Source organism: Brassica napus, chromosome A10, assembly GCF_020379485.1.
Source record: "Brassica napus cultivar Da-Ae chromosome A10, Da-Ae, whole genome shotgun sequence".
In the NCBI taxonomy this organism is placed as follows: Eukaryota; Viridiplantae; Streptophyta; class Magnoliopsida; order Brassicales; family Brassicaceae; genus Brassica; species Brassica napus.
In genome coordinates this window covers 8,896,196-8,967,875 of record NC_063443.1, presented here as the reverse complement: position 1 = coordinate 8,967,875, position 71,680 = coordinate 8,896,196, and the positions used below count along the sequence as shown (strand labels likewise).

General features: G+C 31.8%; 7 protein-coding genes across 14 annotated transcripts; 4 read left to right on the top strand and 3 right to left on the bottom strand.

Moving 5' to 3' along the window:
• The first annotated feature begins 21,708 nt into the window (after positions 1–21,708).
• On the top strand, positions 21,709–24,311 carry LOC106370235. Its single transcript, XM_013810285.3, has 3 exons — positions 21,709–23,390; positions 23,597–23,752; positions 23,863–24,311. The coding sequence occupies exons 1-3, from the start codon at positions 23,094–23,096 to the stop codon at positions 24,073–24,075; spliced, it is 666 nt and encodes a 221-aa protein (XP_013665739.1). The 5' UTR covers positions 21,709–23,093; the 3' UTR covers positions 24,076–24,311.
• Positions 24,312–35,707: 11,396 nt separating this feature from the next.
• Positions 35,708–37,493, top strand: LOC106371282 (pyridoxal reductase, chloroplastic). The gene is made up of 6 exons (XM_013811331.3): positions 35,708–35,959; positions 36,030–36,258; positions 36,351–36,444; positions 36,542–36,665; positions 36,762–37,015; positions 37,095–37,493. Exons 1-6 carry the CDS (start codon positions 35,855–35,857, stop codon positions 37,372–37,374), a joined length of 1,086 nt encoding a protein of 361 aa, XP_013666785.2. The 5' UTR covers positions 35,708–35,854; the 3' UTR covers positions 37,375–37,493.
• Positions 37,494–39,382: 1,889 nt separating this feature from the next.
• On the top strand, positions 39,383–42,112 carry LOC106371284 (rab GTPase-activating protein 22). Of its 2 annotated transcripts, none has more exons than XM_013811332.3 (5): positions 39,383–39,995; positions 40,168–40,303; positions 40,371–40,420; positions 40,502–40,555; positions 40,625–42,112. In XM_013811332.3, exons 1-5 carry the CDS (start codon positions 39,760–39,762, stop codon positions 41,784–41,786), a joined length of 1,638 nt encoding a protein of 545 aa, XP_013666786.2. In that variant the 5' UTR covers positions 39,383–39,759; the 3' UTR covers positions 41,787–42,112. The 2 variants fall into 2 exon arrangements, with proteins under 2 accessions (XP_013666786.2, XP_013666787.2); XM_013811333.3 differs by having other exon boundaries at positions 39,385–39,995; positions 40,171–40,303.
• Positions 42,113–42,198: 86 nt separating this feature from the next.
• Positions 42,199–43,401, bottom strand: LOC106371285 (cytochrome b5-like). The gene is made up of 4 exons (XM_048742794.1): positions 43,133–43,401; positions 42,941–43,041; positions 42,702–42,768; positions 42,199–42,606 (listed from the first exon to the last, which is right to left on the bottom strand). The coding sequence occupies exons 2-4, from the start codon at positions 43,025–43,027 to the stop codon at positions 42,356–42,358; spliced, it is 405 nt and encodes a 134-aa protein (XP_048598751.1). The 5' UTR covers positions 43,028–43,041; positions 43,133–43,401; the 3' UTR covers positions 42,199–42,355.
• A 1,379-nt stretch (positions 43,402–44,780) lies between these two features.
• Positions 44,781–48,843, bottom strand: LOC106371286 (metal-nicotianamine transporter YSL3). Of its 2 annotated transcripts, none has more exons than XM_013811336.3 (8): positions 48,612–48,843; positions 48,137–48,194; positions 47,631–48,049; positions 47,368–47,540; positions 46,599–46,696; positions 46,365–46,505; positions 45,972–46,279; positions 44,781–45,890 (listed from the first exon to the last, which is right to left on the bottom strand). In XM_013811336.3, the coding sequence occupies exons 3-8, from the start codon at positions 48,004–48,006 to the stop codon at positions 44,962–44,964; spliced, it is 2,025 nt and encodes a 674-aa protein (XP_013666790.2). In that variant the 5' UTR covers positions 48,007–48,049; positions 48,137–48,194; positions 48,612–48,843; the 3' UTR covers positions 44,781–44,961. The 2 variants fall into 2 exon arrangements, with proteins under 2 accessions (XP_013666790.2, XP_013666791.2); XM_013811337.3 differs by having other exon boundaries at positions 48,420–48,693.
• A 484-nt stretch (positions 48,844–49,327) lies between these two features.
• Positions 49,328–51,240, top strand: LOC111200356. Of its 6 annotated transcripts, XR_002654002.2 has the most exons (5): positions 49,328–49,637; positions 49,712–49,910; positions 50,020–50,105; positions 50,255–50,343; positions 50,422–51,240. XR_002654002.2 is itself a non-coding variant. In XM_048742793.1 (4 exons), the coding sequence occupies exons 1-4, from the start codon at positions 49,595–49,597 to the stop codon at positions 50,549–50,551; spliced, it is 309 nt and encodes a 102-aa protein (XP_048598750.1). In that variant the 5' UTR covers positions 49,328–49,594; the 3' UTR covers positions 50,552–51,240. The 6 variants fall into 6 exon arrangements, 1 of the variants encoding a protein (XP_048598750.1); XR_002654003.2 differs by lacking the exon at positions 50,020–50,105; XM_048742793.1 differs by lacking the exon at positions 50,020–50,105 and having other exon boundaries at positions 49,712–49,758.
• A 16,314-nt stretch (positions 51,241–67,554) lies between these two features.
• Positions 67,555–69,311, bottom strand: LOC125578975. The gene is made up of 3 exons (XM_048742144.1): positions 68,568–69,311; positions 67,843–68,490; positions 67,555–67,593 (listed from the first exon to the last, which is right to left on the bottom strand). The coding sequence occupies exons 1-3, from the start codon at positions 69,309–69,311 to the stop codon at positions 67,555–67,557; spliced, it is 1,431 nt and encodes a 476-aa protein (XP_048598101.1).
• Positions 69,312–71,680: the final 2,369 nt, after the last annotated feature.

Genomic DNA, 71,680 nt, shown 5'->3' with positions numbered 1-71,680 from the left:
GGAAACAATGGAAGAGGAGAGATTCGGCCAAATCATGAAGACCAGACTGAACCAACACTTAGTAGCTACACAAGAGCTCCATGATAATATTGCTCAGTTGGGAAAAAGAAATAAGCCACAAGGCAGACGACCACCACATAGAGAAAGAAGATTTGGAGATGCACTAGATGCTGGCTATGTTGAGCCCAAGCCACCAGATCCTTCATGGATCACCAAACACCAAACTTCTTATACTCATGAATACTCAAATTATTCTTATCATGATTATAACTCTGCTGATGATGTTAATATTTATTCTTTTTCAGGAAGCAGTTGGTCAAGTGAGTATCTAACATGGGAAAGAACCATGGAAGATTGGTTTACATACTATGGCGTGCCAAAGAAGGAGAGGCTAGCTCATGCCATCAAGCAACTTTCCGGAAAAGCTTACTCATGGTGGAAAAGAGTAAATAAGACACATGGTAAAAGTCCAGAAGAGGTTGTCACCAACTGGGAAGATCTTAAAGATGTTATGATCAGGAAGTATGTGACTACACTTCCCATGCAAGAAACCAGAAGAAAATACCCAAGGAGATTTTCAAATGGTGTGTCCAAAGAGGCAAAGAAAGTTGTGCCACAACAAGGCCATAGAAGCTTGATCTATCAAGACCAGATTCGGCCAAGCCAGATGCCCACGGTTTTATATGATAAATACCAACGTTATGAGGTCTCAAAGGCCATGGGGAAGAAGAACCTTGTCAGCCAAGACACGTTGGCCAGACACAAAGAAAAATCAGACAAACAGATTTTTCAAGAGCAAACCAAGGTAAGTCCTATCCTTGATGAATTTGTTTATAAATCATCTCCCACTGGTATGAGTCACTTGTCTTTGTCCAAGGATGTTAAAACAAGTCCTGAGGTCCAGAAAGACAAGATCACCCAATCCTTGTTGAGATCAAAAGTTATCCATGATTTAAGTCCAAGAGACAAGGAGATTTTAAACCCAAATAAAAAAGAGCCATCCAGCCAAGGTAAGTCTTCTAACTCTGAGGATTTGAAATATCAGGCATCTTATAGATGTCATAAGAAAGGATACTATGCTATAGTTTGTCCTACTAAGAAAGCATTGATAGAAATATCACTAGAAGAGAAAACAGAATTATCTATGAAAAGTGATAGTTTTATTCAATCTGATATATTGGTTCCAAATTCTTGTATAATGCACTTGTCTTTGTCAAAGGTTGATGTCACAGGACTTAAGGAGCAAGAATTTAAAGACGAAGAACCACCAGGCATGACTCTTGTGATGGACCAGAAGATTGTTCAAGAGACAATGCAGTCCATATTGCTTAAAGAAGTAAAACCAAAACAATATCAAGGTAAGGTTTTAGAATCTCAAAAGAGAATGAAAGCTGACTTGCTCTATCTTGGTGCAGATTATACAGTTTCGAGGTCGAAACCTTGTCAAGAGGGAGGGGATGATGTGGTCATCAGATCAGCAACCGAACCGGAGGTCAACCCAAAGCCCTACTTAACTAGCCAAGGCACCAAGCAGAACACATGTGCACTAAAAATGCTGTATCTTACAAACCAGGAGGGTTTAAGTCACGAGACAAATTTTAATGAACTCTACACTTAAGAAGGAGTCCAGACCATTGGGAGTCAGTCCAAAATACGCATGGAGCAAGAAGTTATAAATTTTACAAGTCAGAGGTTTTCCAGCCCGTCCATCTGCGAGTACCCAACTTTAGAAGGAGATTCCAGCCCAAGGACGGAGCGGCCTGAACCAAAGCCCATCATAGGATTCAAGAGGAGTTTAACAGCTTTCCAGAAAGCCCAAGATCAGGAGAAATGGCCACGGAATTATGAAGTTATGATCCAATCTCCAAAACCGGTCAAACCAGTTCTACACTTGCCTCAATTGGAAGCTAACCGGTTCAATCAGCTTCAAACCAGACATTGGCGACCAGGAGATCATTTAAACCAATCAGGAGATATTCTAGGAGTCCAGGAGGAGTTCTACAAGTTCATACTATGCACCAGCAACCATTGGATCAGGAGGATCCTCATTTACTCAAACCTGCCTTATTTGGATCAAACCGACATTAATGTCCAACAGCTCTTTTCTCTTCAGATCAGGGACGAGATCAGAACCTTTCAAGCCATCCAGAAGATCCCAAGGAAGCTCTCTTATCCCCTTAAACCGTCCAGGTTCAAGAAGAATCAAGTTTCTCATTTGGAGACAAAATCCCATAAAAGGCTCCAACGGCTAGTTTCCAATTTTGTTAGGTTGCTTGATTTGTTTCCTTTCTTTTCTTCTTATGAACATTAGAATTAGTTTCCAGAGCATTATATAAGCTCTTAGATAGTCATTGTAAAGAGACACCCTTAATCACCGAGTTAATATAAAGTTTATTCAGTTTTATCAAAGTTGTTCTTTGTATAAAATATCGGTCTTTAGGGTTCAAAGAGAGATTCTTTGTTGTCTTATTGATTTCGTGAGTCTAGTTTGTTTGTGCAAATCAAACAAGCTCAGTACACAGATTGAGAGAGTCAATCACTTCGATCCATCATTCTATCAGATTGAGAGATTCAATCAAGCCTTCCTCCGCAAATCCACTTCAGTTCATCATCTAATCAAGCTGAGAGTGATACACATCCAGCAGCTTGATTCCATCATATCCTTTGTTTATTTATCTTGTTTTATTATCATTATCATCATCATCTCATTCGTTTTCATATTTGTTTCTGTTTGCATCATAAAAACTAAAAACTCATAAAAATCGATTTTCTTTGTTTTCAGGTTGAAACCTTGGTTCCACCATTTTTATCAATTCGTGGGTTACCCCCCCATGTGCCTACAACAGCCACACTCGGCCGAAAACAGATAAAAGGATAACTAATCCATCCCTCATAATCCAAAGTCAAAGTCCCCAGACAACGAAGCACCGAACGCATCCGCGGGACGATCCACTTCCTCGTCACCATCGGGAAACCCGGTCGGAACCTCCTCGGTATCAGGGGAAACCGGGATGGAATCCCAGAACCCTTGAATCCGCTCGTCGATCGGAGGGATAAGCGCCTCGGCATGGGCACGTTCATTCATCCCACTCTTCATCAAGCTCATTTCCTCTTCAAACACATAGTCATCGGCTCGCGTCCTCCAAAGACTTCCGACCGAACCACGGCACTCGCGAAAGTCACCCACCGAGGTAAAGGCATTCTTGAGGTTCCCATACTCGACCTGGAATTGAGAGGCACGAGTCTTCATCACCTCGACGATTTCCCTTTTGCCTTTCCTTTCCGCTTTGCGGATTGCCCGTGCATGATCACGAGTAAGTTGCGCCTCTCGCTCCAACATCTCGCCTTGCACGCGAACGATATCCCGCTCCGCTTTCTCCGCTTTAAAGCGGTAGACCATGGCTTCTCTATGACCCGCCTCAATGGCCGAGCCCAGCAAGCTCAGGCCCTGCAAAATCGATTGACATGTTATAAATATATACATAGGACAATCACCAAAAAATTCTCAAAAAACTAACCCCGTTGATGATGCGAGATCCTTCCGCAACGACTCTCGGCCTCGCCGATTCTTTCGTAGGAGGAGGAGCATCGAAACCCGGTGGCAGACCAGCGAAGAAATCGTCGAAATCTGGAATAGGGGCCTCGCTCGAACCACTCCCATCGCCGTAAGCAAGGTTCGGATCCCATCCTGGAAGCATAGAGTCATCCATCGAAAACTCTATGTCGCCAAGATCGACATCTTTTCCCTTCCAAGAGCTCGACTCCGGCATAGCTGTTGGAGTTTCGACGGGATTCTGGTCGTCAGGTTCAGAGTCGCTTCCCGTGTCCGCAGCCAAAGCAGGACCGGGTTGCACGAATCTCAATGCCTTCCGAACCCTCTTCGGCGTAAAAGAAGTCCAGAAGAAAGGACCGTTCCTGAGAACATCCCTCACCGCAATGATGTCCTCGGGTAACGGAGCAGGAGGGTTGATGAAGGGACGATCATTCGGAAACCTTCGGAACAGTGGAATGCAACTCTCTTCGACGGACGCAGCGTCTACACGAACAAAGAAAAAGAACTTCTTCCACGAGTTGAAGTTCGAAATGAACTTCTTAACCACTGACATAAATTTCCGAGGGGCCAGCCTATGCTTATCCGTATCTGTGACAAGTTGAAGTCTCAAAAGCGCTTCATAATGATCGACGGAAAGGGAAAGGCCATGCTCGTAGCTTAGAATCAAGATCCCGATAAGATGCTGAATGGCAAGGGGAGTCAACTGACTTATCGCAACTTCGAAACGATCCAACACTCGGACGAGAATTTCGGGTATTGGGAACCATAGGCGACAACGCACTACGAACGCCTCGTAGCAAGTAAAGTAACCCTCTGGGGGGCTGTTAGCACATTCCCCGCGGCGGGGAACCCGGAATTCCACAGCATCCGGAATATGGTAGAAAGATCGCATGATCGCGAGAAACTCGTCGGTACTCCTGCTTGCATCCCCTTCCTCGACTCCACGATGGACCAGGACCGGGAACGGCTTCTCCTTGGGAGGGGTCAACGAGCCATAATGAGCAACCCACCATGCCTCGTTCTCGGCAGGATGCACCGAGTGAGGCACGAACTCCATCTTCGGAACGATGAGCTCTTCATAAGGACTCGCGGACGAAGACCCTTTTTTCGTAATCTTTTTCTTGCTTGACATCTTTACACTTCTCCTGAGAGAATAGAGGAAAAGGGTGGAGAGAAAGATAGAAAGTTTCTCTTAAGAAAGATCTTAGAGAAAGACAAGAAAGTGAAAAAATTATGGAACAAGTTACCTCCCTTCTTATAGATATGAGGATTTACTATTCAAGCTCGGACTTTCGGATATTAATTCCATCCATCACGCCTAACTTGCCAAACATGCCTAACCGCACGCTAGGATCCTACGATGCATGATCCTAACGGGCTGGGGGGCAAACTGTTGGGGTCAAACTGTTGGGGTCAAAAACGGTTACGACGGAATTACCACCCGAAAATCCTCGGAGATCGTATTTCCGAAAGAGATAGTAAAAGGAGAGATGTAATTTTCGTAAAAATAACCAATACGAAGTTTTTACGAAGAAGTATCCTTTGGGATTCAAACCGAACAAACCAAGCTCGGTCACCGCGCATACACGCCGTCCGATCGCTATGCGGCAACCAAACCTGAGCCAAGCTTGGTCGCTACGTAGCGACCGAGCGCTCGTCCCGCTCGGTCGCTACGTAGCGACCGAGCTCGAGCCAAAGCTCGGTCGCTACGTAGCGACCGAGCTCGAGCCAAAGCTCGGTCGCTACGTAGCGACCGAGCTCAAGCCAAAGCTCGGTCGCTACATAGCGACCGAGCTCAGCCAAAGCTCGGTCGCTACGTAGCGACCGAGCGATCGTCCCGCAGCGACAGAGCTCGAGCCAAAGCTCGGTCGCTACGTAGCGATCGTCCCGCTCGGTTGCTACGTAGCGACCGAGCACTCGTCTCGCTCGGTCGCTACGTAGCGATCGTCCCGCTCGGTCGCTACGTAGCGACCGAGCACTCGTCTCGCTCGGTCGCTACGTAGCGACCGGGCTCGGCCAAAGTTCGGTCGCTGTGTAGCGATTGAACCTTTCTGAACATCGATACGACACCAGTCCTTGCATTCTCGTCAAACCTTCGAATGCTGTCTCCCGAAGACCGTAGCAAGCTCAGTCCATGTTTCCCGCTATTCTAATTCATCGATCAAACTTCGCGGATTAGAAACCGCGGAAAACTCGTAGTAAACGTGTCGAGTCGGAAGACGGCCCAAAGGGACCTAAAACACGACTCGAGGCCCATCCTACGATTTTTCCTAACCAAAAGCCCGTGAACCACGGCATGGTTCACGCTTGGCCCACGAGGAAGGATAAATGTCAAGTTTCCGCGGATAAATACGGAAGTTTTGAAGATAATTGTGAAGATCGGGAAAAATGGAATATCTCCATTTTTATGCTATGACGGCCTAAGGGCAGAAGAGTAAAAGCGTAAACCGACCTTGGAGCTAGTTTATAAGGAGTCCTAGGCGAGGAGCAGAGGGGAGAACTTTTTCAGAGAAAACTTAGCACTTAGAGCAATTTAAGCAATTTTCCGTTTTTGTTATTTCGAGCTGCGACTCAATTAGGTTTAGCCGTCTTAGGGTTGCTAGAACTAGGAATCTCGCCGACAGCTCTCGAGCCCAGGCTTATACCTTGTTGTAAACGCTCTCTTTTCGATTTCTTATTTTTATCGTCGTTGTTCTCGTGTTCTGATTGCTTGACGTGTGGTAATTAACAGATATTCGGGTCCTCTGGGAAATTAGGATTTTCCTAGGTTCCTTATTTAAACGGAAATCGACAGTGCGAATTTCGGTTCCCATATCAATTAATTATTTAATTGCATGTGTATGTTTGTTGAAAGAGAGGTTCTCCACCCATACAATCTTAGCTTTCGAATTTCAACTACTACGAGAATTGTATAATTACATAAGTCTTTTCTATTAATCAGGAGGTGATCCGGATCCGTGGATCCGACTAATTTCCATGAACTGAACGCAGCGCTTGGTAATACTGTCAAAGGGTAGAAACCCGTCTTTGGCCACACGAATAGACAATGTGAGTGACAGGCAGGGTCGGGTCTGACCACAAGCTGGTCAAGCATGGGTTTGGGGCCAATATCTTTATAAACAATTTTGGGGGCCAATTTGACAAGAATTTTTATTGGTTCAGTGGCTGAATAAACTGTTTCATTTGTGAAGGTCAGGATTTCAAACCAACTTAATACTTTTTTTGGGGCCAAATTTTTTTGACTGCTTCTGACCTTAGAAAACCCAGGCACGGCCCTGGTGGTTTAATTAAACCTAAGTTTCGGTGACCTAATCTACTAATAATAGCAATCTCAATTAATGTTAAAAGGTTGTGTGTTTTCATTTGAAGAGGTGCATTGGTCTAAAAAAATTACAATGTCAAAGAATGTATATTTCTATATTAATGCATCTCTTCATGCAATGGATATAAGAAGTTCGTCAAAATGTGTAGGAATGTGTTTTATGATTCTAAAAATATATCTTTTTGGAATCCAAAATAAATATTTAAAAATGTGTCTTTTGATTTAAAAAATTGCATCAGTTTTAAGAAAGTCGGTAAAGTGTCTAGGGATGTGTCTTTCTATATTGATGTGTATTTTCATCATGCAATGGTTTTTAAGAAATTATGAAAATGTGTAAGGATGTATTTTTTCATTTTTAAATTTTTTTTAGTTTTAAAGATTTTGTCATAATGTCTTAGGATGTCTCATTTCGTAATAATATGTCTTTTTTTTTGTCATCAACTTATAAAGACTCTCATACTGACTTTGTATAAATCTTTCATATACATATTAAATATGTCATTAGAATATTATTATTTTAAATAGTAAAAGTCATTACTATTTAACTGCACACACTTTTTATTTGAATGTATTCTAAGAATTTATAAACATGTAACTAATTGCACTCAATTTTTTTTCTTCACCGTTTTAATAAATTTGTAAAATATTTACAATAAGTAACTTATTAATATGGACTATTTATATATTTTCAGAAATTTATACAAAAATTCACAACATTTAGACTTGAGAAAATTATTTAGAGATAGTACTTTTACAGTATATTATAAATACACACATCATTACAAAGAGACACTTATTGCATATGAAAAGACACATTATATAGAGAAGACAATTATTGAGATATTTTAACAAAAAAATATAATGTATTTTATAATGATAAGACACTACTATTACAAAGACACTTATTGGAATATTTTAACCACTTAAAAAAAATCCAATTGTTTCATGTTGGAAAAAAAAACTAATATGAAAAAAAAATTCTATTGCATATGAAAACACATATAATTATAGAAGGGACACTAACTGAGATATGTTAAACATAAATTTTCTTTTATAATTAATGAGAAGACAAAACTCTTAAAGCTAAATAGAAAGACATATATTGAGATATTTTAACTGCTTTAAATTTGTTTTCCAATAGTTGCATGTTGGAAAAACAAAACTAATATCAGTTTTTTTATGAAAAAAAAAACAGAACTTTTAAAAATATTTTTTCTTTTATAATGAGAATACACAATTTTAAAACTAATAATAGAAGAAAGACACTTATTGAGATATTTTTACTACATTTTATAATTTCATATATTTTGATGAATGTTAATATATCTATTTATTATACGTTTAAGTAATTGAGATAAAAATCAAGATAAATATCTAAAGATTTATTTTTCATATAATATTTTTGAATAGTGATCTATGAATGTTTTTTTTTTTTTACTTTTTTTCATTTCTATATGCCTTACTTTAAAATATGTTTAAAATAACTTAAACTACATAGCCAACCAAATTTTCACAAATTAATTTTAATGAAAATATGATTAATTATGCTGCCAAACCAACATGACTATACATTTTAGAATATAACTTATTATTTTCATTTATAAAGAATCATTGTTAATTATAATCATGTGTTTTTCTATATCTTTGCATTCTGGATGACTAATTTCTGTAATTTCACATTGTCATAAATCTGAAATTAATTTAGGTTTAGTAATAGATATAAAAATAAAATGTGAAAGAATGTTGTTTCATCATAAACATTGTATTAGTTTTTAAGAGATTGACAAAATGTCTAAGGATGTGTTTTTTCGTAATAATGTGTCTTTGCATTTTAAAAAAGAATTGATTTGGGTGGATTGTAAAAAAATGCCTAAGAATGTATCATTTTATCCTAAAATTGCATGGATTTTAGGAGTTATTTTTCGTCTAAGTATATGCTTTTGAATTTAAAAATTTCATAGAGATTTAAAGGATTGTTAACATGTTTAAAGATGTGTCTTTTATCCTAAAAGTTACATAAGTTTATAAGGAATAATCTTTTCATTCATTTTCATATCTATTTTATGTACATTTAAAGAGTCTTAATTTTTTCTAAAAATATTCAGGTAATATGATTTCTGGGGTAATTTAATTATTTTCATAATATTATATATTTACAAATCATTGTAATTCTTGGTGATTATATTCTTTGGTGCTGATACATTGCAACTATGATAAACCATTTCACCAATTGATAATGATATATTTTAGGGATGAACCATTGCAACTTTTAACGCTAATCCTTGCAATTCTTGGTAATGGTAGACTCTAATAAAGAACAATTGCAACTTTGGTGGTAACCATTAAAACTATTGGCTAACTATTGCAATGTTTGGTTGCTAATCATTGTAACGCTAAACTCTCTATATATAAGTTGTAGGTATTGGCAAATAATAATTAAAAACAAATAAGTCGTAGAAAGAAAGAGAGAGTTCCATTTTTTTCAAAGGATCATCAAAGACCTCGAAGAAACATATATAAACCTGAGAAGTCTTATTTGTTATTTTTGTATCTTATCCTAAAACACGAGAACTTTATTTGTCAAATACTTTTTCAAGGAAGTTATTTCATATGTGGCTCAATCATTATCAACCTCAAAATAAATAATATAATTACTAATAATACGAAAATAAAAAATATATATTTAAAATTGTATATTTTCATATTTAAAATTGCATAGGTTTTAATGGGTGTTAATTTCTTAGTTAGTTACTTCTATTTATTGTACTTTTAAATATGAGCAATTCTCTCAAATAGTCATTTTTAAGTTTTTGTCACAAAATAGCCATCAAGAAAAAAAATGACCAAAACAACCTCTTTTTATTTTGAAAATTTTAATATTTTTTTTTTAATTTGAAACCCAACCCCCAAAATCCCACCTCTTAACTCTAAACCCTAAGTCTAGATTAGTTAACCCTAGGGTAAAAATACATTTTTACCTTTTAATAAAACTTATTTTGATCATTTTCTTCATTGAAGGCTATTTTTGTGACAAAAACTTAAAAATGGATCCTAGAGAATTTCTCTTTAAATATTCCAAATAAATATCTAAAGATATATCTTTTCATCTATATTTTTTTTAACTGATCTATGAATGTATATTTTCTTAATCATTCAATTTTATATACTATCATTTTTATATACTATCCTTTTAAGAAATCTAAAAATAGCTTCTACTACTTAATCAACCAACTTTCACAAATTAGTTTTGATAAAAATAAATTTTATAGGAAACTACCGAATTTACAAATCTATGTTTTGGAATATGACTTATCCTTTTTCATTTATCAACTATAACTATATTTTTTCCTAATGTAATCATTTTTTACTGTACATACATTTTTATATGGTTTCAAACAAATCATTACCGAAGAAGATCTATTAGCTTTATAAATTAAATTATAAATATAATAAATGATTAGTCATATATGATATATATTATTTGATATTGATAAATATTTTTAATTTTATTACAACTAATCTATAAATAAAATATTTTTTAATATTATCAATAAATGAATATAGATGTATGTAAGATAGTTTTGCAACATATATTGTATTTTTTCAAATGCAATTATATAAAATGTGGCAAATCTTTTTTACAAAATGAGTTCATGTGTGATATCGCAGAGGTTCTTTAATTACCTAGTTAATAATAATAATGCAATGATTTTTGTTGTATTCTGAATCTAAACCTTATGAGCTTAAATCCAAAACTCCCACAGTCATAATATAATCAGTGACAACATTGTCTATTTGTTGGCATCCTTGAGTCGCCAATGAATTATCTTTTCTATATAATAATACTATATAGTACTAGCTCACTGTAACACGAAAGTGAAATCCAAATCCAAATATAGAACAAAAGCATTCCATTTATAATGTACAAAAATATTGTATTTAGTTTTTATTCACTATCTTAATTAGATAACAAAGTAAAAGTAAAATAATAATAAAAAATTGCATGCAGATTAAAAATAATGTTAAATTATTGATCGGCATAAACAAGAAAAAAATGGGATTGGCTGTTTGCAGAAGACCAATGCATTTACATTAATATTTTTTATTTTAGTTTGACCAAAAAATTAATTTTGCTCTAATAGTTCATTTTCTAACCAAATAAACATACATTCAAAAATGAAATTAAATATTTTTAATTTTTTGTATAATACTTTAATTTTAAATTTTTGAACAATATTTTGTTTTTTGTATAATATTTTAATTTTAAAATTTTGTATAATATTTTACTTTTATAAATTTTAATTTATTAAAATTATATAAAACATATAATTTATTTCTTATCTTCTATCATATATGTATAGAATTAAAATTTTATACATTTAGATTGCATATTTATGTTCTTATATGCACGTACAAATCCTCCCAACGATTATAGAATTGACAGACGACCAAAACTCAAAGTTCAGATCATCTATCGACGGTTTAGGTATTGTACCATTAATAAACCCTAAACACCAACTTTCATTTAGCTCCTTAGTGCATTAGTCAGCTCTGTTGACCACTCGTTGTGGTTATCACCCGAGAACATCACAGACCTTATTAAAGCTCATGGGTTATCCAGATGCAAATAGAGTGTACGAAGCTGGCGTGTATTGACTACATTTTTCTCAACTTGTGGAGTAGAACTTTGGTAACGGATGACTCGTCTCCGTGGACCATGACTTATGTGTGTGTTCTAACTTAAGAACAACGCTTGAGAATTGACAAGAAACAACAGACTCTTAGGTTATAGAGATTTTTATTGCTCTGATACCATGTAAACTTGAGATGGAATTGTAAACTGAAAACTTATACTCCCTCTGTTTCATAATACTTGATGTTTTGTAATAGTGCACAAAGATTAAGAAAATTACATTTTTCTAGAAACATATTTTAAACATATAATTTTAAAATCAGTTAACAAATTATAAAAAAGACTGTAAAATCTAATTGGTTGAACAGTTTCTAATAAAGTTAAAGTTAACCTTAAAATTTTAAAACTTTCTTAAAATCTCAAAACTTCATGTAAATTGAAACAAAACAAACCTTCTAAAACATCATCTATATTGAAACGGAGGGAGTATATCTTAATGACATGCATGTGTTTACAAAGCCATTGTAGCCTAAGCCCTAAATAAATTAGGAAGATTAACATACCTTTAATGCAAGATAAATGCAAACATAAAGGTAATCCTTATCTATAGGATTCACCAAAATGGTTGCCGATGACAAAGCATTAGCAGTTTCGTTATGAAAATCCTACTATATCGTGAGCTAAGAATGTACATATTTTTTATATTGCTAATAGGTAATCTCAATTTCTACAACAAATCAACTTGTATGTAAACCCAATTGATGAACATAAATAACAAAATAAAATATCAATTAAAAGATGTGATATGCATTGTAAAAACAAGAGATGACATCACTTTTCAAAAATTTAAAGGGAAACTACATGCTATAGCGTAAAAAATCTATAATTCTTTCTCTAACACTTTGTCCTAATTAACTAGAATAAAGTGTATACTTTTTTAATAGTGTGATTGTGCCTTTAAAAACCTACTAAACATGCAACCACGACAATTTAAAATTAATAATTAGCTAATGTAAAAAATAAATTGTGGCTTCTCTTATTCACATATCACTCTCAAATTAACTTTTAATAAGTTAAAGTGGGGAAGGTAAATAGCTGTGTCATCTCAGGTTTACGAGGCCCGCGACGCAACCTTCTGAGTTCTCTGTGGTGAGAGAAGAACAGTGCTTTACAAGTCTCGTGCAAGGAGAGAAGGGGGAGGCTTTCTGGGATTCCAAAACTGAGAGGTGCGTCTTAGACGACACCGTAGCGGCCGCGAAGTGAAGTCACGATTCATGACTCGCTTTCATATATCTGTATTCTAAAAAGAGAATTCGGCCAAAAAAACACCAACTTTACACGAATCGCCAAAAAGAATCTGTACTCGAGTCTGGACAAAAAAATATTATATTTTTATTGACTTTTTTAGTTTTTTTTTTTTACGCTGGTATATTATAATTTTACAATTATAATATGAGAATGATTACATAGACGATTCGACAACCGACAATACTACATGCCTTATGAAAACCGATGCCTAACTTCATCATCTGAGCCGTTCTATGAAAATCCACGCCAGACCAGATTATTTGCACCATGTTGAAGATCCCTTGTAAACATTTCTTCCGTAGTCGGCATAATTGTTTAATAAATCGCTCTCTTCGGAACTTGAAACCTGGATTTCCTGTAATCTGCAAATAAATTGCATAATCTGGGATTTGAACCCCATACTTGGGTGTAGAAGCCTTTAAACCTTAACTATTAGGCTATGGTGCTTCCACAACTTTTTTTAGTTTATTAAGCAACTTAAGATTGACTGACCATTATAGCACACCGTGAACCCACAGTTAAGAAATTGTTAAGTAGACGTTAAATGTTGGCGTTAAGCGAAACGACGTCGTTTTACATGATTTGAAAATAAAAAGAAATAAAACCTTGGATTTAAACTCGAGTTGTTTAGGACATATGACAAGGTATTTTACCACTAGGCTAATAGCACTTTCAATAGAGTTACTAACACATTTAATTTTATTTGGTACTGATTGAACATAAAAAAAATTCTCTATAAACTTTAAAAAATCTTTAAAATTCCAAAAAACTGAAAAAATTATAAAATTAATTTCGAAATTCAAATTAAAAATAAAATTTTATTTTATTTTTAAAAAAATCAAAAATCTTCCAAAATTTTCATTTTTTTAAATTCCAAAAAATTTAAATATTCTAAGAAAATGCAAAAAAATTAAAATTACAATTATCAGCTAAAAATTAAAATCGCACTCATAATGGGTACAATATTCTCATAATGGGTACAGTATTTATTTTAAGCATTTTAATTTAATTTTAATATGTGGATATCTTTTTATGTGTGTATAATTAATTTCAATTTTTAGCAATTGTTTAAAAAAATTGAAAATTTTGGAAGATTTTTGGTTTTTTAAAGAAAAAATAAAAATTTATTTTTAATTTTAATTTCAAAATTAATATTATATTTTTTTATTTTTTTAATTTTTTGGAATTTTAAAGATCTTTTAAAGTTTTTAGAGATTTTTTTTATATTCAAACAGTACCAAATGTGTTAGTGACTCCAGTGAAAGTGCCACAAGCCTAGTGGTAAAATACCTTGCAATTTGTCCCAACCCGAGTTCGAATCGAAGGGTCTATTTTTTTTTTCAAATCATGTAAAACGACGTTGTTTCACTTAACGCTAACAATAAACAACGTCAAATTTTTCTGTTAAATTTGTTGACGGCGTGCTAAATTGGCAAGTCAACGAAAACATTGTTAATTAATTCTAAAGTCAATGAAAGTGCCACAAGCCCAGTGGTAAAATACCTTGCAATTTGTCCCAACCAACCCGAGTTCGAATCCAAGGGTCTACTTCTTTTTATTTTCAAATCATGTAAAACGACGTTGTTTCACTTAACGCCAACAATAAACTACGTCAAATTTTTCTGTTAAATTTGCTGACGGCGTGCTAAATTGGCAAGTCAACAAAAACATTGTTAATTAATTCTAAAGTCAATGAAAGTTTTGTGTTTTTTTATGTTATCTCAAAAGTTCATGTTTCTTTTGGAAATTCGTGCAAAGTTCGTGTTTTTTTTGGCCGAATTCTCATTCTAAAAATGAATTTCAAGCCAGTAAGTTTCTGTTGGTGGTGAGGAATAATGATGGTGGACTGCTGAATGTATGTCGTCATATCTGAGAAAGATAAAGAGATTAAGAAAATAGACTCGACGACTATACTATAAGTAGTGAAATCAATTTATAGTGTAGTATATATGATCTAATGTAACTATATATGTAAGGCTACTATATTTATTTAACATATATTTTTCTACTAGGTGATTCACTCGCATATATATATACGTGGGAATGAATATTTACATAAAAACTAAATTGTAATAGTTATCAATATTTTTTTTTGGGTGTAATCAATATTTATTTTGTTTACTTTAATTTTATATTTTATATTATTTTAATTAAGCATGCATATTATTTATGAGTTATTGAGTTGCAATGTTTTAATGTATTTGATTTTGTAGAATATTCAACTTTGCTATGATATTTGTTTCTAAAATTCTTGTTGATTTTAATCTTATGTAGTTAGTTTCTTAGTGTTTGTATGGTTATTTTAATTAGAATTTTGTTTTTGTTTATTTTGGTTTATATTGAGATTTGTGAATTTTTGAGAACATACAAGTCACTTATAAAATTTATAAAAAAATAATATTTAAATATTGAAAAATATTGTTTAAGATCAGTTTAGAATTGCATTATTTTAAATATAAATTTACATTGAAAATTTATAAAAACATAAATTCATTTAAAGCTACTTAATGTTTTGAAAAACATTCTTGTAAATAATATATTTGTTTTTGTGTGTGAAGGCAACAATGAATATAAATTGTATATGCCGCATTCTGAACCAATAAACATTATAAAAAACTTTAGCTGGCTCTATTAAAAGTTATAACTTTTGCCTCGATAAAATATGTAGTCAAGTGAATTATTTTAAGCCATTTTCATTATACAGCCACTTTGTGTCATTATGATCTTTCATATATTGAGAGATGAATGGATTTCTATAACAAAAACTATAGTGTGCATCTTAACAGAGAAAATATGATTAAACAAAACCTTGGGGAATTAGTCTGGGCCCTTCCATATCCCCGGGATACTCCCAGGTTAAAAAAAATGATTTTTTGTGAATAAAGTAGAATTTTGTATATTGAAATATTTGTCTTGATATTTCAAACTTAACAAAATTAGTTTTTTATTTGTATAGAGATATGAACATTCATTTATTGTTAAGTTGAAATTTTTAATTATATAAGAAAATATTTATTTAGATATTAAGAAGTGATTAAAATAAGATAGTAATATGATCTTTAACTAACATAAAAAAAAACTTAAATAAGAAATTTTTCAAAATATGTAACACAAAAAATTGTTTCTAATTAACATGAGCGGTTCTTAAATAAGAAAAAATTGTTTTAAGATCTTAAAAATATATTTTTGACTAATTTGATGTAATTATTTTATTAATAAAATATTATATATTTTAATATCATAAGAAAGTTTATTTAACCAACATGAATTTAGGAAAAAAATCTATAACTTTTTGTGAATTTGAGATTTTGAAGGGAATTTGTGTTTGATTAAAAACATTTTATAAATATATTTAAACATTTATAAATTACCATATATTTAAATAGTAAATATATTTCCTTTTTGATATTACATTCTTTTGATATATATAAAATAATTAGTTTCTTTAAGTATAGGTTTTCGAGATATATATATATATATATTTATATTTATATTAAAGATATCGTTTTTTCGTTTTGTAGGGATTCTTTCGATTTTTCGGTGTCTCTTGCCGATCCGTAAGAATGACTCATTTCTCCATTTTCTTGTTTATCAGTCAGTAACTGAATAGATACAGTCTGGTAGTTCTTGAAGGCATATCTTTTTCTTTTTCAAGGTACAGTTTGGTCTCTAGTGCGGTGAAACTTTACACGGGCTTTATAGCCTTAATAGATCGTTGGGCTTGGCAGTTGGCGCTCTCTATCAGTGGACAGTGAAGACGATGTATAGAGTCTCGCAAGTTAGTCATTGAGGCTTGGGATTTGCACAAGCTGTTGTGAGGGATTTTGATGACAGTGGTTCTATCTTGGAGGACGACAGTTCCTCTAGATAATCAATATGTTGGACACAAAATTTGCTCTTAACCGGATTGAATCTAAAGCTCTAACCGGGGTTTCTAGCTCTAGTTGTAAAAGGCTTACAGCTGTGAGTACCGTCACTTGGGTTCGAATTCCGACCACTGGAGAATTAACATTTCGGCATCGCCAGGGACAGAAGACCGACACGTAGCAACACGTGACTAGTCTGGATCACTTATGTGAGGTCACGATACCTCTGTATAATTCAAAAAAAAAAAAAGAATCTGAAGCTCTGTGTGGTATCTGGAATTTGTGTGGCGGTGGGGCATCAACCAAGTTTGTGGATGCAGAGATTGAGTCATATATTTCCTTTAGAACCGACGTTTGCAATCGCGAGACTCTTCCAGAAAACAGTTTCATTTCTGAAATGTCATCGTGGACGGATCTACGGATTTTTCTCGAACACAACAACCTCAGATAGGTCGTGGAGATCTCTGATTAGTTGGTGACAAATTAATGAGGGTAAATCACAAAAAGTTATTTAGAAAGAATATTGATAGATTTTCATAAAAATAATGTTACAATATGTATAGTTTATATAGAGAATAAATCAAATTAATTTTCTAAAATAATATGAAATAGTATATAATAAGTAATGATAAGCTTCATATTCTAAAATTTTGATCTACATCCTAATATTGACCATTGGATTAGGTTGAACTTGTACATCTCCCAATACTCTCCCTCAATCTCATATGTGGTAACACATGACAATCTTCAAAATATAGCAGTAAAAATAACTCAAAGGCTTGTGAAACAACGATGATTGTTAATATTGCGGAAGCTTGATGAATGTCCCATAAATCTTTTGCGATCTCGCGAGTCGAGATAGATGATCTGATTTTTGGTTTGATTGTTTGTTTTATCCATACTACAATGAGATGATTGTTTAATGTCCAATCTTCACGGTAGGGTGAATCAGCTGCCGGTAGACTGCCGTTAAGAAATCTGAATCTTTTGTGAGCTAATAGTCATACGAAATTTGATGAACGAATACTTGAATTGTTGAATGAATTTTCCTTGCTTCAGTTTAAGAAACAAAGAAATAGAGTATAAGTTTGCAGATTTGCAATTTATAGCTGAAATATAATGGGAGTGAATGGTAACCATCATAGGAACATTAGGAATGGATAAGAAAATAATGAATAAGAATACAATTATAAGAATGATCAGGAATGATGATTCGTTATAAAAACTAACAAGGAACAAATTTGCATTATAATTCTCTACAAAAAAAAAAGGAAGGAAAAGGAATGAAGAGGAAAAACTATTCTTCATGAATGGTAATCTTTTTAAAGAACGTTAAGGAATGTAGTGTTCTTCTTCTTTAAATCGTGAATAAAGAAGTTCTGAACGAAGCGTTGTTGTTCTGTGATTTTTGCAAACCAACACGCGAATAAATATTTTAGAAGTTTTTGATGTTTTTAATTTTGTTCTTGCTCTGATACCATAACAAATTGATGAGAGTAAATCACACAAAGTTATTTAGGAAGAATATTATTAGACTCTCGTGAAAATAATATTTTTTTTAACGAACAATTGCATTTGATACTTAAAAGAGTGACAGCCTAAGGGGAGGCATTACAAGCATACGAAGAGCTAATTTAGCCAAGGAATCAGCGAAAACATTTCCCGCACGGGGGATAAAATAAAACGAGATGGACTCAAAACGACGACACAGAACTCTAATGTCAAACAAGATACTCTGGAGCTCAAAAGTTGTCGACGAAGAGTTGAGAAGATCAATGAGAGATTCAAGTCAGAGAACACGTTCATCTGAGAAAAATCATTATCAACTGCATCTAATAGATCAGCCTGTACCTCAAGTGCCTCTGCCACCAGAGGAGACAGAACAATGGAGCGGTTAGAAGAGCAGTGTCTTACGGAGACACCAAGAGGGTCATAAACAACTCAGCCCTGTCCACTAATTCTCGAGACAGGATCCCACGCACCATCAGTGTAGCAACAGAAGCCTGTAATCGAGCGGGGCGTACTATGCGAGGTGAGGGAAGGACTAATCTGCTGTGTGCCTTGGCTGCGGTGTGACCTAGTGGCTTCCTCCCAAGCATGAGCATCAAGAAGTACCTTCCGTGCCACTTCAGGGGCCATCCAAGCCTTATCTTCAAAAATAAGCATATTTATGTTCTTCGATAAATGCCAATAGAGCCGAGGGTATAATGGAGTAGTTGCAAGACCAGTAGGCGGGAGATTGATCATCTTTGTATTACTGGTTAGGAGTTCTCTGAGAGAACTAATCGAATCAACAAAGGGCTTGAAGAAGGCCAGGATTTCTTGCCAAACCTGAGCTGCCAAAAGGACAGGTAAGGAGCAGATGGAGAGGGGTTTTAAGTAGGACACACCGTTTGCAGCGAGGATTCAGCGAGGATCCACTTCTATTCCTCTGATTTGCAGCATTGATCCCACCGGGAGAGCACCTCTCTTAACACGCCAGAGAAAGTTCTATAACTTCGGAGCTGTATTGATGTTCCATATACATTTCTTCCAAGCAAAATCATCAGGAGTTGCAGGCTGTTTCTCTAAACGTGCGGTAGCATATCCGGATTTTTCCTTATACATTTCTGACTTTTCCGCAAGCCATACCAGTTCATCTTTCTTTTTTAGGGAGGTCGGAATGATTTGTAGAATAAGCTCCTCATATTGAGGCAGGTGCAGCCAGATAGCCTGCAGATTCCAATTGTTTTTCTGAGGCAGAATAAGATCTGAGACATGAAGATCCTGGCTAGCACAGGTTGGAGGTCCCATAGGGCACAACGGCGACACCAGGGAAAGCCATGGATCAGTCTAGACTTTTATTGCAATGCCATTACCGACACTCCATCCTAGACTTTTGATGAGTAGATCTCTTCCCCATAAGATACCTCTCCAACCATGGGAGGATGAGTCTGGGATTTGGAAGTCAAGAATGGAGGAGGATGAGTAGTAATTTCTCCTTAAGGTCTGGGCTAATAGAGACGTTGGGTCTTGTATGAGATGCCAAGCAATTTTTACCAACAAGGCTTGATTGAAACACTCAATGTCTCGAAATCCAAGTCCGCCAATGTTCTTAGGTAGTGTAAGTTTTGACCAAGAAAGCCAACACATTTTTCTTACACTTGGTTTTGCGTCCCACCAGAATGGAACAAGCACAGAATGAATCTGTTTGCAAAGCGACGCCGGCAGTTTAAAACACGACATAGCATAGGACGAAATAGCCGTCAAAACAGATTTCAGTAATACTTGTTTCTGTGCTCCAGAAAGGTATCGAGAAGCTTAGCTGATAGCTCGCTGGCGGATATGATCAATGATGCTGTTGAAAATATCCCGCTTTTACGTCCAAAATGCTCGGGGAGATCCAAAGTTTTGCCTATGCCTCCTTCCTTCTTGATACCGAGTGAGAGCTTAACACGGTCTTTTGCAAGCATGGGCGTTTTTGAGAAGAAGGTAATGGCCGACTTGTTTAGGCTGATGCACTGCCCCGACGCCTTCTCGTAACGGGCAAGTAAGGCCAGGAGGTTGGAGCAGCTTGCATGGTCCGATCTTGTGAAAAACATGGTGTCATCGACGAAGAGAAGATGGTTGATCGGAGGGCTGTTTCGTGCTACTCTTACACCCGGAATAAGCCCCACCTCCTGAGCTTTCATACACATTCCCGACAATACTTCAGTACATAGGATGAAAAGATACGGTGAGAGAGGATCCCCTTGGTGGAGTCCTCTCGAAGGTATCACTCTTCCTTGCAGGCCATCATTGATGAGGAATGAGTATGAAACTGAGGTTACAGAGGTCATGGTCCAAGAGATCGACGGTTCGTTGAAGCCCATTCTCCGAAGGATAGCCTCCAAGAAGGTCCACTCAATACGGTCATATTACTTGCTCATGTCCGTCTTAACAGCCATAAAGCATCGCACCTTGGCTTTTGAAGTGCGGAGATAGTAAAGAATCTCATGAGTGATTAGAACGTTATCGCCAATAGCTCGCTTGCGCACAAAAGCCGACTGGTGCGGGGAGATAATCTGCAGTAAAAGTGGCTGCAGTCGGCTCGTGAGAATCTTGGCGATGATTTTATAGTGCATATTGCACAGAGAAATATGGCGGAAATCAGACACCTTCCTGGGGCAGGAGACCTTCGAAATGAGACGGATGTGGGTCTCATTCTGTCTGCGATGGAAGTGTCCAGTCTCAAAAAACTCTCGGATATCCTGGTAAATGTCCTTACCAATGATGTCCCAATAAGAGTGATAAAACCCCGCCGAGAAACCATCTGGTCCAGGAGCTTTATCAGCGTGAATAGCAAATACAGCTCTACGCACTTCCACTCTGTCTGGTATGATCGTGAGATGACTATTATCTTCATCAGAAATACACGGAGTTAGGGCCTCGTGGACTGTTTCAATGCTGTCAGAGCTAGAGGGGGTAAAGATGGACTGGAAGTATGCAAATATGATCTTCACGATTTCTTCTTCAGTGTCGCAGATAGTGCTCGTAAAAATAATGTTATAAGATGTATAGTTTATATAGAGAATAAATCAACTTAATTTTTTAAACTAATATATTGATGTATATACCAATATTGACCATTGGATTAGATTGATCTCGTAGATCTCCCAATAGTTGGTCACTTATGTTGTTAGAGTTGGAAGCTCGTCGCTTTACTAGTCTTTTTACACATGTTGGTTCACCTCCTCTTAGGGGTGTTCAATCCGGATATCGGTTCGGTTTCGGTTCGATTTGTTTTGGTTTTTCGGTATTTTGGTTAGTAAAATATAACTACCATTCTAAATCCATATTTACATCGGTTCGGTTTGGTTTATATACCGTCGGTTTATTCGGTTTAATACCAAAAACATAATTATTTAATTTGAGATCATATTATATGAATTTTAGAGTCATGTTTTCAACGCAGTCATCTACTAAAAAAAATTACATGTTTAAATAAAAGAACAAAAATAAAAACGCTTCTATCGTCTAATATTATAATCAAAACTAAAATTAAAATCAAAGCTTGAAATTTTGAAAATATAAATAAAAAACAAAACAGAAGCATGAAAAAAAAGTTTTCTACTCTTTCATATTTAGTGTTCATCAAAGTCATGCTTCTTTGATTGAACACGAAAGTCTGTTCATTTATAGACAAGAAAAAAAATTATGAAGAATTTCTACTAATTGTTGTCCATCAATTTACAAAAAGATAAAAAAAAGACTAAGAAAATAAGAAGCGTCAGTTGCGATGAATTTTTACTTAATTATAGTTCAAGAGTTTTACAAATTAGGGTTTCTTTATTACAGTAAAAAGTATGGTAATAGTTATTAGAAAAAAAACAATTTATATAACAAATAGATTTTCATGCGTCGTTATAAAATATATACATATTTATATGTTTCTACTTTTGATCGTTTTTGCTCGATTTAATCGGTTATAAACCAAACCATATCCAAATCCTACGGTTTTTATAAAATTATATCCATTCGATTTGTATGGTATATACCAAAACCAAACCATATTGTCTATTTCGGTTCGGTTCCGGTTTTACCATATTTAACAGCTCTACCTCCTCTTTAAATTTGCATGTTTGTCCGTTCCTTTAACCTAATATTTCTTCTAATATTATCACTATTTGTACCGGTTAACTAAAATTTGTAACTATTCCGATTTCCATTTTTGAAGTTTAAGAAAACAAAAATACAGTACATGTGTATTGTTGTTTATCAAATAAAAGCGTAGAGAGAAGTTTATCTCTAAAGACATCCAAATGTTTGAGCCACACACTGAGAACTAGGCGGAGGCTTCAGATTCTCCACTCGTCGAAACTTATTTTCAATGGCGTTCACACTGTCCACCACAAAGACCAGAATGAACAAAACAAACAAAGATATTGATTCATACTGTAACAGCAGGTGATGTTCGGATTCGATATGCTTAAGACCTTATATGAGGCGGCCTTGGCTTTTGGGTTTAATCTTTTTTCAGAAATCCACAAATGCGAGCGATATGAGAGCACACATTTTTGGGGCTAAAACCAAAACAAAAATGAGACAAATATTATACGTATGTGATGTTTAGTCTCTTATTTGGAGGATAAAATGGATATAAATTTGGACTAATTTAAATACTTGTTGCGATGGTTATCAATATCATATATATATAGTTTTGCTAGCAAATTCTCTATTGGCTAGTTTGAGATAAAGGGTAAATCGGGAAGAAAAGAAAAAGAAGATAGCAACGACTGTAGATAGACATGTTGGGGTGGGGAAAAACATGTAAGGATCTTTTTCAAACATCCCATCTGGAACACTTTGTGTCTAATAGTGTCCCTCCATCATAGAATATAAAATACATCACTGTGCCTGTCAGCGAATCGACTCTAGGGTTTACTCAAAATCATGGATCCCAACACCAGCACCGAGCCTAAGGTGTCACAACAACCCATGGATGCAGGTTGCCCTGATCCCTCTAAGTCTCTGGGAAAACGCAAGGAAGAACAGCTTCCAGAAGCAGATCCTGTCGACGACGAAGGAAGCGGGGAAGAGGATATCGAAGAGAAGGGCAGCAGTGAAAGCGACCAAGTTTGGGGCTTTGATAGTTTCGAGGGTGATGACTACGTGTCGCCTGACGAAGAGCCTGAGGATGATGATGAAAGAGAGTACCGTAAATACGTGCGCCATTATCATGAGACACGGGTAAGTTGTTTCTCATTAGAACGATACACCGTTAGATTTTCTCTAATCATTACTCTCTCACCGGAACTCTGGATTTTTTTAAATATAATTTAGGCTACTGTAGAGTCTCTTTGCAGTGTTAGTTTTTTTTTTTCAGATGCAATTTGGTTGCTAAACACACATTAAAAAACTTAATTACATTGTTGCTGCTTTTTGTGTGGTTATAGGGTTTCAAGGTGGACAAAGAAATGATCCCCAAAAATCTTTTTCAAGGATTACGTGGTCTCGATCTCAATCGCTACTTTTTCAAGCCTAACCTCACGGGGCGTGAGTACATGGAGATTATGGTCAAGGTGGCTATTGACAAATACAACCAAACACAGGCCAGTACAAACATATTCAATAAAGCTCATCTTCTTCTTTTCTTGTATTGATGATTATAACTAATTGATCGAATCTCATTATTTACTGTCTTATTTTATTTTTGTTATAGAATAAGATGCTGATTCTTGACCATATCGTGAGGGTGGTGGTGAGGATGAGCACTGGAGTTAAAGCTTATATTACTTTCATGGCCAAGGAGACTCCCGAAGGAGAGCTTGTAGAGTACCAAGCTAAGACTGAGCGGAAGGCATGGCAGAAAGACATTCATGCCATCTTTTGCAGACCAGCTTCTAAAGGTAAGGGTGACAAAATTTGCTTTTGATTTCCTGTTTAATTGAAATGTTATGCATCACTACTCAATCAAAGACACATTTAGAATGGATGAAATTATCTGGAACCACGGGTAGAATTAACAACTTGTGTGGGAATTTGTTTAAATCTGTGCACATCTGAAAATGTCTCAAGACTTGTTTTCTTTCTCTATGGTTATGCGATGTTTGAGGATATGATGTGTTACTCTTTGTTTCGTCTTTATTGTGATGTGATTATTATAACTAATTATTGCCTAACGTTTGTATCTTGCCTCTCAAAGACAAACACTAGAGATTTATACATGATGGAGACAAACTAAGAAGCCATTTTCCTTTATGTGTCAAGATCTTTATGCACTACAGGGGGAGAAAAATGTACCTTAAAAAAGGGTAAGATTTTTACACAAAAAGAATGACGAGATAACAGAACAGAAGGAACATTTCTTTATACCAAACGAAGAAAAGAGAGCTCACCTGTTCAGAAGCATTTATTAACTTCTGCAACAAACAAAACCCTAAACTTTGAAGTGGGAAAGCGAAATGCAGCTGAAAGACTTCATATAAATATATTATACATATATATGCATGCATAGGCATGTATATTAAAACTAACGAGAGAAAAATAGACGAATAACGTTAAAAAAGTAACTCATTAATGAAGACTGAAAGTGAAGTGTAAAATTAATAAAATTGTGAGTTCAATTAGTCACTTAAATATCCAAAAGAAAAATTATTTTGAAAGGATCAATTTGCAACTTATGACTTATGATGTTTCGTGGCAGCTTCGTGTGTGCGTGTCCCACTACCTTAATAACGGTGGCGTGTAAAACGTAAATTACTAATTCCTTTCAAAATTAGTTTTGTCAGAATAAATTACTAATGCCGCGGGTATGTTGTTTCTTAAAATAATTCACCAGAAAAAATAATTAGATTTGCTCGCTTTCTGTGTAGTAAAACCTGGCAAAGCATATCTTACGGGTATTTAATTCTCAAAAAAAAAAATATCTTATGGGTATCATGATGAAGCTTTATATATGTATACCCAAATGAGTTGATGTAAAATAACCAAATTGATTTGACAACCTCGCTAATTTTTTGTTTGTAAAGCATTGTCTCAAAGTTTCTTTTACGTAGCTTCTTCTTAAATCGGTTGGTAAAAAGCCCTTCTTAAATCGGTTTCGAATGGTAAAAGCAGTTTAAACGGGACAGATCAAGCAGATTATGCAAATTTATTTTCGAATGGTAAAAACAGTTCAAGCAGGACAGATCAAGCAAATCATGCAGATCAAACAGGACAAGTGCAGATCAAGCGGATCATACATGAGAGATGCAGATCAAGCAGGACAAATTACTTTTGAAGTTATGAATGGCAAAAGCAGTTAAAAATGCAGATCATATATTTAAACAATAAAAATTACACCAAAATATCAACATATAATATAAATAATACATAACAAAGATAAATGAATTAATTGAAAAATATTTAGATTTTCCCATAACATATTTGCGATATTAAACTAGTGTTTTGAAAACCGGACCGGCTGATCGAACCGGTCCAACCGTGACTCAGTGAAAAAGCCGAGTCTGGTTCGGTTTAAAACGTGGATTTCAGAAAAACAAGTAAAACCGGCTAAAAACCGATAAAACCAGTGAACATGTTCAATTTCAAAACCCGTTTTTAAAAAATCAACATAGAATTAATGTGCTTTCAATTATTATTAAATTTAATATTTAATAGTTAATGTTTAACTATCACTATTTAACTAATTTTCTCTTTAATTTTATTTTCTTAAGAAAGAATGTAAAAAATTCCTTTTTGGTTCTCATATACTATTCTTATTTTGTTATATTCATAAAATTTAAGACTTCAATTGTAAGAATAAATAAATATGGTAATTTGAACCGTTAATTATTTGGTTTTTATCAATTTCAATTTACATAATATTTTCTTGTTTATTATATAGCTAGATTTATACTTATTGTATATATATATATAATTTTAAAAAGTTAAATAAAAAAACCCCGTTGATGATTACATATTTAAAAATATCTAATACATATATTCCATGTAATGTATGTGGTTTCTACGAAAGCTTCATTGTTATTAAACTCTGTGGTTCTAAATTTGAAGCTTCATAAATATTAGTCGTTTTTACATTCATATATTATAGATAAAACAATAAAAACATTAATTTGTAGAAAAATTTACTATATGTTAACAAGAAAAAAAAAGAATTAAATCTACTGTATTTGTATTTGATAAGTGAAGTTACCTAATAATAGAAAATAAGAGAGAAAAGTATAATAGTTTTTAAAAATTTAATTTTTAGAAATTTTTTTTATTGGTTAGAAGCGAGAGACAATGGGTGAACTTCTTTAAAAAGTGGATGTTTAGAAAATGAGGCAAGAGAACTGCCTTTTGTACAAAAAGACAAAAAAAAAAATCAAATATGCAGTTATCCTGTCTTTTACTTTTAGAAACAGGAAAATAGTGAATGAGGATTTAAAAACAGTTCTCCTGCAACACATATGATCTGTCGTTATTCTCTTAAATATATTTATTTAAGAAAAACAATATTAAAGATATTATTTCTAAATTAATCATTTATAAATTAATATGATTTTCTGTTATAAACATGAATATTGAACTAAACTAATGAACTATTTTTTTTTATAAAGTTAGTATATCATATAAATTTTAGTTGTTATTAAAAATATATTTATAATTATACATATATAAATTATATTTTCATGTTATGCATATAAATATAGTTAAAATTTAAAAAAAAGTTGTAAGCATGTAATAAAAGTTGTTATAATACACCTAGCATTAGAGACAATATTGCATATATGTTATGGGCAAATCAAAATATTTTATTAACTATTTTATCTTTGTTTATGTATTGTTTATATATTATGTTTTTGATATTTTAGTGTAATTTTTATTGTTTAAATATATGGTCTGCATTTTTGAACTGTTTTTGTCATTCATAACTTATAAAATTATTTGTCCTGCTTGATGTGCATCTCTCTTGCATGATCCACTTGATCTGTACTTGTCCCGCTTGATCTGCATAATCCGTTTGATCTGTCCTGCTTGAACTACTTTTACCATTCGGAACCATTTTAGTGTCCAAATGGAGGAGAGGAACAAGTGATGTTCTCCTGCACATGCAGTTCTCCCGCACTGCATTCACCATTCACCATTTTCTGTTTGCAAAAGCAGTTCAATCGGGAGATGTGCATGCAGTTCAATATTTTTTGTTTTTTTTGTGGAAAAAGCAGGAGATCTGCATGCAGATCTCACCCGCTAACATTTGGTGGTGTTGATCTGTTTTTTTTTGTTTGGTCAATAAATAACTTTGTTACAACACATAATTTTAAAAATATATTTTTCTAGTTTTATGAATACAATATTTTTATTTTATTTTATTTACAACTTTAACGATACAAAATTATCACTCTCTACTTATTATTTTTTGTCATATAATTTTTAATTTTAATAAATAAAAAAATAAAAGAAGTATAAGTATCTTATAAAACATTTACAGGCATTTAGGCCGATCCTATAAATAATAGGCTTCAAATGGTAAAAGTAGTTCAAGCAGGACAGATCAAGCAGATCATGCAGATCAAGCAGGACAAATGCAGATCAAGCGGGAGAAGTGCAGATCAAGCGGATCATGCAGGAGAGAACCAGATCAAATAATTTATTATAACTTATGAATGACAAAATCAGTTCAAAACTATAGATCATATATTAAAACAATAAAAATGACACTTAGATATCTAAACAAATATCTTAGATGTTATAGGATAAGCCGAAATGCTTGTAAATGTTTTATAAGATACTTATACTTCTTTTATTTTCTTATTTATAAAAATTAAAAATTATATGACAAAAATAATAACTAGAGAATGATAATTTTGTATTGTTAAAGTTGTAAATGAAATAAAATAAAAATATTGTATTCATAAAACTAGATAAATATATTTTTAAAGTTATGTGTTGTAACAAAGTTATTTATTGACCAAACAAAAAAAAAGCAGATCAACACCACCAAATGTTGGCGGGTGAGATATGCATGCAGATCTCCTGCTTTTTCCACAAAAAGACAAAAAATATTGAAATACATGCAGATCTCCCGCTTGAACTGCTTTTGCAAACAGAAAAGAGTGAACGGTGAATGCAGTGCGGGAGAACTGCATGTGCAGGAGAACTGCACTTGTCCCGCTCCTCCATTCGGACACTTAAGCAGGACAAATGCAGATCAAGCGGGATAAGTGCAGATCAAGCGGATCATGCAGGAGAGAACCAGATCAAATAATTTATTATAACTTATTAATGACAAAATCAGTCAAAACTATAGATCATATATTAAAACAATAAAAATGACACTTAGATATCTAAACAAATATCTTAGTGTTTGAATGGGGAGGCAGGATAAAAGCAGGTCAACTGCATGAAATTTATTGCCAATCAAACTTTTTAAGAAATTTAAAAGGCAGGACAGAAAAACTGCACATATTGTCATTTTTGTTTCTACTTCTCCTAAAAAACAGTTCCATTGCTCTTCATGTAGTTCACCTAATTTTTAGAGCTATTCGACAATTCTTTTTTCTTTTTCTTTTTTTTTTGCTATAAACAATCCTTTTTTCTGACCAATAGCTGATCTATTCTAAACTAAAAACTTGGCAGAACATTAATTAGCATACTATGCAAATCTTTTTATAGGTTTACGTCATTTAAGAATCATTCTTTTATTTAATTTATTTTTGAAATTATTTAATTGAAATTAAACCAATTTACTAGCAGAAATGGAATAGCCACTTTGTAATAAAAATAATGATCTAAAAAAATATTATCTACTTTGTTCAGAATTGATGCACTAGTAATTTTGTAGTTGTACCTATAATACATGCATGCAAATATAAATTATAAAGTATATATATTTTCTAACTGAAAGTAGAAAATTTGTAACATTTTAATTCATGCATAATTACATAGTAAAATAAAGAATAATATTACTAATTTCAAAATAAAATTGTATACAAAAATTTATATAATTAATGTAAAACAGAAGTAAGAGTAAATTTATATACATATATATATATATGAGCATATTTATTTAAGAGAACATTATACTATTGGTATTATTATTATTTTGTAGGCAAATCAAAATAATTTTCTTTAAACTATTTTACTTTGTTTATGTATTGTTTATATATTACGTGTTTTGATATTTTGTAAGTATCATTTTTCTTATTTAAATATATGATTTGCATTTTCAATCTGCTTTTTCCATTCATAAATATAGTAAATTAGTTGATCCGCTTGATATGCATCTCTCCTGCATGATCTGCTTGATCTGCACTTTTCCTGCTTGATCTGCATAATCCGCTTGATCTGCACCGCTTGAACTACTTTTACCGTTCGGAACCTTGGCTTCGAATAGTAAAAGCAGTTCAAGCAGGACAGATCAAGCAGATCATGCAGATCAAGTGTCCGAATAGAGGAGCGGGACAAGTGTAATTCTCCTGCACATGCCGTTCTCCCGCACTGTATTCACCATTCACCATTTTCTGTTTACAAAAGCAGTTCAAGCGGGAGATCTGCATGCAGTTCAATATTTTTTGTCTTTTTGTGGAAAACCAGGAGATTTGCATACAGATCTCACCCGCCAACATTTGGTGGTGTTGATCTGCCTTTTTTTTTTGTTTGGTCAATAAATAATTTTGTTACAACACATAACTTTAAAAATATATTTATCTAGTTTTATGGATATAATATTTTTATTTTATTTTATTTACAACGTTAACAATACAAAATTATCATTCTCTACTTATTATTTTTTGTCATTTATTTTTTAATTTTTATAAATAAGAAAATAAAAAAAGTATAAGTATCTTTTAAAACATTTACAGGTATTTCGACCGATCCTATAACATCTAAGATATTTGTTTAGATATTTAAGTGTCATTTTTATTGTTTTAATATATGATCTATAGTTTTGAACTGATTTTGTCATTCATAAGTTACAATAAATTATTTGATCTGGTTCTCTCCTGCATGATCCGCTTGATTTGCACTTGTCCCGCTTGATCTGCACTTGTCATGCTTGATCTGCATGATCTGCTTGATCTGTCCCGTAAGCAGGACAAGTGCAGATCAAGCGGGACAAGTGCAGATCAAGCGGATCATGTATGAGAGAACCAGAACAAATAATTTATTATAACTTATGAATGACAAAATCAGTTCAAAGCTATAGATCATATATTAAAACAATAAAAATGACACTTAGATATCTAAACAAATATCTTAGATGTTATAGGATCGGCCGAAATGATTGCAAATGTTTTATAAGATACTTATACTTCTTTTATTTTCTTATTTATAAAATTTAAAAATTATATGACAAAAAATAATAAGTAGAGAATGATAATTTTGTATTGTTAAAGTTATAAATAAAATAAAATAAAAATATTGTATTCATAAAACTAGATAAATATATTTTTTAAGTTATGTGTTGTAACAAAGTTATTTATTGACCAAACAAAAAAAAAAGCATAACAACACCACCAAATGTTGGCGGGTGAGATCTGCATGCAGATCTCCTGCTTTTTTCACAAAAAGACAAAGATATTGAACTGCATACAGATATCCCGCTTGAACTGCTTTTGCAAACAGAAAAGAGTGAATGGTAAATGAAGTGCGGGAGAACTGCATGTGCAAGTGAACTGCACTTGTCCCGCTCCTCCATTCACACACTTTCGAATGGAAATGTGGGAGAAAGGCAGTTCTCCCGCCTAAGCAGTTCTCCCGCACTGCTTTCACCATTCAACTGTTTTTGATTTTACAATTGCAGATAACGGGAGATCTGCATGCAGTTCAATTTTTATGTCATTTAGTAGAAAAAGCAGGAGATCTGCATACAGATCTCACCCGCTATACATTTGGTGTTGTTTGTGGGAGATCTGCACATATTTAACTTTCAAATATATTTTATGTTTTATAAATACAATATTTTCATTATATTTTATTTACAACTTTAACAATATAAAAACTATCCTATATATTTTTATTTTTGTCAAATAATTTAACCTTTATTTAAGTATTATATTTATATAATGTGTGTTTAATTATAATATGAATTATGCCAAATATAGTAATATAATTTAAATATATATACTAGTGGAAGAGATATATGTTTTTCATTAAATTCTAATGTTTTCATATTTTGATTTCAAAATTGCACCAGCATAGTTTTAGTGCAAGATTTATTATTGTTTATGTATTATATTTCTATATATATGTTTTGATATATTTTATCATAATTTTTATTACTTAAACATATAATTTATTTTATTTGAACTGTTTTTTTATCATTCGAAACTATTTTACTTAAATATAATGTTTTCATAATTTTTATTACTTAAACTATAATAATCGTTTGATCTGTTTGATCTACATGCATGATCCGCTTGATCTGCATCTCTCCTGTATGATCTGCTTGATCTGCATCTCTCTTGCATGATCCCCTTGATCTCATTTATCTGCACCGCTTGAACTGCTTAATGGTGTAAAAAGCATGTTGCTGATTATGGTAACCTCGGAAGGGTTGAATTCACACCGTTTGTCTAGGATGTGACAGACTATGAATCAAAACTAGTTTTTGGGTGACAACTGAAAACTCATATTACTATATATTATTCTTTTTGTTTTAATTAAGCGTAAACATGTCAATTAACTACTCGCAAGCATCGTTTCTGGAACACATTCCTATATCAGGAATATGCTATCTAATAGTATTTTTCAAAGATCTAAAAAGTTTGTCAGACTGAAAAGAGTAGTTTTTTCAAGAATTCGTGAATAACTTAATATATAATTGTTTATCTATAAACTAATCGCAGTGTATGTAGATGCCTATGTGCGGAGGTATCTTGATTAGGCCCTAGTCTGGATGAGGATAATTAGGGTTAGGATGTGACATGCAATCCGTTAAACCAGCTAGTGAAGTGAAGTTCACACTGCTGCATTAGCAAACTCCATACATTCTGACCGAAATAAAAAGTTGATCTTTTACTTAACAAGATTTAATTTCTAATAAAATAATAATATTAACTAGCTATGGATAATATTAAACTACTATTTGAAAAATACGATGAGATCATGTACTTAAACTACCACTGTTCCATTACAGTTATTAATATTCTGTTTTGCATCTGTAATTAAATTATTAACCTGGAGGATAAGATCATGTCTCATTATAACTTGTTGTTTCTTGGGAAAATTGCTTTTTTAGGCCAAAAAAATGATAACTATGTTCTATTAGACTAATCTAATATCATTTATGTCTCATTAGGCTAAATATTTTTAAAATGACCATAATATCCTTAATTTCAATTATAAATTTGAAATTATAATTAACAAAAAAATTATTAAATATTAAAATATAATAAATAATTAAAATGATTAAAATAAAAGAAAAAAAGAAAAAATCCCCTAGTAAAAATGGGATTTTAAATTTCTTTTTTTAATTTTTTAATTTTTTAATTTTATAAAATAGATTTTTTTATAAAAAAAATAAATTTTTAAAAGTGATTAAAATAATATAAAGCATAAAATCGATTTTTAATATATGTTTTTTGAAAATAATTTTTTAATATATGGAAATAGAATATTTCCAAATATTTTCTACCTATATTTCAAATATAATAAATAATTAAAGTGATTGAAATAGAAGAAAACTTTAAAAATCCCCAAAAAAATATGGGATTTTGAACTTTTTAAATTTGAAATTTTTTAAAAATTAAATCGATCATTTTCTTAACTTTTTGCAATTTTTTAAAAATGATTAAAATAAAAGAAAATATTAAATCAATTTTTAATTTCTTTTTGAAAATTGATTTTTTAATACACGGAAACAAAATATTTCCAAATATTTTCTTCCCATATTTTCTGAATTGATTATCTTTATCCGTAGAATCTGTAAATCTCCCAATAGTTAGTCACTTATGTTGTTAGAGTTGGAAGCTCATTGCTTTACTAGTCTTTTTACACACGTTGGTTCACCTCCTCTTAAATTTGCATGTTTGTTCGCTCCTTTAGCCTACTGTAAGTAGAATACAGTAAATATGTTTGAAATCAATTTGTAAAAGTTTTAGATTTATAGTATTTGTAGATTCTGACTTCTACATATTTTAGATTTATAGTAATGTGTAGATTCTGATTTCTACAGATTTTAGAGCAATAGGTTAAGCGTAGAATGTGTATTCTAAATATTTTTAGATTACTATTATTTACATAGATTACAACATAATTTCTTAAATTAATATATTGATGCATATACTTAATATTGACCATTGGATTAGGTTGATCTTGTAAATCTCTCAATAGTTAGTCACTTATGTTGTTAGAGTTGGAAGCTCATTGCTTTACTAGTCTTTTTACACATGTTGGTTCACCTCCTCTTAAATTTGCATGTTTGTTCGCTCCTTTAGCCTAGTATTTCTTTTAATCTCTTATATACTTTAAAGAAGAAGTATTGTAATAAATGTGTTCACACTAAACTAGACACATGTCACATGTAAAAGCATTGTAATAAATGTGTTCACACTAAAATGGACACATGTCACATGTAGAGAGCTTTTCAGCCAAACTCTACATAAATATGTTCACACTAGGGCTCTGAATGGTGACTGCGGGTTGAGTAGTGCTGGACAAGCGGTTTAATTGCGCTGCGGTTCTAACAATTATAAAAATGTATAGATATAAGGTATATATAGAGATTTTTGTTATTGTTAACTGCGGGGCGGGGCGGGAAGGTGGTTACCATTCGAAGCCTATGTATTTTACTTTTTTTTTAATATAAAACTCACATACATGGTTTCTTTACGTTATTTTTACTTTGTACGAATAGAGCTAGACAAATTATTCATAAATTTTGATTTGATTTGTTATCCGTTTTGATTCGAACCGAAAAATCCGGATATCCGTTACTCTACGAAGCAAGTATCTGTAAAAAAAAAAGCAAATCACAAATATCATATTTATAGAAACGGATATCCAATTTGATCAGTTATATGCATATATATACATATATTTAAAGAATTATATATACGTTATATATTATAGTTTATATAAATTTTACAATATTTTTGTTTTTAAATAATTTCATTTTAAGAATTTTATTTATCATGTATTATTTTGAAAAAATGACATTTAATATTAATTAACAGTATCTTTATATATTTATCAACCATCTTTATATACTTTTACATACTACATGTGCAAATTGACGTGAGCACCTTATAACTAAGTATTAACCACAACTGAAATATCTAATTTTTTTTTAAAGTTAAAATATTCTTTTTTCTTTTTGTTTCTTTTACTATCGACCAAATCGTAGTAATTTGTCTTAATAAATTTTTTTTAACTATTATCCGTCTAGAAACTATAATATGAAACTATTGGTTCGACATCACGACTATCTAAGATTCATAACATGAAAATAAATAAATAATAGTAATTTTTGATTATCAGAGAAAAAAATCCCCAAAACATCAAACATTTTAACCGAACAAACCAAATAAATATTGATTTAAAATGATAGTTATATTTTAGGAGATTAAAAACCAAAAAACAATCTAAAACCGAACCGATATCCAAATTAAACAGATTAATGTCTCCTTATTAAAAAATAACGAAACTAATAATCACATTCCGCGCAAGGCGCGGATTAGGGCTGGGCAAATAAACCGAACCCGAAAATCCGAACCGAACCCGATCCGATAAAAATGAATCCGAACCGATCCGAACCCGACATAAATACCGAATGGATCCTGTTTTTTGGTATTTTGGGTTATGGGTATTATCCGAACCGAACCCGGATCTAAATGGATATCCGATAAAACCCGAAACATTTAAAATCACAAAACGAACTTCTACCAAATATGATCTTAATTCTTAATATGTATCCAAATTACTTTAAGATATTATTAAACTTCTAAAATAATTATATGTTACGTGAAGGTTGATGGTGGAATGTGGCGGTTGATGCCTGAAGTTTTTAGATTTTGGTTTTGTTTTTATTGAATAATGTTTTTCATTTCATGAGAACTTATTTTTTGTTTTATGATTTCATTTATCTGGTTTTCTTTCTATCACTAACTATGTTTATCTTTCGCTTGATTTTGAATGATCACGTTTGATGTTTTTTCTTATTTTTGAATCGATTTTACTTATGTTTTGGCTATTAAAATATGTACAAATCATGTATTTTAAATCCGAAGAACCGATTTCATTTATGTTTTAGTTACAAAATAGGTACAAATCAGGTATTTTTAAACCGAAGAACCGATTGAGACCCGAACCCGAAAGTACAATGGGTTATACCGGTTCTTTTAAGATTTACTAACCCCGATCCGAACCCGATAGAACCCGAACCGGTCCCGAACCGAACTTTTATATAATCCGAATGGGGTTGATTTTGATAAACCCGAAAAACCGAAACCCGAATGGATAAAACCGAAATCCGATTGGGACCCCGAATGCCCATGCCTAGCGCGGATTATTACCTAGTATTATCACTATTTGTACCGGTAAACTAAAATTTGTAACTATTCCGATTTCCAATTTTTGAAGTTTAAGAAAAGAAAAATACATGTGTATTGTTGTTTATCAAATAAAAGCGTAGAGGGAAGTTTATCTGTAAAATTTGTAATGTTTGAGCCACACACTGAGAACTAGACGGAGGCTTCAGATTCTCCACTCGTCGAAACCCATTTTCAATGGCGCTCACACTGTCCACCACAAAGACCTTCACCAACATTAACTGCTCAAACACAACCTCCTTTAAGCCCCTCAAGCTCCCTCTTTTCTGGCCATGGCAAAAGGTAAACGCCTTTACATGCACAACTTAGACACATATACGTCATCAAAGGTTTCTCCTTTCGATTGTGTTAGGTCAAAATGGGTCCTCTGAGTGTTTCTCCGATGGGTTTTGGGACATGGGCTTGGGGCAATCAGCTTCTTTGGGGTTACCAGACTTCCATGGACGATCAGCTTCAACAAGCTTTCGAGCTGGCTTTGGAAAACGGAATCAATTTGTTTGATACCGCAGATTCTTATGGCACTGGTCGGCTCAATGGCCAAAGTGAGAGACTTTTGGGGCAATTCATCAAACAATCTCAAGGTTTACTGCAATTTAGTTTGTCTTAATGATCCAATTGTTGTCTTTGAAGCTGTCTGAAACCGTTACTATTGTGTCTGATTTCGAAATGTCAGCATTAAAAGGGAAACAAAGTGAAGTTGTAATAGCTACCAAGTTTGCAGCTTATCCATGGCGGTTAACTTCAGGACAGTTTGTGAATGCTTGCAGGTCTCATTAACTCATCGGTTTTGTCTCCCTTTTGTACTTCTACTTCGGGTGTGTTGGAGATTTGATGATAAAATATATGTTCTTTTCATGTTTTCAGCGCTTCTTTAGACCGGCTTCAGATAGACCAGCTCGGGATCGGACAGCTTCACTGGTCAACCGCAAACTACGCGCCTCTACAAGAACTTGCTCTTTGGGATGGTCTAGTGGCAATGTACGAGAAGGTTGCTTTGTAATCTACTGGAATACGCAATCTCTTTAAAGTACATTAAGCTCTTTGGAGAGTTGATGATACCAGTTCCTCTTCTTTTTTTTTTCAGGGGCTAGTTCGAGCTGTTGGAGTCAGTAACTATGGACCTCAGCAGCTTGTGAAGATTCATGATTACCTCAAAACCAGAGGGGTTCCTTTATGTTCTGCTCAGGTGCAGTTCTCATTGCTAAGCTACGGAAAAGAGCAACAAGAGATCAAGAGAGTATGCGACGAGCTCGGGATTCGTTTGATCTCTTATAGTCCTCTTGGTCTAGGAATGCTAACAGGGAAATACTCCTCTTCAGAGCTTCCCACTGGTCCTCGGTTAAGTACTCTCCAGGCTTATCCATAGTGTTTCTTGTTTGTAACTATGCTTGAACATTTTCTTGTTTTCTTGTAACAGATCATTGCTATTTGGACAGATTCTTCCTGGACTAGATCCTCTGCTTGTAGCACTGAGAGAGATCGCGGAGAAACGAGGAAAGACTATGCCTCAGGTCGCAATAAACTGGTGTATCTGCAAAGGGACAGTGCCTATACCGGGTATAAAGTCGGTTAGACATGTTGAGGATAACTTGGGTGCTATGGGATGGAGACTTACAAATGATGAACAGCTTCAGTTAGAATATGCAGCTCAGGAATCACCAAGGTCTATGATTCAGAACATTTTTCAGACTAGATGATAGGATTATGAGAAATAAAAATGCTTATACATTTAGACTACAATACAGAAGCGTTTATATGTATGCATCATACCCTTCTAGCTATCATTCAAATCAAAATCTCATGTATTTTATATGCTTTTACTGAAAATCAAAATTAACAAAGAATAGATTGATAAATTTTACTATAAAAGATAGTTTGAGAGTGCAAATGTCATGGAACTGATAATGTTATCAACTTGTTACTTATCATCCTTAATGAATTTTGCATAAGGATTTTGTGGCTATAAACAATTAAATAATGAAATTTTATTTTTAATAATTTAAGAGTTTTAGAATTTATGTATATTAGCTTTTGAAATTTTAGAGATCTTAAACCAATACTTGACTTGGTTATGTTCAGGTCCTAGAGTTTTGGTCAATAGATATCAAAGTCGCCTATCCTAGCCTTTGGTATTGAATTACTGTTGTAACCATTAGTCCGCTTACAAACTAGACTGTTCTATGTTTTGATTGGACAACAGACTGGTGTTGACTCAACACTGTTGTTGCTTACGTTGATAGACACTATAGCATTGTTGAGGGAAACATAAACAAAAATCATCGATTGTTGTGTGTGTTTTCTGCTCTGCAAAGCTCTCTATCCAGCAGTGAGGAAACTTATCATTGCAGTTTCTGTATTTGCATAGACAAAAACTTATCTTTCAAGCAACCAAGTGTTTGTCCCTATAAAATAATAATGTTATTATATACCTACAACTTGGCTACTAGTCTTGCAAGTCTTCTCTATCCAACGAACTAAATCTACTCATTCAAATCTCATTAGCTTCTCTTCTTTGTTAATCGGAATATCATTTAAGGACAATTATAGTCCCAAGAACATGCAAGTATATTTTCATAAGTAATATTTAAATTGATGTCAAAAAAAAAAGTAATATTTAAATAAAATACAACTAGCACATTATAAGAATAATTCTATTCCATATGCTTTTTAAATTTAATACTAATTATATTCCATAGTATTTGTTTGATAACATACGCGGCTACATTTAATACGATATCTTTTGCTTTATGTCAGTCAAAAAAAGAAGAAGAAAAAAGCATAGTTATTTTCTCTTTATTCGGTTCTGTTACACTTTAACGACTCACAAGTGACAACAAAATACACAATAAACAGCATATTAATCATATTAATATGAATCAATTCTTTCCGGTCACTGTTTATGTATAGATATGCTAAAAAGAAATGGCTACTGCAGATTTGGTTTGTCTTAGATAAAGGTTTGATTTACATATCAAACATAGCTTCTAATTGATTACTGATTAGTAATCACCATTTACGCTTTTAGTTTAATTGACAAGTAATCTTCATATAATCAGTCATTTGTGATTGATAATTGTTAATGAATTGAGTAATGACTACAAATTTATCAATGAAGAAATAATGTTGTTTTTCTCGTCTATAACATCAGACCAGAAAATATATCCTAACTCAGATGACACTTTGACAGTATGTTTATATGTACGAAGCATTTTCTCTGCTAATTGCTATAGAGTTGCGACACATTTTCAATATCCTACCAAACAAAAACTATTCTAAAATAGAGTATTTTGGTACGAGCAACCACCATACACTTGTATTCATAGCCATGGTGCTAATCTACATTGAGTAGATGTAGGTCCATTAGGACAACATTCGATGATTAGATTTGTCTTTTGCTAGCAGAGATTAATTTTTTTCTTGAAGATCTACCAAAATTAATCATCATTATGTTCCTTAAAAGCCGCGGTAAAGTCTGAGACGCAATGAAAATCTCTAGCTTTTGACTTTTTAATGTTTCTCGACACGTGGCGCATCTTTGTTGGTCACTCCCGATTGTTGATACTTATCGCGTAAAAATCAACGAACGACGACTAGAACCAAACGACGACGTTAAATCACTCGAATTCACCTACCATATCGCGTGAAGATTTAATGCGCGTGCATGTTTAAAGCGAACGCGCTAGTACACGCGCCTAAAGTTATTTTGAAAAAGAGAAAAAAAGAAAAAAAAAAGACAAGAGCTGAAAAAGAAAGAGCAAAGTGGTTAAGATGGGCTTCAGTTGTTGTGTGCTTTAGCTTTGTTTCTTCTTTCTTCTTCATCTTCATTTTTTTTGTTCAGTTTCGGCGTGCTGAAGAAGATGTCGCGTTAGCGAATCATAGTGATAGATAGTGATTGGGGGAGGGCAAATCGGTCATTAGCTTGAACTCTCATGCCGGATTCCCACCGCCGTTTCTCAGACACCGGCGGAGATTCGCCGTTTGATATCGAAGAATGGCGATGCTTAAAGTGAAGGTTTGGTAGATCTGTGATGCAAGACGGAGACTTTTCGAGTTTGTGATTTAGATTAAAAGTTGAGAATCAAATGAAGGCGTTACGGCGAAGCCACACTTCAACGTCGTCTGGAAACTCATCTTCTCCGTTACCTTCTTCCACTTCCTTGCCATCTTCTTCTTCTTCTACTTCACCTCCTTCCTCCAACTCTTCTTCATTTTCATCTTCTTCATCTTCGTCTTCTTCTCCTTCGTCGTGGATCCATCTCCGATCTGTTCTCTTTGTGGCTAATCTATCGTCTCCATCTTCAGTAACTTCTTCCGATCGGTAAGTACCTCTTCAGATTTGGATTATTTAGATGTGATCTTAAGTCTCTATAGATTGGATCAAAAAGGTTTCTTTAATTTGTTCGGATTGTTCCTTTTCTTTTGCTGTTAGATTGATTGATTGATTGATTTTAGCTTAACGACGCTTGACTTGGTTTCCTTTCTTGTGTTAGAAGCCGGCGGAAGTCACCGTGGTCTCGCCGGAAAAGAAAATGGCCTTTGACGCTGCATCAATGGAGGAGTTTATCTACACCGGAGGGCAAACTCCGTGATGGTGGAGTTGGTTTTTTGAAGAGAGTTAGAAGCAGAGTGAGTCATCTTTTAATAAGCAACTTCATACTTACTTGTGGTTCTGATTATATGCTTTTTATTGTAGGGTGTTGATCCAAGTATTCGTGCAGAAGTGTGGCTCTTCTTACTCGGAGTGTGAGTTTTTAACCAGGTCTCATTTGCTTTATTTCACTCATTTTGAGATTCTCAACTTGTTTCTCTCTCTCTCTATGGCAGCTATGATTTGAACAGTACTAGTGAAGAAAGAGAAGCCGTGAATACTCAAAAAAGGTTAGCAAATATTGATATGGTTTGAAGTATTATATAATTGTATTCATTGTTTGGGATCACTGAATGTAGGAAGGAGTATGAGAAACTACAGAGACGGTGCAAGATGCTTCTCAAGCGCGGCAATGGAAGTACCGATGACCTCGAGGAAGAAGCAGACGATCAGTGCGTTAGATTCATGGATGACTACAAGACTCCCGGACCAATGACGAATCAAGATGTGGTCTCTGCTGTGAACACTGATTCTTCTGACACAGACTCTTGTGAAGACAACGAAGACGTTCAGCTTCTTCCCTCTTTTGTGTACAGCGATGAGAAAAAACCAGAGGAAGAAAACAGTAATAACAATAATAGTTGTGGAGAGACCAGTTCTCCTTCTCCTGAGATCCAAGTAGAAGTCACTGTACACGAAGATTTTTCCACGTGGCAACGTATCATCCGTCTTGATGCCTTACGTGCTGATTCCGACTGGGCTACGTACTCTTCTTCCTCAACCGCAATCACAGAAACCAAAGCTCGCGGTTTAGCTGAGTCCGTCGGTTTAAAAGACTACGATGATAACTTAGAAAGCTGCAGGCTCTACCACGCCGCACGTCTCGTCGCCATTCTCGAAGCCTATGCTCTCTACGACCCTGAGATAGGCTACTGCCAAGGAATGAGCGATCTCCTATCACCAATCCTAGCTGTCATCTCAGAGGACCACGAGGCCTTCTGGTGCTTCGTTGGTTTCATGAAGAAAGCGCGGCATAACTTCAGGCTAGACGAGGCCGGGATCCAGAGACAGCTTGGCATTGTGTCGAAGATCATCAAGTCCAAAGACTCCCAGCTTTACAAGCACTTGGAGAATCTCCAGGCCGAGGATTGTAGTTTCGTTTACAGGATGGTTCTGGTGATGTTTAGGAGGGAGTTGAGCTTTGAGCAGACGCTTTGTCTATGGGAAGTGATGTGGGCTGATCAGGCTGCTATTAGAGCTGGAGTTGGGAAGTCGCCGTGGAGCAGAATCAGGCAGCAGGCACCTCCCACGGATGATCTGTTGCTCTACGCGATCGCGGCGTTGGTTCTGCGTAGGAAGCTGATCATACAGAAGTACAGTAGTATGGATGAGATTGTGGAAGAGTGCAATAGCATGGCTGGTCAGCTTGATGTCTGGAAGCTTTTAGATGATGCGCATCACCTTGTTGTGACGCTCCATGACAAGATCGAAACTCTTTCCTCTCAATCTCTCAGCATTTGATGGAAATGAAATGAAGTGCTCTCTACTAGACAAAAGCCCTTGCACTCGTAGGGATTCGTTTTGTCAAGGTTTTAAGGTTATCACGGGTTGGTTCTTTACCGTTTTACTTGTCCCTCAGCTTTTCTTTCTTTCTGTTTTCATCATCACAGAGACAACACGATACTACTATCTATCTATCTATCAACGTTTATTGTAGTAGTAGTAGTAGTAATGAAAAGACAAGACAATATCTTGTCGGGGAAAAAATGTAAGGGATGAGTCTGAAGCTACTGTCTTTTTCCACAATTGTATGGATCATATAAAGTTAAATTGTAGCCTATTCAATATCTCGTTTCCACATTTTAGCACCAACAGAGAAGCACTCTTTTATTTGACCATCAAAGTTGAACACATCTCAATCAACACACAAAAAGAGACGAAACTAAACACATTTGATTATTGGTTCGTAGTGGTTTCAACAATAGTCATTTTAAGACATAGATGCAATCTATAACCAAACAACGTTTCCGCAAATATATAAATGAGAAAGAGTTATCCAATAGGAAGCTAAACCACAAGCCTCTCTGCTTCTACTCTTTCTTGGTATACTGACGGACGACGAGAGCAAGACCCAAAATCAAGATTGGAACAAGGAACTGAAGGATCTTGATGATGAATTCTGGTGTCTTGTCTTGGTTGTACGCCGGTTGCACTGGTGCAACGTATGTCCTTGTCGCTGGAACAGTAGACGAATCAATCTCGCCAATGTAGTACTTCTCCATCATGTCCCTCGCGGTGTCGCTGTGACCAACGTCTTCGAAATCATTCGTAGCATCTTTCCCTGCAACAAACACCGCAACAGAAAGAGTCATCGACTGGATCAGACATGAAGAAACCAAAGTTATATAATAAATATTTTATCTTTTTTATCAAAACCTGTTGAGGACAATAACACTTCATCGCCACCGGGATGATCATCCATGAAAGGGGTCACATCATAGACCTAAACTCAGAGTAAAAGAACCAGACATCAATCAATCAATAACTGACTATCAACAGTAAACATCAAACTATGATTCTCCAGTGTCACATCATCCAAGCTTTTAACAAATCAATAGCGTACAAAAACACTATGTTGTGTAGACAAGAAAATTCTCAGACAAGATCTAACTAACCTTGCCGGAGATGATAAGCCAACAATCCTTGGTTTTGTTGTGCTGCGAAACTTCTTCGAAGCCTAGAACCTTCTTCTCTGAAGCCATCTCTCTCCTCAAATCTACAATAATCAAGATTAGCACAGAAAAATAAAAATGACAAGATTCAAATCGAAATAATCAGAATGTTGATGAGTAAGAAGATCGTGATACCAAAGGTGGGGGGATCTTTCTGCTTTCAGATTCAGAATTGCAATTGCGATAGCACCTCGTGGGGTAACTCTTCACCTACTTAAGAACTTTCTAGTATTATAATGTTACTTACTAAACTACCCTTGAAATGTTTTGTTGAATAGATGGTAGTTGCGGTCAAGTTGCGGTTTGACTGTTAAACGCAGATCAATTTGGACTTTGGTTCAAATCTAATCTATGCCGTACCAACGAAACTAGCGTCTCCCCGATAGCAATATGACGTGTGGTTTCAGTTTGCTCTTTCACTGCGACCAATAAAAGAAATTAATAAAAGTTTAGCAAATTGGGGAAAGGTGAAAGAAATCTCTCATATTTGGTTCTAATATTCGATAGCATCTCCAAAAGAAACTTTATAACTCCAAATATAAGGAACTTCAAAACTTGTGAAACTCTATATCACTTTTCAAAACTTCAAATTTGAAGTTTCATCTTTTTATTTGCATTTTGGTTCTTACAATTATACATCATATTTATAATTCTTAAATATTTTTTTTTGTTTATTTTTTTAATCCTTAAAACTTTTATATCTCATAAATATTTCAAATTTGTTATATAAACTTAAGTTTTACACATGAAATTAAATAAAAAAAATTAAAACAAGATTTATAATATTTTAAAACTAGAATTAAACAACAAGAATATTACAAAAAACCATAATAAAAACTTATTAAAAAGACACATGAAGACATAATTATTACTCAAATTTAAATATTATAACAACACTAATAGTCTGGTAAATTTGCTCCGGAACCTCCAAAATCTCCAAAATATTGTTCAACAAATTTTGTGTAACCGAAGATGATTGTTGTTGTTGCTCTTGACGCATTTTTCGTATGATTCTTTCTTGTTCAGATCGAATGTATTCACGAATATTAACATCATCGATAGAAGCTAAGTTTTTTAGCAATATTTTATTTTCCTCTTTTATTTCTTTAAAAGCTAACTTTTTTGCTTCATTTTGCAGTCGTAATTCAATCATCTCATGACTTTTTTCCCTGCTTGTTGTACTTTCGTTTAAAAGATCAAGGATTTTTTCGTTTGATGATATCAAACTATCAGCAGACATATTATGAGGATATCCGGTTTCAACAATTTTTGGCTCGTAATCTACAAATAAAAAATAAAGAGAATCATTTCTTACTTCGAATTGCACGAATTGATCATATATGGGAGCATTATGGAAATAATTTTATGCAATAATGTAATATTTGCTTGCAGTTTAATATTTAATTATGTACATTTATTTATAATTTTATATTTTAGTGTAAGATTTTTTTTAATTAATATTTCTGTAATATTTATATATATATATATATATATATATTAGTTATTTATAGAAGTTTTATGAATTTACATCAACTATGACAAATATAATTAAGGATCATAGTGTAAAATATAAATAATTTTGAAGTTAGGTTTGAAGTTTTAATTTGGGAGAAGAACACATTGAAACTTCAAATATAAAGTTTTTGAAACTTCAAAATAGAGTTCCTTTTTGGAGATGCTCTCGTCTTGAGAATATTTGCTGCTTTATTTTTAATTCTCTTTAATTTATTCTTATTCTGAAATACTGAGTTCGTAATATATAAAAATTAAATAATCCTTAGCATTTAAAAAAAAGTAAATTATAAACTTTATTTAAGACGTCTTTATTTGTATACATAATTATTGAATTATATAACCTCTCTTTCTCTCAAACTCTATTTATTAAAACATTTCTTTAGCTATTTAACACTACTACACAGAGAGCAAAACTCATATAAAACCTCTATATTTTCAGTAAACTTAACCTATTTACTCGGCATGAAGCTCATACAGATGGGAGGCTTCACACCGGCCAAAGCAAGAACCGACGACGGCAAAATCCAAAGCCCATCACCACATATCAAACCGGAAGCAACCGCCGGTACCATCAAACCGGCTTTAACTCGATCCCTCTTATTCCACACAAACACTATCAAACTCCCAACACACATATCTATAGCGAAGTACCCTCCGACAAGAAACGGAACCGCCATAGCCATCGGCAACGGGACCCACTTCCCTATCTTCTCCGGCGACATATCCCTGACGAGATTCGCAGCCACCGCGAACGCGAAGAACCCATAGCAAAGCTGAAGACAATGCTGAGGCAAAGCAGAGAAGCCTTCGACTCCAAGAATCGCCATGTTTCTGTATATCAAAGCGTAGGGAGCTTTATACTCTCCCTCAGGGTTCCCAACATCGAAGGCTTTGTAAAACAGGAAGAAAGTGAGAGGAGCCACGACGCAGCCGATCCCCGTCCCGATTGCTTGGCTCACAAGCATCGACCGCGGTGAAGTCAGAGTCAAGTGCCCTGTCTTGAAGTCGTGCATTAGGTCTGAAGATATCGAGACGATGGATTTTATCAACCCGCATCCGACAAGTCCAGCAACTACACCGTCTTGTTTCCCGGCCATAGCGGCTAAGATGAAGAGAGCGACTTTACCGTAGTTGTAAGCCATGTTCATGTCTGTAAGCCCTGCTCCATAGGCGTTACTGAAACCTAGCGATGGAGCTAGCATGTACGCTACGACAATGAAGTACCATTTGAGCTCCGGGAACATCATAGGGATGGCGATGATCGAGACAACAGAGAAAGCCGCGTATCCAACTGCTGCAACCCATAGAGGAATGCTGTCTCTTACAAAGATCTCATCTCTTTTCAGATCTGCAATAGATTGTTTGTCTTTCTCCGAATCTGCGGTAATATCTCCAATCAGATACGAAATAACTATATAGTAACGAATATTATAGTTTCCGGTATTATTTATATACTTACTAGATTTCCCAGAGTGGTGATTCTTTAACTTGGAGTATATGTTTCTTGCTGTGAACATAAGTATCTTGATGAAGTGGTAAAGCCCGTCTCCGAGGATCAATGAGATAGATACGAACACCTTGTAACCATTGAGACTCTTCATGCTGCTTTGAGGCAGTGTAGATGGGTACCAATCTCCACTAAGACCTTTAATGAGAGGCCACATGATTCCCCAGGAAAGAACCGCGCCGAAAAGCAAAGATATGTTGACAATATGGGAACAGATCATTCCTGCTCCAATGTATGTCATGCTAAAGTCGAAGTAGAATCTGTGGAGTGTTTTCAAGATCATCAAGATTCCGTTTTGATCAGTTGAGATGTGTTAAGTACATAGAAGTCAGAATGAAAACTCACGAGTTCTTCCAAGCTTCTAATCCAAATGTTGGAAACTGGATGAATCCGCACTCTGTTCCACTGATTCCAGTGAAGAACCACTGAAAGAAAGCCCATATGAAGCTAAAGGAGAAATACTTCACAAACCCAAACACTTGTTTCCTGCATAGAAACAAATAGTTTTATTCAAGAAACTTGAGAAGTATCAGCTAAAGAGAGCAAGTGAATACGAATAAACATAGGTTTCATACTTACTTGGCCATTTTATTGCCCTTAGAAGTGTGGAAACCGTTGATTAAAACCGCGGTGGCGGTTCCACTCGGATATGTCAGCTTGTAGTCTATGATCATGATCTGGTTAACAAAACAAAGCCATAATGAAGCTTAGCAATCTAGACCCAAACCAACAAACAGAGATGTTGGGATAGACTCAATCAGCCAACCCGGGTTAGTAATCCAGGCATGGCCCATACTAACTCTGAAGGCCGGGCCAAGACCAACAAAGCAAGTAAAGAAACAATGGGGTAATTAGTTAGGCTGTAACTGTAAAAAAATTTACTTTAGAATTTAGTCTGTAGAATTTTTTGATTTAGCTTTAAGGTATGTAGCTTTAAAATTTCCTACAGCTAAAATGATGGGGCTTTAGAAAATAAGATTTTTACAATAATTTTTGTATGTTTTTGCTGTAGCTTTAGTTTTTTGGTTGTAGCTTTAAAAACTAAGATAAAGCATGATTGGTAGTATTTAAGGTGTAGATGAAAATTGAAGCTAAATTCAATTCCTACATTGTTTTTTTAAAATAGATTTTTTTAGTTTTCACACATATTAATAAAATATAATAAAGCACTATTATAAATGCTTTACTTTTTGTAATTATCATTATTTAATAATTTTAAACCAATAATAATTCAATTAATTTTATTAAAGTTTACAGTTTCTACATGAAAAACATAATCTATTTTTATGTATTTTTTTCTTTTCAAAACATCTATTTTAATAGAACGAAGGGAGTAGAGATTATCTACCTTTCTTAGAGGAACCAATGCTAAGAGACCAACAAAGCAAGTAAAGAACAAGAAAGCAGTCATCCAACCAATCCCAGGCTCTTTGGTGCTTCCTGGACTATTCCCTTCAGTGTGAGTTCCTGACTGTTCATAAGTCTTTGTGCTCAAACCAAGAAGGTACGAACCAAACCCACCTGCAAATCACAGAAACACAAGTTCAACCAACCAACCAAAAGCTGATCAAATATCATTAAAAAGAATTGTCAAAAATTCGCCAAAATTACCTCCAACTGCAATGCTGTAACAAGCAACAGCACATGTTTGGACCACAGTGTTTTCTTGTTTAGTAAACGGTTTTGTCACAATCCCTGCCTTGGTAAGAAGCTTGGTCCAGCTTCTAAGGAACACAAAGGCTAAAAGTGCTGCAGAGACGTTCAGGTTCGGGACCAAACCTGTGGTTAGATTTAGCTTCATCACGATCACACTGTAGATAATGCCAATGATTATGCTTGCAACGATTCCTCTAAAAGTGATTTGACTCTTCCATGGAGGTATTGACCTGAACTCATCTGCTTCGTTTTGAGTCTCTTCCAAGTCATCTCTTTCTTCTCTCTCTGTCTCATTTCTTGCTTCTCTCTCCATCATCAAGGAGCTCCTCATTTTTACAGAGTTTCTTTTTCCTTTTTTTTTTTGTTTCAAAACTCTACGAAGAACCAAAAGACAGATTCTTTAATATCAATTAAAAAAAATTGCTCTTTTCAGGGATGACGAGACATATGTAAAAAGGTACCTTCTTTACGGATCAGTCCTACTCTGACAATTTTTCTTGCTTTCCACGCCCAAAGTATCTGAAACAGAACAGTTACTTACTTAGCCACACAGAAAAAGATAAATCTAAAGATTATTTTAATCTATTGCATAAATCTGTAAAAGCTAAACCATAGAATGGAATCAAATGACGCAAATGATCTCTTTTGCTTAGAGATCTAATCTATAAAGTTAATGACTTTGGATTATACTCTGGAATCTGCCATTAATCTACAACAGTAACAAGATCGGTTTTTTAAACAAACCCTTTTTTCTCAAATCACATAGTTGTTCAATCTGTGAAACAGGAACTAGATTTGTGTTCTTGTTGGGGAAGACAAGAGAATGAAAAATGAAAGAGAAAGTGAACTTGTAGATGAAACAGGTACACATGAAGACCACACTTGCATTTCCCAAAAAGATAGAAGAAAAACAAAACCAAGACATTAAATGCTTACACGGAACGAAGACCAAAGAATTAATAGCCAAGAATGGCAGTAGTATATTTTTTAAAATGGGATTTGGTGTTTATGGAAAGATATATAGAACCAGAGATGATGAAGAAGAAAGCTTTAAAATTAAGAAGATTAATAAAGGGGCCTTGCCTTGGGTTCTTATGTACCGCACGTTGACATATCAGTACTACAAAAGATACAAAACTAAAGATGAACGTTTTTTGGGGTTGATGTAGTACAATAATCATTAAGGGACTAAACTTTTTAATAGTATTTTTGAACTTTTAAACTTTTCAAAAGTTATGCATAAATTAAAAAAAAAACTGGAGGCTAATTATTAATTAAATCCATACAACCTTGATATATGTCATTAAGAAAACTAAATAAATGTAACATAGTAAAAATCAAACTTATTTTAAATGCTTTTCAATGGCATGACTATTCAACCGTTACATTATGCAGTGTTCTGTGTGAACAGACAAGGTGACATTATTGTTAGATACTCTCTTTCCCCGTTTTATATTTCTTTCGTTTCCGAATGGTCAATGTTTTAGAAAAAAAAATTGTTTTTAAAAAATTTATATTTTATCTTCAATCTATACTATACTAAAAGTTCTTTAACTAGAGCTCTCAGCCTATCCACCTCAGCAAAAAATTCACAACCTATCAAATTGACATGTCATCACAAATAACAAAAAAAAAATCATTTTTTATTTTGCTATCTCTCTTTTCGTTTTCTTCCTCAATTCAATTTTTCTCATTAATATTCATCTTCTCAACTTCTTCCCTGTAAATCCTCCGTAGCTGTTTCTCCCACATTTACTTCCATTGGTTAATTTACCAAGCTTTATGACACTTTTAGATTTTCTGATTTATTAATAATTGATTTATATTTAAGATTGAACGATGGCCAAATTAGATCCTCACTTTCTCTCGCTATTAGATTTCTAGATTATGATCTTATTGGTTTCAACCCCCCAAAATCAATGCGTGGAGGGATTCAGATTTGTTATCCTCATGTAATTTTATGTAAGTTTTCTTATATTGTATCTTTTCGCATGAACATTGTAATTGAGTTGTTTGTGCGTATGTCTTTTTTGTAGATTGTGGATCACTGGATCAACATAGGTTTGCAAGGGAAAAAATCTGGGTAATCGATGACAATCTACCTACACGAGTTCATAAAATCATCATTAGTTGATCTTCATCACTATTTGTTCCACACGATCTCTCTTAAGCGATCCACTTCCTTGCTAAATATATTTGTCAACTACAGATTTCTTCATGCCTGCATCAAAATCAGTTAATCTTTTTACCTCATATCATTTCTGCAATCTCTTTTTAGTTTGAAATATCAGTAGGGCTTCGCTTTGCTTTGCTGTTCATCTTACAAAGCTAACAACAAACATAGATTGAGAAGGCTTCTGTCTATAGACTGACTCAGTGCAATCTTTGAAGATTTAAGCTGAGAGATGGCATGTAATTTCCAGATAAACGGTAAGGGACCCTCTCTTCTTTTAGATCCAGTTTCTGTTGTTTTCTTTTCTTATTGAAACAAGCCAGTTACACATGCATACCTGAACGTCGAGATCATTATATTATAAACCTACGATTTTTAATGACCCCTCTCACTGTTTATTATGTAGATGAACCAAAAAAAAAATCATTTGCATGCTGTGTCACGGTTGAAAGCAGTTAACGAGGAAGAAGATCAAGGAAAAAGAGCAGAAAGAAGGTACTTTGTGGTTAACGATCTATTTTCTGTTTATATTATATTTTCTGATTTTGGTGGTTTCTCTTTGTTTTGTTGCAGTTGGGATGTTGGGTTCACTTTAGGGATTCTTTTTTTTGTCTGCTCTTCACACGATATAATTTTCATTAATTATGATAGTGATGATGCAGTTGTATGTAAACCATGGGAAGGTGAATTTAGGGGACGATGAGCACAAAAGCATACTTTGTGTGGATGGTTATTACTTTGAAGCAATGAGAAGAATGGACCAGCCAGCTTATATTAATCGCTGTTAAGATCAGTCTCTGCTTTGATCAACTTGAACAACAGAGCAAAGGATTCTGATTCTGTCTGTTTTGGAATTCCATCCTAAAAAAAATCATCCACTGCAGAGATCATGGGGAGGAATAAGCTTGATAATGTATTTCACTAAAATCTTATTGCAGATGCTGGCTTTTTCTTACCAGTCTTACAAGAAAGGCCCAGCTCCAAGAAGTTGAGCTGGAAAAACAGCCAAGCAGCTCAAAGAGGCGTTTACAATCTCTAGCGAAGAAACGATCAGATGTGCGGCAACAAAAAAAAGGTTATCATATCTCTTACCGCATAAGTAATTTTAAAGCTCAAAAGAAACGACCAGATGTGTGGAAATGCCTCACTGAGACTCTTTTACCCCAACCACTTCTCTGATTTTCCCAGCCCGAGGCATCTGAGTGCAAATCTTGGGATATAACATATCTTCTATATATAAAGATAGAAAATTTAAAGTTTTGAAAGTGTTTTACGTCTTCTTTCATTGTAGTTTGGGGGCTCTGTGGTGTTTATTGTGAGAAGGTAGTAATTGTCTTATGAAATCAAAGCAATCTGATTACTCAATTAAAAACAGAAAATTATTTCAAACCACCATCCCGTTTTATTTAAAAGTATATTGTAGATCAAGTGGTTAAGTAATCTCAATGGGACAATTAAATATCGCAGTCCAAAGAATATGTATTCGGAAAATAAAGTTGTGACATAACAAGCATTATCTTAAGATATATTAAAGAAAAATAAACACATATTTTTAAAAGTAATGCATTATAATAAACTGATTCAAATTTACAGAGAAGCTGTTACTGGCTTCATCATTAACTACACGGTTTTACATTTTACTTTGACAACACAAAAAAACATAATCGTGAACTTACATACAAGAGCTGAGGCGAAACATTTCACCTACAACTAAAAAGAAAAGCATCAAAATCATAATGAAAAGAACCGTTGTTCTTCTCTTTCAATTGTTTAAGAATTTAAAAGTACATAGGTTTGTTTTCCACCAGAATTAATAAAAATATATCATAATTCCCTATAAACAAGAAACTTTTGTACATATATTTTATATATAAGTATAAACCAACCATTATATTGTTTGGTTTACATTCATAATTGAAGTATCTTTATATTTCTTAACACTTAATATATTTGGACGAGGTTTAATAAAATTATATCTAAAACCGCATTCTATGAGACATATTTTATATACACCAATAATATAATAAAACTAATATGAGTGTCAAATTTCAAAAAAGTTAATTAATGTGTATATACACTAAAATCATATATTTTTTATTTTATAAAAAAATATATCCTTAAATAGAAAAATTTAGGAAAATTCTCTCAAATAACTCTTTTAAGTTTTTGACACAAAATAGACTTCAAGAAAAAAGACCAAAATAGCCCCTTTTTATTTTGAAATTTTAATATTTATTTTTTATTTTTTAAAATTTGAAACCGTATCCCAAAATCTCACCACCCATTACTTCTAAACCCCAAATCTAGATTAGTTAACCTTAAGGTAAAAATAAGTTTTTACTCTTTAATAAAACTTATTTTGGTCATTTTTTTCACTGAGAGCCATTTTTGTAACAAAAAACTAAAAAATGTCTATCCTATGAAATTTCTCAAAAATCTAATACGGAAATTTTTTTGTAAATTAATAACTCTATAAATTAATAAAATACCAAAATACCAATATTATAAATTTATAGTATTTTTACTGTATATATATATATATATATATATTTAAAGTAGGTTTTTATCTTTTTTATAGATCAAATAAGCAAGCAATGTACCAAAAATTGAACCATAAGCACATTTCTTAAAAACAACATTTTAGTTAATCATCTATACAAAATTAAAATTCAGCTGGGTATATTTCGGATATCAGGTACAACAAACGTTAATAAAAATATTTTAATAATCATATATCTGTATGCGGTAGTTAGGCACTTTTTAAGAAACTATATTTCTGAATGCCTAAATAGATCTTTTGAAAGTTATTTTAGAAAATTCGTTTTGTTTAGATCCGATTTTTAGAATACTATTTTCTAAAATTTAAAGTTGCTCGGAAGACATCGCAAATTATAGTATTTCAACTCTTTTTCGTCGCACATACTTAAGAAAAATATTTTTATAAGTTTACAAAAACAAACATTCTAAAATGTATAAAATTTTCTTAAAATTCAAAAGACAAAATCCGCGCGTAGCGCGGAAAAAAAGATCTAGTATATTTAATACTCCTTCCGTATCACTTTTAAGTGATGTTTAAATTTTTTTATTGTGTTTCATAATAAGTGATGTTATCATAATTCTAGATAAAATTTAATGTCATTTGAAATTTGTGACCAATTACAAAATATTACATTTTTTTCTTATTGATTGAATTAGTTGTATTTAATGTTATTTTATACAATCAAGATAAATTACATAAGATTTTGTATTTTTTTAATATTTGTGCAACAACCTTAAACATCACTTAAAATGATACAGAGGGAGTAATGACAAATTATAAATTTCAAAAACATTAATTGTATTTACTGAACTTTGATTGGTTAAAAATCATAGAAAATAGCTTAACACAGAAAACAATATATTTACTGTCAAAATTTTACGTATTTTCTTGATAAATGTGAAAACTCTAAAATATACATTATTTTGAGACGAAATGAGTATTGAGTGTCACTTTAATTTTATATTTTGTTTAATTATTAAATGTCGTTTTATGTTTTCAATTCACACATTTAATAAAAATAATAATTTTTACTCTTATTTTTAATTCATTAATTAATAAAATCAAATATAAAATTATATTAAATAGGAGTAAAACAGAAAATTTGATAATTTTTTAGTTCACGTACAAAAACTTGAAATAACATTTAATATGAAACGGAGTATAAAATGTCATTTTTTGTATAACAAAAAAATATCAAAATGACATTTTTAAGCAAGAGAGAGAGTACATGTTTAATTTAAAGAAATCTGGTGGTATTCATGTCAAAGGGAACAACTGTGATGGCTTTGATTCTTTATTTGACTAATAAGGCTGGATTTATTGTGTAACCCGAGATTACCGGTTCATGTGACTGTGTTTTATAAACACGATGATGACATGTTGACACATGATTATTTAAGAAAATAAATGACAACATAACTCAATTTAATGTTCAATGTGAATTATAAGTATTTTGAGTTTTAGTATTAACCAACACATAATAAATGGTAAGTTTTGATATTTAATACTAACTAAACATCAATTCAATATGCTGACTATGGTTTTGCATGATGGAACACATTTTATCAAACAACTATTGTTGTAATTATAATGATAAAGTTATCAATTTAAGTTTATACTCCATTCTCGAAAGTAAGATTTTTTAGATTTTATTCTTGTTCCACAAAGATACATTTTCTATATTGTTAAGGTATTTTTTTATACTTTTGAAGAACATTAATTGAGAATATATTTGAATTGATTAAATTTCATTCGTGAAAAATTATTAGAAAGTGTATAATAAAATAAAAAAATAAATTAAATTATAAATATTTATTAAATTCTTAATAAGCGTACATACTCTATAAAATCTTACTTTTTGGAACATAGAGAGTATTTATTATTCAAAACCAAAGAACAGCTTTAATCTCTAACATAACACTTGCTAAATGATATGTATCTTCTGTTTATATTAGAACTTGATTTTTCTTTGTAAAACTAAACCACTAGTAATTCATTGATTTTTTTATTATTAAAAATATGAAACACATTTTGTAAAATCAAAGTTGATGAATGGCAAAAAAACACATACGGAGCATCCACCAGATGGTAGAACTACCTTTTTCACACTTCTCATTCTCACTTTCTCAGCCTAAATTAACATATTTTCAAGCTAGTCAAGTAAAAAATTAGTAAATGTCAACTGTATACCAAGTGATCACAAACATACCAAACCCAAATAAAGTGGCAAGTTGAATAAATACATGTTCGACTTTTGAGTCTTTTCGTCTACACGTTAAAATTCATAAAAGTAGAGCTGAACCATATTGGGACGTCTCTATAAATAAAATAAAAGCAAGGCTTGTTTTAAATTGAAAGTTATGACCCCGTTCTTGAAAGACTTAAACTGATTCAAATTCGTCATAACGTTCAAATATAGCGCACTAGTTGATATAGAGTTGGAAAACAAGCTAATGTAGCAGCTATTATGTCCAAGTGATAGTATTTAATGTGAAGTTGACTAGAGTTGGGTAGATAATTTACATCTTAAGTATTTGTATTTATTTGATTAATTATTGTAAATGGTGGGTATTATAATATGGTACCCTATAGATTAGGCAGTAGTGACGCAGTACTGATGGTTGGAATAGTTCTTTCATCCGTTTTTAGTAGCAATAGTTAGTTATGAAGTGAACGTGTTAACTGTTGTAAAATAATAGTATTAGATATTTCTTTCAAGTATGGTCATGCTTCATTAAACTAGAAATATATTATAGCGGTCCACACTTAGATACATACAAAGGATGATTATTGGAAAATGTTATATAAGTAGTGGGGTAGATGGTCCTACAAATAACTTACAAATATCAGGAATATTGACAATCATGAATATTAGCTTTGTGAGTCCAAAGTAGGTGTCCAAGCTTCAAGTATAGTTAACATTTTGTGTCACCAGTAAATATAAATTATTAAATTTAAGGAACTAATACAATTATTGTGTTTGTTATTTTGGATTAATAGATAATAACTCTAGGACGTCTCCTATGCGTATATGAGTGGGATCGAATTTTATTGCGTGCCCACTGTCCTGGTTACACTTATAAGGAGATATTTCGGGCCACCACGGAAAAGATAATTGTATTTTTTTTTCTTTTACGAATGTTCTTTTTCAGTTTCAATTTTTAAAAATTTCTATTAATTCTCGTATCTTAAGTACTTTTGGGGGGGATCAACGTATTATTTAAACTCCGTATGAAAAAGGATTTTGAAAATGTAAACTGAAGTTTGGTGAATACAGCACGGGATGATCAAGAATTTTTTGGAAAACAGTAACAAAGCGGTATAGGGAAAACTATTAATTGAAAAGGTCTAGCAATTGGTGTTGAAGTGATGAAAGTGTTTGGAAATTTGGCTTATTTTCACACTCTTGCAAACGATACACAACTTATCTAAAGTAATTAAGTTCAGAATTGTGCGAGTGAAATATTGCTGATGATAGGTACAAAGTTTGAAAAATATAAATAACGCAATTCGAATGCGATTTAAAACATACATTTTGATTGCTTGATGAACCTATGTGGGTCCAAATGTTTGTCTTCATGCACTTACGCTTTTAATAATCTTTCTGACTATTCATACAACATCTAAGCGGTGAATTATAGAAGCTTAGCATTTATATTTTAAAGTTCCGAATGATAGCTGCGGTTGAATATTTATACTAAAATTAATATTAAATATTAGAAAGTAAGAACAATTATACTAATCGATCAACTGAGTAATTTCTTGGTCATGTTAGACCATTTATACACTAAAATCACTTTTAACGGTGAAAACTATATGTATATACGATTATATATACATATAATATATATATATATATATTTATTTATTTAATATGTGTAATTAGCACTTCTTAACAAAATTTGTTTATTTTTTAAATCTCATTATTTTGATATAGCTGCTTATAAAAACAAAAAGGCTTTCCTTTAATTCTTTAACATTTATATTCTCTTTTTTGTCCTTATTAAATATTTTATTGGTAAGAATGCTCTAAATTAATGTGTCATACGATTCCCACTTTAACCATGCCTATCTTCATAGATAGACCTTGATGGATCACTGTCTAATGATTGAAAATGTGATCTTTATCCAATTTTTGTTCATGTTTGATCAACTGACTCTTTTTCAGTCTACCCAATTTTCATCTTGGGAATATTATATTGGACTTCCACATTTGTATTCATCATATAGCTCACTTTATGCCAAACTATAAGCACCGATCAAAGAGGATCTGGTATAAAATAACACTCCCCTTCACTTATTTACTTTATTATTATTCTGATACTGTTTTGTTTTTCTCACGCCAATTATTGAAGAAGCAAACATTGCATTTTCATTTATTATTTTGTGTATAAGCTTCCTTTATATTCCTCTATTTCATAATAAAATGTCATTTTAGTTTTTTTATTTGTTTCAAAATAAATGTTATTCTGCGTTTTCAGTGTAAATTTTCACATTAATCACTTTCTTATCCTTTTAAGTGACCAATAGTTATTTCGTTAAATCGTTTTTCTTTGAACAGTTGTATAATAAATAAAAGTAGATTAGTATATTTTGTTAACTTTTTAATTTGTGTGAAATGTGTCTAACTGACACTTGTTAAGAAAAACGGAGAGAGTGGTTTGTGAGAAAATAAGGAAAATTGTACTTATTACTTTTCACAATATAGTAAGTTCAACTTGTTCGATTAATTGTATCATCATATTTCAAGGTACATTTATTTCCTTATCCACACCATTCATGATCCATTTTCGTGTGTATTACAAGGATTTTAGCTATATATGAAGAGATTCCATTAGGAACTAAAAGTATGAAGATAATATGTAGTCAGTGCATCTTTAACTCTACTCTATTTTTTACTCTAAATATTATTTTTAGAGTAAAATATACTTTAATATCACTCTATTATTAACTTCAAAATAGAGTATAGCTAGGATTACTCCATTTATGGAGTAATCTTACCAATTACTCCATTTTGGAGTTGAACTTTTTTATTTATTGAATAGTCCTTTCAATCTTAAAAATATAATTATTTATACTTTTTCCTCATTTTATATAATAGTTAAATATTTCAAAAAATAACACAATAACATGAAAAAATACAATTTCCATAAGGGAATATTTAATAATTTTAAATAAAGATGCATAAACTAATAAAAATACCAAAAACATAAAAATAAAATAAATAAAATAAGTGATTTAATAACCCGGTAAATAATTTATGGAACCGCCAAAATCGGTGAAGTATTGTTCAGACGATAAAAAATGACCGATTTTATAAAAAGAATACTTAATTTAGGAAAATCAAATATAAGAACTCATTATTCATTATAAAATGCATTAGTTGACCATTTGTGGAAAACATATTCTAATGTTCATTATTGAACCAAAATATGTTATTATATATATATATATTTACGATCATTGTACTTTTTAGTAATAAATGTTTAATGTAAATAAATTATATTTTATGGAATTTTTGTACACATAAAATAGTTGAGATTAATTGGTAATTTTTTATAAGTAGAAGATATTACTACCAATTATTAATCAAATAAAAGTAGAATTATTTTGGAATAGTCTTTTTGAGTAAAATATAGAATAATACATTTGAGTAAAACACAATTTTATTTTGGTGTTGCATTATTTTAGAGTAAAAAAATGGATTAATATATTAGAGATGCTCATGGATCTAAAATCCTCAATATTTTAATTGAGAAACATTACAACTTCTTTTTATAGCCACATGTCATCATTATGATGATCTTAGAATCATTAGAGAAATATGTTAGTCTATTTAGTTATATAATATGCATTTTATTAAACTAACCATAAATTCATTATTATTTTCTTAAATAAAATTTAAGTTACAGAATTGCTTAAATTTAGTCTCACATTCAAATTTTGTGATTCATAGTTTAAATTTTTTGTTATGACAAAATACAAACGAAAATCATATAAGTAAAAAAATCTAATTTAGCTAATTATTAAGATTAAAAATATATATATATATATATATATATATATATATATATATATCGTTTTAAATTAAACTATATACCATAGAAATACATAAATATTTTAATTTCAAAATTTACTTTGAACAATTCTTTTTGATAAAAGCTTTGAACGAACATTGACAATTTTTTTAAATCATAAATTACTAAAACTATTACTCACACAATGAAAATTTTATTATCAATAATTTAAAGTTTTTGCTATAAAAGATACAAATGATTAAAAAAACTATATGAGTAGAAAACATCATTTAATAGACACTAATATTAAAATATACTATGTATGTTAATATCATTTAAATTTAATTACATATCCTATCAAATAGAAACAAAATTATTATTTGGATAAATAAAATTTATTTATATATTTGCACTAATTTAGTTATATATGTAATAGTTTGACTTTTAATTATTCAATATATTTATTATTTCATAATATGTAAAAACATATAATACACATAATAATTTATCTATATAATATTTATCCCGCGCAAAACGTAGACTTTGCTTGACCTAAATCCGTACTTAAAATCATCGATATATCTGTTCCATTTTTTTTTCCAGTTACACTACAAATCTATATCGTAATGGTAATAGCCGCCCCTCGTCACATTCATGATATTCTAGTGGATAGTAATCCATCCACAGTTACGTGTTTTTCTTTAGGATAAACATACATATGGAATATTATCCAAAACGGTGAGTGACAACTGACTAGTGGAATGCTGAAAAAAATTGTGCTCTTACAAATTTCAAAGCTGTAGCGATCGAATGACGTTATGTAACATAGTTCAGCAAAATAATTGGAACAAATAGCGTAGTCTAAAACATAGGATTTATCAGTGCCGTGCCATTCAATGAAATAGGAAAATGAGGTTTAAAGCCTCACTGATCCTAGGCAAAACCTAATAAAACATTTTTTATCCAAAAATTTATTAATATTATATATATATATAAATAATTTCCAAATCATAATTTTTTTTTATGATTTGACCTCTAATTTGTTTTGTAAAATATTTTTGACTCCTTAAATCTCAAAATATTTTTTTTTTTAAAAATATTTATGATCTTTTAAATCTCACCTCTAACTAGGGCATTTGATTTTGTGTATAAGTATTTTTTTCTCTTGTTATGTATAAATATTTTTCCTTAAATATGTATACCAAAAATCCAAAAGTAAAACTATTTTTAATTCATATTTTCTTTCTTATGTGTTTGAGTCAGTTTTTATCCATTATTTTTGTTTACAATTATTTTACATGTTTCATTATACTATCCCTTTCGGTGCAAAATATATATATTGTTTGCAAATCGTAGTTTTATAAACGTGTTTTATAATTATTTTACATGTTTCATTATACATAGTTTTATAAACAAATATAATCATAGTTTACATTTGTTTGTTTTGAATATTTTTCATTTTTATTGAAATTTTATTTTATTTATTTATTTTAAAAAAAATGTTTTATAAGAGATGAAAATATTTAAACAGTATACTACACTTTTATTTTGCTTTTGACATGAAAAGCTCTAGGCATGGATGGCTCTGCGATTAATAAAATGTGCAGAGGGAATGAAACAAACACTGAGTGATTATCATAATAACTGCGGTTGAATATCGCAAACAAAATTTAATCAAGCTTTTACATATTATGATCACCCTTTGTGAACTTTATGCTTTTATATTTTTGTTTAAGTGGTTAAGCTGCATAAACGATCTTTTGAAGCCAGTGTACGTACTGTTTACAAGTGGCACCTTTTGTTGGTCTTTTAGTTCTGCGTTGGTCTAACGCTCCCTCTCTCGAAAGCCCACGTGCGCTAGATTCCCCAAATCGAATCATTCTAAATTTCTGATAATCATTTTATTTTATTTAAACGCCTAAAACCATCTTGGCACTTCATTTCGAGGAAAAACATCAAATAACGAAAATATTTTCTAATGGTGAATTATTCCAAGAGAAAAAATTATGTAACATTGGAAAATATATATTTTTTTTTGATGTTTTTCCTCATTTTGTTTTAAGCTTTTTATATATAATTAATTTTAAACTTTTATATCCATAATTTCATAATATAATTATAAGTTTACATAAGCCCTTGTATCTTTTTAGAAACTAAATTTATGTACATAAAGAAGATCTAGTTAAAATAAAATCATATTGGATAAACTTTGTAAGTTTTATAATATAATAAAATTTACTTAGAATTAATAATAAGTGGTGATAACATAATATATTTGAAATTATGTTTTTTAGTGGAAAAATGAAAATCATTGAAGCTGTAAATTCATTTTGAGTTTACTTTATTTTGAAGAAAAAATAAGAGTAACTATTGAAAATGCCATAAATTTTATTTTTGATAATCATTGATCGTGTATCAGAGTACTCCAAACATGACATCAAATTTTGGTGTCATATTTTCTTCATCTTCAAACATAACATTAAATTTTATACCAAAAATAATATTATATATTATTTAAACTAATTAGTGATAGTAATTAAACTATATATATTAAATGAAACAGAATAAAATATATATTTGATGTGTTGAATTAGTGTACCACTAATCACATTATATCGAACTTTATGTTTTGTTAGAGATGAAATTATATTAAAGTTGATGTTTTGATGTCTTATTAGAGTCGGTCTTAGTGTTTGATACTATTTTTTATCCATCTGGTAACTTTAAAAGATAATATTTGATGCAGGCTCGAGTTTTTCTTTTCCCTCTGTAAATTTTATTAACGAGCCAAAGGAACATAGAGTTAAAGACTGAAGACACTAAGGATATCTCCAACAATGACATCAAATTTAGTGTTGAAATTACACCAAATTTAGTGTTTTGATGTCAATTATTTTTGTCATCTCCAACAATAACACCAAATCTTACACTAAAAGCAATATTATATATTATTTAATGTTTTCAGTTTTAAAACTTTTATATTTCTATTATTTGTAATTGATAAATAATAATTTTGTTACATCTAGATTATATTTATATTTTATTATTTGTAAGTGATAAATAATGATAGTTATTTACTAATTTATTCTGAATATAATAATAAAATTAAAATTAAAATTTTAATTATATGAAGAGAAATTAATAATACAAATAATATAATATTATTTATGTTTAATTACAAATTTGATAGTAATTGATCTATATTATTAAATGAAACATATTAAAATATATTTTAGAAATTTTGTGTGATGAATATTATTACACCAAATGTTAAAATAAATTTAAAATAAAAATAATACAATATATTTATGTTTAATTATAAATTTGATAGTATTAAACTATATTTTTACATGAAACATATTAAAATATGTATTTTAAAAATTTGGTGTGATGAATAGTTTTACACCAAATTTGATATAACACTATTCACATTATACCAAATTTGATGAAATAATGTCAAATTTAATGTTTTGTTGGAGATGAAGTCACACCAAATTTGGTGTTTTGGTATCTTGTTGAAGATGACCAAAGCAGACAGACACAGAGATGTCCCCTCAGACCGAGCCCATACGTGGGAATCAAAGTAAACAAACCGATTAAAATTACAAGGACACACACAAACATGACACCACTTCGAACATATATTTATAAAATTTTTGGTAGTGTTTTATTAACAAATATATTGATAAAATACTTTCAAATATTTATTATTTTTATCAGTAAAATTATGTTTAGAAACAATTAAGATTCTATAATATTTCTTGATTTTTGAAATTAATACATTTTAATAACTTATTGAAGTGTATGGTATACTTTCTCTTTTACAAAATTGAGATTATCAAACGCATATAAATACTTACATTATAATATTGACCATTTCATAAATATCAACTAACTGTTGCTACTGAAATATATTTTCAAAATTATAACTATTATCATAATACATAATGAAATATTTAACTTTTAATTATTTTGGATAATTATGGTTAAATTCTAACTACATAAATTTAATTAGCAATTTTGCTAAATAATTTAAAAGTAACTTTAACAATAATTTTTGTTACTATTTTGATTTTTAAGGAAAACTTATTATGGACTGTTTTATGAAATTTTAACGTGACATATTGTTCTACTAATATGTGTGTTTTTGTAAAATATATGAAAATATATTTTTAAATTTCCATAAGGTATTAGAAATTGTTAGACGGGCATTTAATGTGTGTACATCAAAATGGTCAAATAAAGCCATAAATTAAATAGCAAATTGATTTTGCAAAGTAAATAGGGTAAATAGAAAAAAAATGATTTTATAACCTTACCTGGTTCTTGTTTAGTACAAGTTCAGTCAACAAAAATTAAGAACGCAATACTTTTACATGAAAGTGTACTTTTTTTTTTGAGCAAATACATGAAAGTGTTCATTCAGCAAATTTAGTGGGTAGTGTTATAAGAACATAACTAGAACTTAGAACTTGATCCGCGTTTCCGTGCGAATGTTTGATTTAACTTGGGTTCAACATAAATTCATAAACCGTTAGTTTTATAAAAAAAATCTCATGTATATTTTTTATGTTTTGTAATTTACATATAGAGTAAATATATTATTTTATAATATAGATGTTTGATAATATATTTTTTATTTCTACATAATAGTATATTAAAAAAATTATAAATTGATGTAATTTGATGTAATTGTACTATTCATTATTAAACTGTTGTTTTTTGTTAATTTATTTTAAAATGGAAAACTATACTAAATTTTTAAAAAAAATTTTGCATTAGTATTCTATGAATTATTATTAATTTTAGGATATTTTATTTCTTGAACATTGAACTCTCGAATTTTTTTATATTTTACTAAATTAAATAAGGTAATATATATTTAATTTTTTATAATATATATTATATATTTCGGTTTATGTTTTTATTTTCACCACAAAGAAACAATAATCATTGTAATAAAATAATTTAAATTTATTTTAAATGTAGTGACAGAATCTGTAAATTTAAAAAATACAAAAATGAAGTATTCAATTTATTGTAAATGTAATGGCTAAATGTGTAAATAAAAGAAAGTATTAAATATGCGATCCATGTTTCCAATCAATTCTCATTTATCATGTTATCCATGTTTCCAAAAAGTACCAAAATGTATTATAGTTTTAATATATAAATTTTTATAATATATACTATATATTTTAGTTTGTGTTTTTATTTTCACCATAAAGTAACAACAACCATTGATATTAATTACTTTAAATTAATTTTAAATACAATTACATAATCTGTAAATAAAAAAAATATAAAAATGAAGTATTTAGTTATTGTAAATGTAATGACTAAATGTATAAATAAAAAAAAGTATTTAATCTGTTATCCAAATTTTCAAATAATTCTCAGTTATTATTTTATTCGTGTTTCCAAACAATACCAAAAATATTTCAGTTTTAATAATATAGATTAGTGAATCTACTTACAAATATTTAAGTGGGTGGATCACAGTTTCATTTTAGAGCTGATTTCAACATAAATGTATTTTTGGCTCATCTAGTTCTGTTTAAATTATTCAAACATACAATAAAAATATACGAGCCAATCAGTCGATCAATTAAGTTTGTTTGACAAATTCTGTGATAATGTGTGGCAAAATTTTCATACCGAGGATATGGTTTCTCTCTTTGACTGATGATAATGTCTTCATAAGACTAGTTGATTGTGTATTCCTAGAGATATGTAACGTCATGATGAGGATAATTTCTTTAATTTTTATATATAAGTTTTTGAGATTTGATATCTCATATATATTTTAAAGTTGCTGCGTTGCAATGCTAAGATCAAATTTCTTCATAAAATCATTAGTCACTCTTAGTCTTTTTCACTTCTATTATAAGACAAACAGTGCAATCGTTAACGACCAGGAGTTAGGACCATCTGTTATATCACAGCGACCAACCACCATACGCATATCCAACATCTATATAACCATAGAAATGCAAAAACTCAGTAGTTCCTTTTTTATACTGTGCCAGCCTGACACACATGAAAACTAACCACTCTGTCTGATTGGTGACATTCTGAAAACAGCTCTTACACTGTATCAAATCCGTCTTGCACCGCTTGCCACATTCATAACCATAGAAATGCAAAAACTCAGCAGTTCCTTTTTCACACTGTGCCAGTCTGACAGGCATGAAAACTGACCACTCTCTCTGATTTGATGTTTTATATTTTAGTTATTTAAACAAGATATATATTAAAAATTAATAAAACTGTATCAAAATTTAAATCAGAAAATTTGATCAATTTAATCAAATTTGATTAAATCAATGTAAACCGACTAATAATAAGTTAGATCAATTTGAACGTTTAACTTGAATTCTTTTACTTTTATGAAACTACTAGATTTTTTAACCGCGCTACGCGCGGATAAGATATTATATGTATTTCTCAATTCTAAAAAATAATGTATAATATTGTATTATATTATTTAAAAATATAAAATATGACTACATAACATAAATATATTTTTTAAATTTTCTTTGTGGAAATCATTATGTTATTTGATTGTTGTACTTGATTCACATATTTGCATAGATATTTGTGATAGATGAATAACTATATTTTTATTATCAGTAAATAATATATATTTATTATATAATATAAGAAAAATAAAATTATTTACTTTTTAAACAAACTTGTCTCATGTTGGGGACTCGGTTATAGACATATCATATACGAATGAGACATTTTTACAGTTATCAATCTTCTTAACATTGAAAAAACAAATCTACATATCAAAACAATATCTCATACGATCTATTTGTGGAATAATTACTCTGAAGAAATTGAATTTAGGCATCAAAAAGGACTGAAAATGTATGTGCATATATGTTATCTAAGTCTGCTTCACAAAGTACTATTCATAGTTCATATATCATTAATGTCCATCCTATTTTTTTGTCCACCATTTCTTAAACATCTTGAAATAACTGATGCTAATTAATAATAAACTTTTTGCTGGAAAAAAAATCAAATTTGTCTAATTATCGCTTAAATATTTTATTAATATGGTCTAAGAAGCTTTTAAGTGATATCATAGTTTAATTTATTAGTTTTTTTGTTAATTTTTAGAGGTTTTTGTATTTAAGATTTTTTCCATATTAAGCTTATATTTCTTTCACAGAATTGATATATATATATATATATATATCATAAAAATTACCATCAAATCAGTTTTACTTATTTATTATTTTGTTTTAACGAAAATACACTTTTTAAATCATTTAATTTAAAATAAAATTATATATTAATTTGCTGTATTTTAACAATTTCATTGATTTAATTAATTTGCTTTGGTGGATAACTTAAAAAGTTTTTATATGAATCGGGGAAAGTAAATTTATGTTGTTATATTATATTTATTTTGTGTATATAGAATCTATATATAATGCTAGTGTAATAAAGAAAGAACATTATTTTTTTGTAACTTCAAAAAGATACATTGTTACAATTTAAAATGAATCAAAATTGAATAAAATGGTAATTAAATATTTGTAAATCTAATTGTTTAGTTGGATTCTCATGAAAAAAAAATCGATTGGTTAAACAAATGTTTCAAAATTTGTTGTGGTATTGTTTTGTCTATAAATTATAAAATTTATTGAATTAATATATTTAATTATTGCATCCTTAAATAATATTTTATTAAGACATTAGAAAAATATGTTTTGAGTTGTTTTGTCAAATTGTACAAAAATATATGCTTTTTCATATTTGTAACTTCAAAAAGATACATTATGATAATTTGAAATTAATCAAAATTGAATAAAATGGTAATTAAATATTTGTAAATCTAATTATTTTTTTATCTTGTTTAGTTGGATTCTCATAAAAAAAAATCGATAGGTTAAACAAATGTTTCAAAATTTGTTATGTTATTGTTTTGTCTATAAATTACAAAATTTATTGAATTAATATATATTTAATTATTACACCCTTAAATAAGATTTTATTAAGACATTAGAGAAGTATGTTATGAGTTCTTTTGTCAAAATTTTACAAAAATCTATGTTTTTACATATTTGTCACGAAAATTTATATGTTAAACTTACTTTTACAAAATTCTTAACTTTGTCACGAAAACAAAAATCTATGCTTTTTCATATTTGTCAACGTTCTCACACTTTCTAAGAATATATTAGCTTAGTCACTTACTTATTTTTTTTTACAAAACAAAGTATCGGAGTCTTGAAAGTTGAATTCATATTATTGTAAATGTACATAAGAGTTTGTGATTATATACTTAGTGGTTCTTGTATATGTGTCCAAGAAAGTTTCAATGGCTTAGTGGTAACTGTTCTATATATATATCATACTAACCCGGGTTCGATTCTCACCTTCGCATTGTTTTTTTATTTTTTACGAAAAAAATGAGATGACATGGCAATTTCGGGTTCTCTGATTGGTTGATTTTTCTATCCTATGTGGACACCCTCTCCATGGCTTATATCCCCCTTTTAGTATAGTATAGATTGTCTTTTCTGAAAACACAACAAAAATACCAAAAATTTTGGACAAACTTTACTTCTCCGACGGTTTTGGTCGTCATATTCTTTTTTTTTCTCCTGTTAATTGTTGGGAAAATTGTCAAAACAGAATAAAAAAACAGAATGGTTGTCCCTATGGTATAAATTCAACTTTGTCCATTTTATCTCCTTTTTACCCTTTTATTTCTGAAACTTAATAAAATAAATAGTTTTATGAATCAAAAAATTATTAAAAATATAAACTATTAATGGAACACCAATATACAGAAGGACATATTTTTTATTTTTTCAAAACTTGATAAATAAAATTTCCAATTTACGTTCTACTAAAAGTAGAAATAGTCTTCTACGGAAATTGGGTTAGTAGAATGCAAAATCCAGAATAAACACGTACATCTACTTGTTTTGGAACGTAAAATCTACTTTTGATTCAATATCTAAATATGGGGAATGCAAATTCTACTAATTGTAAAGATATCTACGTTTCTGAAAAATGCAGTTTCTACTTTTAACAAGTATTCTAACATTTATCGAACGTGAAATCTGAAAACTACACAAACGTCTAAAGAAGGTAGAAATTACATTCCTTATTATTTTCATGGTTCTACGCATTGTAGAAGGTGTCTTCTACTAATAAAATCACCTGTTTTTGGCGAAAATAAAGGAAAGTCAGTTAACAAAATATTCTAACTTCCTAAAATGGTTCTGCTCGATTTTCTTTGTCAATTTTTTTTTAAAAAAACGATTTTGCCTTTCTTCTTCATGAATCTATGATTTTTTCATAGTTTCTCTTTTGATTTTCAGAAACTTTTGTTCTAGATTAGATGCATATCTATACAACATGTGGTCTTTGGGAATTAGATGCATATCTACACTTTGTTTTATGAAGTACCTTTTTCTTTGCTGGAGCTTGAGCTTGAGCTTGATTGACCTTTTTCTTTGGAGGAGCTTGAGCGATTTTGGTCTTAGGCGCAGCTTCATCGGTTTTGCTCTTAGGAACGCTTCCTTCGGCACTCAAACTGATTGCTTCCCTGAGCTGTGAAACCTCGATCTCCATGTTGTCGATCCTCTCTTTGAACATGCTCTCCATACTCGCCATTTGCGCTCTGAGTATATCTCCCAAGGAACTGACAGATGAGTGGACCAAACCCTCAATGAAACTCTTAGTTTCTTGATCAATACTCTGTTTTTTTTCTGCTGTTCGCTTACACAGCAACTTCTTCTTTCTTGTCTCGGCTCCTTCATCCTGAATCTTTCTCTTGCCTCTTCCAGCAACATTAACCGAAGATGTCTCCACATCTGCTGCAATATCAGTAGCATCCACACTCTTATCAGTTTCTGACTTTGTATCGACTTCCTCCATCTCAGTCTCTTCATCCTCTATAACTGGCCATTGTGTGTTGCTCCAATCAAAATTGATTTTAATCCTATCGAGAAGAAGGTCCACACGTTCATCTTCCATCTCATCCTTCCTTGTATAATCAGCATGCCTCAACACATCACCATTGCCACTCACTGAAATTATCGAGAACAAGTCTCCCTACAAAACAATTATAACATTATAAGCTTTAAAAAATGTGCAACAGCCATATAAAAGAATACAATAAATATTCATACCTTCTCAGTAAACGATTCCTCAAGTTGAATGATGTCTTCATAAGAAACTTTTGCAACTCCTTTCCAATTTCCACACCTTGGACCGATGAAACTGTCCGAGACTTTGCTGCCACATATTTCTCCAAAATCCGGAATTGCTTCCATAATCCAAATCTGGAACGCATAGGAGAACCCCTCAAAAATGTAGCTGTTCTTCTTACCCAACTTCTTCCTAACCTTCTCAATGGAACTCAGTAAGAAGTCATAGGAGTGAAGACCCCAATGGAAGTTCCGAAGCTTCTCAAGATCCATCACCAGCTTGATGTACATATGAGGGATGTTCACCTTCTCATCTCTCCCCATCACCACGCCCATTATCACACATAAGTAGATCAACCTCATCCTATCACGCCGAGACCAGCTGTGAACTTCTTGTAGATGCACCTTTTTGATCGACTGCAAGGTGATCTTACCACCTGTCCTTAGTAGTTCACTCCAAAATCCGCCATCACTTTTCCATTTAACTACGTCACAGCTACTTTCCCGCGAGATCTTGAGGCCTGTCACAGCGTGGTACTCCTGAAGCGAAAACCGGAGAGGATTCCTCGCAAATACAAACCACTTCTCATGCATCTTCGAGGTAATCAGCTGCTTACACAAGAAGCTATCCACCAATTTCCCCGAAAACTTGAGGTTATTTTCCGCAATCGCCATGATATGTTTGAAAACAGGATCTATCTTGACATCATCGTACTCCGCAGACATAGCTTTTTTCAGATCTCTGATAAGTTCCATGCGGCAGCAGTTGTTGATCTTCTTCACCTGAAGTTATAAACCCTCTGCATACACTCGCTTAGGTAGCTCTAACTCCATATCTAGAAAAGACAAAAAAAATTGATTCTAGTTAAAGACTGAAATTGATTCTAACTTCACAGTGAAGCAGAGACAAACACAAGAGAAACGTCAAACAAATTCTAAAATCAGAAAGATAAAAACTATCATTCTGTACAGAAAGTAAATCAATAAACCAGCTCATGATAAACGAAATCAATTCACAATAGAAAGCAGTTAATCAAAGTAAGCCAATTCATAATCAAAATCTGTTCATATAATCAGTTAACAACACTTAAAATCCTAAGAAACGAACATAAAAATAGTAACCCAAATGAAGAACTCAAACACAGAGAAATGCAATAAAGAACCGGATAAAGAAAGAGAGAAATGCTAACTTCAAACCCGAATGAAGAAAACAAACCGCTTCACAAATGAAGTATCGAGAACATACCTTATGTGCTAGCAATGTCGGAGGTTGAAGACAAACTCGATTTCACCAACGACCAAGAGAACCTAATAAATCGCCTTTGTTTGTCGAGATAGAAAGAGATCCAGACAAAGGGGTTCCACCGGTAGGAGAAGAGAAAGGGCTTCCACCGGTGGCGTAAGCACTCGCCGTTGATTTCACCGGAGAAGACGCAATCGCCTTCTTCGTCGCCGTGAAAGAGAGAGGCTACCGTGATTGTTTTTTTTAAGGGTTACGGGGAATTAGAGGCTACCGTGTTTTTTTTTTTTTAAACTCTTTCCCATTTCCCTTTTTTTTTTAAATAGAATTAACCATTTAAATTGGAATAAATTTAAGGTTAATTTTGGTATTATGAAGAGAGTTATACTATAGGGACAACTTTAATTTGAATTTATACCATTGGGACAACCATTCTGTTTTTTTATTCTGTTTTGGCAATTTTCCCTTAATTGTTTAACTATCAATAAAATCTTTTCATTAATGTTTTTTTCTTCAATTTCATCTTTTGGTAGAAATAGACATCAACTTTTTCTTCAGTTAATTCACTATTACTCTCGCTATCATCAATGTTCACATATATTGTATGTGATTTTGTTAACAATTGCATCTTACGTTATCAGTGGGCTGAAAGGTGAAACGCTTACTTCGGTTTGTTCACAATACTTCTTTTCTTTTGGGAGCAAAATTTCTGACAAGACATGTCGATATTGGCGTTGTAATGTTGTTAGCATCTTTCTAATGCAGTCAGTATCCGACGTTTGTGTTTGTGTGGGTGGTTGTGTTTTGCACTTATCCATATGAAAAAATATCGATCTAAATCATGATGTAGATTACGAGAACTGGAATTGATGTTATCTTTCTTCATATATGGATCTAGATTAGTGGTGTATTCATGGTGGTGCTCCAAGGTATAAGTATACAATTTGTTCACTAATCTGGAATTAATTGTTGAGAAGAAAATATACAACGACAAGGCAAATGAAGTAGCGTTCTTACGGAAAAATTACCACACTTATGAGAGAATGTTTGGAAGGAAAACGTAAATATTGATGTTGTAGAGAAGATACTACCAGTGACAAAAAAAAGTAGAGAAGATAATGCTAGTGGATTATATCAGAGTTATTAAAGTCTATGATATTTACAAACGTACTGATACAAAATAATTGGTATCATATTTTCATAGTTCCAAGACTAGTACTAGGGGTAATGAGTTTTATCATCTTATTATATAAAGTTTGGTTCTTCAAAGTTGCTAATTAACACGATCTTGACACATGGCAATTATATATTTAAGATTGTGACATGTGTTAATATTGTTTTTTTTCCTAAAATCATATAAAAAAAAAGATAACTGTAAAAAAAAATGATAGTAATTATCCTTTTTAAAAATCTTAAACCAAAAAATTGTAGAAGAGTGTTTAATGTTAATTTTCTTTTATTGGTTCTTAAAGTTTCCAATTAATATGATCGCGACACATGTCAATTATATAATTAAGATTGTGACATGTGTTAATACTAATTTTCTTTTTCTATCATAAAAAACTATAATTATTCACATATTAACACGATTTTTTGAAAAAAAATAATAGTAATTTTCGTTTTTACAAATCCTATACCAAAACCGATTTGTACAAATAATTTATTTAATACTAATTTTCCTTTACTAAAATCATAAACCAAAAACAATTTGTACAAATAATTTTCCTTTTCTAAAATAATAAAGAAAAGATAACTGTAAAAAATTGATAGTAATTATCCTTTTTAAAATTCTAAAGCCAAAAATTTGTAAAATAGTGTTAAATGTTAATTTTCTTTTATTAAAATCTGATTTTTT

Bases quoted from the DNA above. Each gene is read 5' to 3' on its own strand.
- LOC106371284 (XM_013811332.3), top strand. From the start codon at position 39,760: ATGAAGGCGTTACGGCGAAGCCACACTTCAACGTCGTCTGGAAACTCA. The intron at 40,304-40,370 runs GTGAGTCATCTT...TTTTTATTGTAG, and splicing joins TGAAGAGAGTTAGAAGCAGA to GGTGTTGATCCAAGTATTCG. The intron at 40,421-40,501 runs GTGAGTTTTTAA...TCTCTATGGCAG, and splicing joins TGGCTCTTCTTACTCGGAGT to CTATGATTTGAACAGTACTA.
- LOC125578975 (XM_048742144.1), bottom strand. From the start codon at position 69,311: ATGTCTGCGGAGTACGATGATGTCAAGATAGATCCTGTTTTCAAACAT. The intron at 68,491-68,567 runs GTATGAATATTT...ATTGTTTTGTAG, and splicing joins AGGAATCGTTTACTGAGAAG to GGAGACTTGTTCTCGATAAT. The intron at 67,594-67,842 runs GTACTTCATAAA...CGCCAAAAACAG, and splicing joins AAGCTCCAGCAAAGAAAAAG to GTGATTTTATTAGTAGAAGA.
- LOC106371282 (XM_013811331.3), top strand. From the start codon at position 35,855: ATGGCGCTCACACTGTCCACCACAAAGACCTTCACCAACATTAACTGC. The intron at 36,259-36,350 runs GTTTACTGCAAT...TCGAAATGTCAG, and splicing joins ATTCATCAAACAATCTCAAG to CATTAAAAGGGAAACAAAGT. The intron at 36,666-36,761 runs GTTGCTTTGTAA...TTTTTTTTTCAG, and splicing joins TAGTGGCAATGTACGAGAAG to GGGCTAGTTCGAGCTGTTGG.
- LOC111200356 (XM_048742793.1), top strand. From the start codon at position 49,595: ATGCGTGGAGGGATTCAGATTTGTTATCCTCATGTAATTTTAT. The intron at 49,638-49,711 runs GTAAGTTTTCTT...TCTTTTTTGTAG, and splicing joins TTATCCTCATGTAATTTTAT to ATTGTGGATCACTGGATCAA. The intron at 49,759-50,254 runs GTAATCGATGAC...TTTATTATGTAG, and splicing joins TTGCAAGGGAAAAAATCTGG to ATGAACCAAAAAAAAAATCA.
- LOC106371286 (XM_013811336.3), bottom strand. From the start codon at position 48,006: ATGAGGAGCTCCTTGATGATGGAGAGAGAAGCAAGAAATGAGACAGAG. The intron at 46,506-46,598 runs GTAAGTATGAAA...GTTTCTATGCAG, and splicing joins AAGGGCAATAAAATGGCCAA to GAAACAAGTGTTTGGGTTTG. The intron at 46,280-46,364 runs GTGAGTTTTCAT...AACACTCCACAG, and splicing joins TTAGAAGCTTGGAAGAACTC to ATTCTACTTCGACTTTAGCA.
- LOC106371285 (XM_048742794.1), bottom strand. From the start codon at position 43,027: ATGGCTTCAGAGAAGAAGGTTCTAGGCTTCGAAGAAGTTTCGCAGCAC. The intron at 42,769-42,940 runs GTTAGTTAGATC...CTCTGAGTTTAG, and splicing joins GGCTTATCATCTCCGGCAAG to GTCTATGATGTGACCCCTTT. The intron at 42,607-42,701 runs GTTTTGATAAAA...TGTTTGTTGCAG, and splicing joins AGTGTTATTGTCCTCAACAG to GGAAAGATGCTACGAATGAT.
- LOC106370235 (XM_013810285.3), top strand. From the start codon at position 23,094: ATGGATCCCAACACCAGCACCGAGCCTAAGGTGTCACAACAACCCATG. The intron at 23,391-23,596 runs GTAAGTTGTTTC...GTGTGGTTATAG, and splicing joins GCCATTATCATGAGACACGG to GGTTTCAAGGTGGACAAAGA. The intron at 23,753-23,862 runs GCCAGTACAAAC...TTTTTGTTATAG, and splicing joins ACAAATACAACCAAACACAG to AATAAGATGCTGATTCTTGA.